The sequence below is a fragment of the Orcinus orca genome, chromosome 2, assembly GCF_937001465.1.
Source record: "Orcinus orca chromosome 2, mOrcOrc1.1, whole genome shotgun sequence".
NCBI classification, from domain to species: domain Eukaryota; kingdom Metazoa; phylum Chordata; class Mammalia; order Artiodactyla; family Delphinidae; genus Orcinus; species Orcinus orca.
In genome coordinates, this window is record NC_064560.1 from 151,296,574 (window position 1) to 151,368,338 (window position 71,765).

Here is a 71,765-nt window from a genome sequence, read left to right on the forward strand (position 1 = left end):
ATCTCCTTTGGCAGAGTGATCAGCTATGAGGAAAGGGAGCGGGGAGGACATACAGGCTTCTGTGTCTCAGTGGAGCCCTTAGAATTTTCAGACTTGCTCTATTTTCCTTCAGGACTCTACCTTTGCCCTGGATTTCCCACTTGGGAGCCTAACGTGGAGTAAGCCCAGAGCAGGCTCCCTGCCCCCATGCATCCACAGAACTCAGCAAAAGCTTGCCTCGTCTTGTCCGGACTTCCCACCCCACCTCAGGGCTAGGTACAAAGCAGCTGTCCAAACCTGAGGGAGGGCTGGCTAGAACCTGTTCACTGTTGGCCAGTGGGCAACTTTGGGGCCACTGGTGCTGTGGCTCTCAAGGCCCTGCTAATAGGCACACTCAGTTACACACAGGTTGGGGAAGGTGGAGGGAAGCACAGTCTGGGGTGACTTAGCCCTCCCTTCAGCCCAACTGACAACACAAGACCCTCACATACAGAGTGAACCGAGTGAAAAAGTTAAGGAAAATTAGAACAGGAAGCATTGGAAAGATTTTGCCTTCACTTAAAATTTCCCAGCTTTTCTTTTTAAAAGAAAATCAATGAATTAGCATCCGTTAAGCATTGGTATTCACGGCTTATAAATACTTTCTAAGACTTTGTAGTGCTCACTGTAGGTGTGCAGCGGAGCTGTAGTTTTGAACAGTGCCCTTAGACCTCACTTAATTTTTCCCTTTCCAGAGGGTGTGTTCCCCTCTCACATCATAATGAACCTCTTGAAAACAGGTTGAAGAAAGGAGATTCTTTGGTCAGACACAGATCCTGAGGCTTTTGCCCTCCAGCGCTGACAGATGTGAGAGAGGTCTTGACCTCTAACAGAGGCTTTGTCTGCTCACTATGTCCGCCTGGCCAAAGCTGGCGAAGCAGCCAGGAGCAATCATAGATGTGGGGACGCCATGTCCCCAGCCATTGTCCTGACCCCTTGGACAGACTCTTCCTCCTGTGTGTGTGCATCTTCCTTCCTGTTTTTTTGTTTTGTTTTTTAAATTGAAGTAGAGTTGCTTTACAATATCGTGTTAGTTTCAGGTGTACAGCACAGCAATTCAGTTATAAATATATATTCTTCTTCAGACTCTCTTCCCTTATAGATTTGTTACAAAATATTGAGTATAGTTCCTTGTACTATACAGTGGGTCCTTGTTGGTTGTCTATTTTATATATAGTAGTGTGTATATGTTAATCCCAACCTCCTAATTTATCCCTCCCCTCCCTTCCTTCCCGTTTTTATCAAGTGTTTTCTGTTTTCTCCTGAATCTTCAAACACAGTTTGTGTCTTATTTACCGTTGGATGTATCGAGGATACTGTTTTCCTGCCTCTGAAGAGCTTAAAAAACAGGCCGTATTCCTATTTTTCTGAGAATTTAGTTCTGCTTCTAAGTAGGGAGATGAAAATACTTTCTAATTCTATAGTCCTTAAGCTTATCCTCCCTCTTAACTTTACCAGGTAGCCAACAGGACTCATGGGCATCAGGGTAGAGGTCAGAGGGGAGAGATAAAGTGAAAATGTTGTTCTGAATGTGGGTGCTTGGCAGGTCTCTCTGTCCCTGAGCCGGGGAATTGCTATAGTAATCTAAAATCAACAGGAGAAGCGATCCAGGGCCAAGTACCGGGTAGCAATCAGGGTCATGGGTTGCAAGTTGATCTGGGAGTGAAATTACGAGCCTGCGTAAAGCTTTTACAGGGCTAGATTCCAGGAAATAAGGCAAATATATTTCCAAGGTAGCTCATTTAAAGCTGGAGCTTACAAAACTTTAACACCCTTTTGTTCTCCCTAAGTGGCTGGGAATGTAGTAGAACATGGGCTAGTTTGTTTTCTGCTCAGCATCTCCCTTTCCATCTGGAGGCAATGCCACATCGTGTGTCAAGGTGCAGTGCTCCACCCTGTATCAAGGGCGATCCCCACTCCCTACCCCAGACATTCAGGGTAGGAACCAGTCTCAGCCAGTCAGACCCTCCTCTCTGGGACTTTGAATATCAAGGGAGTGAAGCAAAGATTCAGAGATGGTTCAGAAACCACTTGCGGCGATGATGTCGTGCTGTGGGAAGCAGTGGAGTACTAGCAGGGGCAGACAGTCCTGTGGCATGACCTTGGCTGTGGTCCTTACTGCCCATCCTCTCTTGGTGTCCAGCCCGTTTCCTGAGCCTTGGCCTCCAGCCCTCCCATTCATCCTATGAACTCTTCAATATCCTCCCAATACACTCCAGCTGAGAAAAGGTGAGCATGGCTGTCTTCTGCTGCTTGCAGTCAAGCATTAGATTGGGCCATCTGATGCTCCGGTCCTCAAATGCAAAGAGGTGTTTCTGGTGCTGCTAGTTGGTCTCTATCTAGAATTGTCTGGCACCACATGTGCTGTGCCCCTCCACGTGAGAGCCTCTGTACTTAGAGATTTTAAGACAAGTCTAGAGTCAAGGGTTTCTGGCATGTTACCAAAGTGGACACAACTAACTTAATGTAGAGAGGAATTTCACTGAGTAAGGGCCCTAAATAGTCAATGTTTGCAGGTGTGACTCCCAGGCCGCAGACCTAGGTGGCAAGGGATACTGAGTTTTTTCATGTATTTAAATCAACTTAACTTCAACCTCACCTTTTCTTACACAGCAAAAAGGAAATGTACCCACAGGCATACCTGACTGCCCCCCAGAGCCTCCTCACCCCAAGGGTTGTTTGGAAGCCCTGGGTCTCATAGTGCCAAGATACAGGGGAAGGCCCTCTGGTCTTCAGTCCCTGGACTGTATTGGTGTCCTCTGAGACACCCACTGCCCTGGCAAGTACAGTCCCTTCAAACCTACTGGCTCTGTTTTTTTCCCCCGTGGCACTTGAAGCCTGGGGACCTTTGGCAAGGCTACTGCCTAGAGTTCTATCTCTTTAGGTGTATTATAAAGCTGAGCCTTTGAACATTTGGTCACCTCCTTAGGGCACTATTATGGAGATGGCTCTGGGCCCTGATGCATGAGGGACCCATAGACCTCTGTCCTTGCCTCCTGTCTCCTGGAATCTTTTAGTTTGACGAACATTCCACTTTCTTCATGTTTCCCTTACATGTCCCCCCAACCCGCCTACCATACACGCACCCCACAAATTAATCAATGGCTTAAGCTTTTGAAAACAAAAGAAGGAAAATATATTGCAGGCAACTTGTGCCTTATGCTCTGCCGCAAGCATCCTTTGCTCAAATGGTAGAAGGGAAAGAGCAGTCATTGCATGGGGTGGGAGGGGAATAAAAACAAATTAATAGGTTAAAGAAAAGTCTTGTCAATAGCATTTAAAATTAATGAGGGGAAAAAGAAAACGGAAGTGCTGAAATGCTATCAGCTGCCAGACAGAAGGGTTAATTGGCTTTGTATTTGGTGTCACTATCTTCTTTGATTTCTTAAAGTTTCATAAGTGATGCAACCTCATCTCTAAGCTATTCTGGTATGAATAATGTCACTCCCTCCTTTACCCCTCTAACTTTTTAGAGTAAGGAATGAGGAGTGTTTCTTGTCTACATTCTGTAAATCAAGTCAGCAATTCTAGCTCTAATTAATATGGGACTTCTACTCCAGCTGGAAACAAATATTTGTGTAACAAATGAAGGAGCATGTAATCCACAATCAAGCTTCTTACTGAGCCCCTTGTCCCAGCTGCTTCTCTGAATAGAGTCCACTTATTATTATAGTCTCCAATCTTGTGTGGCAAGGCAGCTTAGGTGAGGTATCTCTGTTGGTGTGTGAGCCTAGTAATTTACTGATACATTTAAAACAAGCATATGCTAAAATCTTTTATTCATTATAGATGCTGATTCCAAGAAGAAAAGGATCCCCATTTTGGGAATTTACAGGTCTAATTCATCCCACACATATGAAAGCTGGATTCTGGTAAAATTGATGAATCACTAGATGAGGGAAGGTCAGGTCTTCTTAAACGCATAACCATGATTGACTTTGAGTCACAGAAACTCTGATGCAAATGGGTTTAAACAATAGGGGGATTTATTGTTCCATTTAAAAGGCCAGAGATGGGTTGGTTCTAGAATTGGTTAATCCAGTGGCTCGGTGACATCATGGTAGACCTAGGTTCTATCCAACTTTCCTCTCTGCTACCCTCTAGGCATCGGCTCCTCCTTTATGGTCCCAAGACAGCTGAAGCACTTCTAAGCACCGAATCCCAGCAGGATTTCCAGAGTCAGAGGGAAGGAATGGTTACTTCTTGCCTGTCACTCCTTATTAGCAAGAGAATTTCTCCCAGAACTATGCCCCCACTCAGCAGATTTTTTCTCATGTCTCACTGGCTAGAATTGAATCGAGAACACCGCCTCAGGGCTTGACCACGGTGCCCTTTCCATGGCACCTGGCCATGGGGACCAAATTTGGGTTTTCTCAAGAGAGGAAGGGTTAGGTTAAGTCGGGTGACCAGCAGTGTATATCATGCCAGCTTATCCCCCATGAGCTAATAAATGGCTTGTAAATATGTTTTCTGGAATGTAGTTAGAAGTAAATATATGATGTTAATAATACTCTATTAACTGCTTTTTTTTTTAGCCTCAATTTTAGTTCCCCAACCAGGGATTGAACCTGGGCCCCCAGCAGTGAGAGCACGGAGTCCTAACCAGTGGACTGCCAGGGAATTCCCTACGCTATTAACTGCTAAATGTTTCATTTGAACTTTCATCAGCTTTTGGAAGACACAAAATAATTTTTAGCGAGCACCTTTAAGGATCTAATCCAGATCATTTTCACTTATTTCAGAGATGTGTTAGGAGTCAGGGAGATGTCATACGATGTGGCGGCTCCTACTTCTTGAGAGTCATCCTGAATTCTAAGATGTCTTCCCCAGCTCCTCGTCAGACTCATCCAGTCATTGTCTCCACATCTTGGTCCTTTGCTCTTTGCTATGCCCTGTACACACCTGCTTCTCTAGAGAGGGCATCTACTTATGTGATGCTCCTATCACAACCATGTGAATCATGCCCAACTTTACACTTTGGTTCTTTCTTCCAGGTGCTAACCTCACATTTCCATAGGACTGGTGGATGTTTCCAGTTGCATATATTGCTAGTAACTCAAACTCAACACACTTAATATCATCATACCTTCCCTCATCATCTGCAATTTTATTCCTATCATTTAATGAAGGCCAACCAACTCAAATTCCATCTTCTTTGTGAAGAACTTTCTGATTGTCATCTGTCCAATGAAACAGTATGTATCAAGTGCCTATCGTAGGCTTGACCTATTGTAGACCCAAGTATAAGGTGGTGAGCAAGGCCCCATGGAGCATATGTTCCTGTGCAGTGATATAGCAGATAATGAGTGACCAATCGTCTCAGCTAGAGCTGATCTCTTATCTCTGATCTTCTAAAACTTTCATTGTCTATATAATAAAGATACAGTGATAACAAAGGTGTACCTTGGAGAGAATTTGGACAGGGTGCTGTTCTAAGTGCTTAAAACGTAATAACTCTTTTAACCTTCACAACAACCCTGTGAGGTGGCACTGTTTGCCCTACCATTTTTACAGAGGACGAAACTAAGACAGAGAGGTTAAGAAACTCACTCAGGTTTACAAAGCTAGTAAGTGATGAGTTTGCTTCCTTGAAAGCCAGGAAAGTAAAATTAGAATAAATTCTATTTTGAGTAAAAATAAAATATTGAAACTGAATGTGATTTTTAATACACCTACTTTTTCATTTTCAATATTTCCTCAACCACATCAATGTCCCAGAAAAAAAATAACAGTAAAAAAATACAATGAGGGCTTCCCTGGTGGCACAGTTGTTGAGAGTCCGCCTGCCAATGCAGGGGACACGGGTTCATGCCCTGGTCCGGGAGGATCCCACGTGCCGTGGAGTGGCTGGACCCGTGAGCCATGGCCGCTGGGCCTGCGCTTTCGCAGCCTGTGCTCCGCAATGGGAGAGGCCACAGCAGTGAGAGGCCCGCGTACCGCAAAAAAAAAAAAAAAAAAAAAAAAAAATACAATCAAACATCTATGTAGGGACACACATTTTTTTCTTTTGCTTTGGGCTCCACTATGACTTGACACAGGACTGTTGGAGCCTGTCTGTATTTAAACTTTTGCTATTTTGTGCATCATGAGTTTTTTGTATTAATTTTGATTTTTAAAAATATTGCATTAAAATATTATTTATCTTGATCACCAAGTTTTTGGCACCCTTGTAAATTTTGTGCCCAAGGTGAGTGTCTCACTCTAATCCTGGCCTTGATTGGTAGAGCTGGGATTCAAACTGAGGCGACCTGGTTCCAGGTCTGTACTTTTAACCACTGCACAGCTCATGTCCTAGAATTGTTGATTTTTGTATCTATATCTGCATACCACTGTTCATTCCAATTAAACTAAAAATGCCTTGAGGGCATAGACCATTTGTCATACTGCCTTCCTGTACTCCTAAAGCATCTGGCGTGGTGTTTGTTTGGCACATAGGGTGCCTGATAAAGGTTGGCTGAAAGGGGGTCAAAAGACCCCCCTTTCTAGTGGGTTAAAATTTACCATCACCACCAGCTACTTTTACCACAATTTGCAGTTTTGCTTTCTTTACTGCACTTTCCCTCTTACATATGGTATTTTAATTTTATAAAAATAATTAACTGAATAACCCATTTCATATAAAGATAATGAACACATGTTAACAAAAACATTATGAAAATAAAATGCTTTCTTCAAACTAGTGTTCTCTTTTTAGTGAAACTTTCTGCATTTTTCAGAAATATATGGCCTTTGGGAAGAACATCTATAGGTTTTAGTTTTGTAAGCAAACAGATGAGTATAGTAAAGAGAAGGCAGAATGTTCATTGACATAATTATCAGCTCTTTGGTTACAATGTAGCAGTTTCTGAAGTACAACGGTTCTGTGATTTATGCTTCCCTACAAACTAGAGCTCTGCTCATTACCTCTTACACCCGGCTGGGGATCCGCTTCACCTGTGGGTGTACCCTTCTCAGTGTAGTAATACCCTTCTCAGTGTAGTAATGACACGCCTGAGTGGTTATATTTTCTCCAGCACTACTTCTGGGAATGACAGGAAGAGATGAGTATTTTCTCTCCTGCCACTGAACTTAGAAGTGTGGCTTTTTTTTTTTTGGAAGAGGGAATCAATAATGAACGCAGCGATTTCTTCATTATATAAAAGCCGTTGACTTGTTTTTCTGTACTTTAACATCCTCTGAGCAGGTTTGAGCAGCTTTTGAATTTTATCTTTGCGTATTCTATAGTCACCAAAATTCTATAGTATACTATACTAAGGTGTAGTCTATTCTATACTTTACTATAGTAAATATAGAATTCTATACTTTCTAGTTTATTTATTGATTTTACAAAAGAGCCTTTCCAGAGCAGAGCCAGGCAAATTGTCACTTGCTTGACACTTGGGAGTCATACGGATGCTCCCTTATGCTCTGGGGTTCTGCAGGGAATATAATAGTGTACTCAGGCTAACTTGGAAATCATACTGTTATACGATGCAGTATGAAACACTGTGTAATTACCAAAATTCTGCAGCTATTAATATTTGCCTAATTTTATGAGGAAACAAGGTGTGAGGAGAACTGGATAGAATTGTGAGTTTGTGCTAAAGGCAGTTTTACTGAATGTCATCCTCCCCATTAGATCTGTGCCCTGAAAACCTTGCTCTATCTTTGGTGCAGACACAACCTCATGCATTTTAGGGGAAGAAGACATGCTCCTGGAGAGCATATTATTTTCTCGGCATAGCCTTTAGCTACTCCAGGGGCACATCTGTGTTCATCACTTAGACCAGCGTAGACTGTTAACGGATGGCAGCAAACTTAAAGCTTAACCAAGACTCAAGTCCATTGTAACTTCTATTTTAATAACCTGAGCAGAGAAAACAGTTTAGTAGGTCATCTGAGTGAAACTGGCGAGAGACAGTTTCCAAATACATGAAGGAGAGTAGCAAGAAGAGTTGGTACAAAATGAGAAAAACAGTTACAAAGGGTGGTGGGGCCCAGTGCCTAAGTCCTGGTGTGGATGTTACCTCTCTGAGTTCTCAGGAAAGGCAGGAACCTTTTGAAAATAAGGCAGCCAGAACTCTATCTGAGGTAAGCCAAGCTTAGACCAGGCACAGCAGAAGTCGACGAGCATCCTTTCTACTCCTGCCTCGAGGCTGGTTCCATGTACCACGGCAGGGCGCTTGAAATTTAGATACATGAGGGTTTAGAGTTCACTTCTAGTCTTAGATTTAGATGTCAAATGTCTAAGAAAGTAACAAATGGGGAGCTCTGGAAGGATATGATTCAAGAAACAAGAACTGGGGGTCCGATCGCACCGGCGCGGGGTCCATGGCGTCGTTCAGGCCGCCGCCGCTGCTCTGCCTGCTCTTGCTGCTGGTGGAGCGGCGCAGGCCGGCTTCCACTTCCGCCCGGGCTGTCAGCCCCCGCGCGGGAAACAGCTCACCCAGTTGGGGCGCAAGACATACCCCCGGCCTCGTGAGTACCTGTCCCCATCGGATCTGCCCAAGAGCTGGGACTGGCGCAACGCGGATGGGGTCAACTACGCCAAGGTCACCAGGAGCCAGCACATCCCCCAGGACGGCGGCACCAGCGCCACGGCCGACTGGAGCCCCAACAGGCGCAAGGGGGCGTGGTCTTCAGTGCAGCACGTCATCGACGGCGGCAACGCCGGCTCCTGGGAGGCGGGCGACCGCCTGCAGGGGTGGGAGCACGCCCGCCCGCGCCGCATCCCCGACGAGACCCGCAACAACGACCAGGCCAAGGACCAAGAGTGTGACAAGTTTAACCAGTGCGGAACCTGCACCGAATTCAAAGAGCGCCGTGTCATCCAGAACTACACCCTTTGGAAAGTTGGCGACTATGGCTTGGTCTCCAGGAGGGAAAAGGTGATGGTGAAAATCTACACAAACGGTCCCATCAGAGGCGGTACGATGGCAACAGAAAAGAGGTCTAACTACACTGGAGGCATCTATGCTGAATACCATGACAAGGCCTACATAAACCACATCGTTTCCGTGGCCGGGTGGGGCGTCAGCGATGGGATGGAGTACTGACTTGTCCGGAATTCATGGGGCGAGCAAGGCTGGATGAGGATAGTGACCAGCACCTACAAAGATGGGAAGGGTGGGCTTCCCTGGTGGCGGAGTGGTTGAGAGTCCGCCTGCCGATGCAGGGGACGCGGGTTCGTGCCCCGGTCCGGGAAGATCCCACATGCCGCGGAGCGGCTGGGCCCGTGAGCCATGGCCGCTGGGCCTGCGCGTCCGGAGCCTGTGCTCCGCAACGGGAGAGGCCAAAAGATGGGAAGGGTGCCGATTACAACCTTGCTATTGAGGAGAACTGCACATTTGGGAACCCCACCGTTTAAGGCAGACGTCTCCAACGACCAGTTCTTAAAGAAATGATCTCATGAGCCGTAACCAGAGAGGATCCCATCATCATGGGCACTGGGTTGGTACTGCCATGGTTCGAGAGAACTGGGGGTTGATGTTCAAGTATCTGACGCCTGGTAACGGCACTGAGCACGGAGGAGAGACACCCGTCAAAACGCCTCATGGGCTGAAAGAGTGATCCCAGGGGAGAGTCTGAGGGGGGCGACTTAGCACCTGCACAGGACTGCTTCCTGTCATGATGATGGCAGCGAACCATCTACCTGGAGAAGAGTGATCACCAGACAGTGAATGATGTGACCTGTGTTTTCTTCAATAGATGATTTGGCAGCTATGGTTTGTGATGTATTTAAGAGGTAAAAACAGTTCAGACTTATCACCAGTTCCTTTGTCACCTTGAAATCAATGGTGGGGTAGTGGGGGGAGATGGCAATTTCAAGATGCCAAGGGATGAATAAAATACACACTTCAAGAAGGAAAGGAAGGAAGGAAGGAAGGAACAGGGAGGGAGGAGGGGAAGGAGACGGAGAGAGAGGGAGGAAAGAAGGAAGGAAGGGAGGAAGGAAAGAAGCTAAGGAAAGAAAAGAAAAAGAAAAAAAAAAAAAAAGAAACAGGAACTGAGAGCCCATCATGGGGCAAGGTGTTGGCCCCAGGACTGGAGACATGGGCTTGATTAGACACAATGCTGCCCACATGGAGCTGTGGTCTGTCCAGGATTATGTGTCTTACATTCCAGCCCACTGTAGGTTTCCAAGATTGGATGGGGTTGGATAAAGCACAAGTACACTTTCAGAACCACGTGCTAATATGTGTGGAAATAATAACTAGAAAAGTCTGCAGTGATAGGACTCTGTTTTCTTCCCCTACTTTAGTGGTATTGCCCACACTTCAAATAACCTTTGTATTACGCATCTTCCGTGCCGTGTTTCTTCAATACCTGCCTTGATTTCTCTCCTGCTAAGCTCTGCTCTACCACACACTTTTGCCTCCCTAGAGAGCTAATTATAAGCCTGTATTTTAGTGTCTACTTACAAGGAAAGCTTGTGTCAAAAGCAGCACATATCTATATAGAAATTGCAAAGAGTGTAAGTCCAGAACAGTGATGAAGCAATGCCCATGGATATGTTCACCAAGTAATGATTCAGGGAAGTTGAAACTGGTCTGGTCAGGATAGTGCTGGCAACTGGATGCCTAATAAGTGTTTATTGACAATAATCATCATGATAATGATAAAGTGACCTGGTGTAAGTTTATTTGGGACGTTTTCTACCAATAATAAGGGGGCAGAGGAACTTCTATGCTCATCAAGATCAGAGCTTAGAAAAAAAAAAAAAGATCAGAGCTTAGGCTACTTCAGCCTTGTGGGTAAGTTTACACCTTTGCAGGCCCATCAGGTTTTTCACTAGTCCTTCCATCTTGAGAAATAATGCTTCTGATGTAATAGTAGCTTAGAATATTTGAGCATTAGGTCTTAAGTGACTTTTAATCACAGGCTTTCTTGCTAACGTTACAATCTCTTTTAGGCCTTTGGTCTCCTGAGCCAGTTCTGCATAGCTGGGGTGCTATTATCACTTTCTCTTCTCTATTTCAAGGGTATAAGGTGTAAGGGGGAAAAAAAGTAGAAGTAGGAATAGTTTAAGTGTGCATTTACATCTTGGATTTTGAAGAGGAAACTCAGATCTTCCAAACTGTCTTTTATCGTCTATTCAAGGTCTAGAGCACTATAGAAGTTCCCCTCCCCTTAAAACAAAACAAAAACTTTTTTCAGAGCTTCCATGCACTTTTGTATTTATAGATGGAAATATCTGTGAGATTACACATTTTCAAGCCTTACTGCAGATCCCTAGTTCTAGTGGGATTATATAAAACCTGGTATTGTTGAAAACCCTCCTTCTGTCTTCCATTCTTGAAGCAGGATTGAACATTTTATCAAATTGACAACAAGGGAGTGTTTTACCTGCTTGACTTAGTCTTACTATTTTATTTCAGTGCAGTGTGTCTACACCCTGCTGGGTGTGGAGGCCATGACTCACCTGGAGAGAGGATGTTGTTCACTGGGGGCATCCAGGGTGTTGCAGGATGACTGAGGCACTTCTCATTTGGACTTGGTGCCATTTTGTTCCTTCCCTTGTTCTCGCTTGGATATTTACTTGGCTACTTGCTGCCAAGGAGAACCAGTCCGTTGAGTATTCAAATATTAACTCCTCTTTCTACACAAGTGGCCAAGCAAGATTTTACTGGAAATGTAGCCTGGTGCCTGAGGAAAGATGGGGTGGGGAGAAGAGAGATTGAGGTTAAAAGGCAAAGGGACCTGCAGAAAATAGCTTTTCTGTCTGATTACAAGTTTTATGACACTTTTCCATTGTCCATAATCTTTGTGCACAAGCTTAAGAAAACATTTAGTGAGAATAACGTCACGTTAATCAATTTGTACCAAGAAGCTTCCTCTTCCTGCTGCAGCACCATCCGCTTGGCCCATTAGAGCTCAGAGAAGGACCTGACCCCTGGCAGTCTGACTCCTGTGAGTCACATTTTGTACATAACACCTCCTCCCTTCACCACCTCTCAGACTAAGCAGGTGCCCAGAGGTCTAGTGGTTACAGGCCAGGTAAAGCTGTGGGGAGAAGCTATCTGGATGGAAACAGCTGCACTCAGGTGAAGGGTGGAAGCTGTACACCAGGCACCCGGTTCCTCCTGAGGTTGTCAATACTCTCCTTGTTCTCAGAGGCTCACTCACCCCTGTATCCTTCTCTTTCCCTCCTGTGGGCACTTCCGGAGCTGGGTAGCTTGAGTACAACTCTTACCCAAAGCTTTTCCTCTCTTTAAAAAAATATGTGACTAATTTATCAAGAGTTATATCCAAGAGTGTTCAAATTGGGTATTTGGGGTAGTTAGTCCCAAACCCAACTGTATATCAGAAACATGGGAGCAGGGAAGAGGGAGAAGTTGGTTTAGAAATAAAAATTTCAAAACAACAAAGTCCTACTGTATAGCACACGGAACTATATTCAATGTCCTGTGATAAACCATAATGGAAAAGAATATGAAAAAGAATGTATATGTGTATAACTGAATCACTTTTCTGTACAGCAGAAATTAACACAACATTGTAAATCAACTATACTTCAACAAAATAAATTTTTAAAAAAAGAAACACACATTCCAGGACTAGATAGCTTTATTGGAGAATTCTACCAAAAATTTAAAGAAGCATTAATATTACTCTTTCTCAAAATCTGCCCAAAAATTGAACAGAAGGGAACACTTCTTAACTCATTCTATGAGGCCAGCATTACCCTGATACCAAAGCCAGTAAAAGACACAACAAGGAAAGAAAACTATAGACCAGGACCCATTAAGAATATAGATTAAAAAAAAAATACTAGCAAATCAAATTCAGTGACATATTAAAAGGATTATATACCATGACCAAATAGAATTTATTCATGGAATGCAAGGATAGTTCAGCATTTAAAAATCAATCACTATAAGAACAAACGTATAGACACCAAGAGGGGAAGTGGCCGGTTGGCAGGGGTGGGGGGGTTGATGGTGGTGGGATGAACTGGGAGATTGGGATTGACATATATACACTAATATGTATAAAACATAACTAATAAGAACCTGCTGTATAAAAAATAAATAAATTTCAAAAATTCAAAATAAATAATTAATTTTAAAAAATCAATCACTATAATATACCACATTAATACAATAAAGAAAAAACCCCACAGAATCATTTCAATTGATGCAGAAAACCATTTGACAAATTCAACACTCAATGACAAAACTAGAAACAGAAGGAAACTTCCTCAACTTATAAAGTCCATATATGAAAAATCCTCAGCTAATATCCTACTCAATGGTGAAAGACTGAGAGGTTTTCACTTAAGATTAGGAAAAAAAGAAGGGTGTCTGCTTCCTTCAACATAATATTGGAAGTTCTAGCCAGAGAAATTGGGCAATAGGAAAAAAGGCATCCAAATTGGAAAGAAAAGAGTAAAATTATCTCTGTTCACAGACAACAGAATCTTTTATGTAAAAAATCCTAAGGATTACACACACACACACACACACACACACACACACACACACACACACAACAGTTAGAGTTAATTTTAAAAATGTAGCAGTTGCAGGATACAAAATAACACACAAAAAATCAGTTACATTTCTATACACTAGCAATGAAAAATCTGAAATGGATATTAAAAAAATCATTCCATTTATCAGGGTGTCAAAAACAATATAGTATTCAGGAATAAATTTTTAATCAAGGAGGCTAAATACTTGAACATTGAAAATTACAAATCATTGCTGAAAGAAATTAAAGAACACTTAAATAAATGGAAAGACATCCTGAGTTCATGTACTGGAAGACTTCATATTGTTAAAAGGAAAATATTGCCCAAATTGCTCTACACATTCAATGCAATCTCTTTCAAAATCCCAACAGCAGTTTTTTTTTCAGAATAGAAAAATCTATTTTAAAATTCATATGGAATCTCAAAGGACCTGGAATAGTCAAAACAACGTTTCAAAAGAACAGAGTTGGAGATCTCACACTTTCTGATTTCAAAACTTACTACAAAGCTACAATAATCAAAGCAGTGTGGTACTGGCATAAGGGTGGACATATAGACCAGTGGGATAGAATAGAGATCCTAGAAACAAAACCTTGTATATGTGATCAAATGATCTTTGACAAGGGTGCCAAGACCATGTGATAGGGAAAGGACAATCTTTTCAACAAATGGTATGGGGAAAACTAGATATCCACATGCAAAAGAAAGAAATTGGACACTTTCCTTATACTATATACAAAAATCTGTTTTGTTTAGGAACAAAGACCTAAACTTAAGAGCTAAACTATAAAACTCTTAGAAGAAAATACAGGAGAAAATTTTCATTACATTGGACTTGGTTATGATTTCTTGGACATGACACCAAAAGCACAGGCAAGAAAAGAAAAAATAGACAGACTAGACTTCAACAAAATTTAAAACTTTATTGCATCGAAGGACACTCTTAAGAGAGTAAAAGGACAACCCACAGCATGGGAAAAATATTGGCAAGCCTGATAAGGAGTTAATATTCAGAGTATATTAAAAACTCCTATAACTCAACAGCAAAAAATCAAAACAAAACCTAATTTTAAAACGGGCGCATTAAATGATGTATTTTAAAAAATAAAAAATAAAAAAATAAAATGGGCAAAGGACTTGAACAGACATTTCTCCAAAGAAGATATACATATGGCCAATAAGCACATGAAAAGATGCATGAAGATAGTTAGTCGTGAGGAAAATGCAAATCAAAACCACAAAGAGATATCACTCCACACCCCTTAGGATGGCTATTACCCAAAACAAAACAAAATAAAACACAACAAAAAACAAACAAAAACTCAAAATGAAAAAACAAACAAAATAACAAGTGTTGACATAATTGTAGAGAAATTGGAACTCTCGTGCATAGCTGATGGGAATGTAAAAAGGTGCACTGTTGTGGAAACCAGTTTAATGGTTCTTCAAAAAGTTACACAGCATTACATGTGACCCGGCAATTCCACTCCTTGGTATATACCCAAAATAACTGAAAGCAAGCACTGAACCAGAAACTTGTATACCATTCACAGTAGCTGAAAAATAGAAACAACCCAACTGTTTTACCAAGAGATGAATGGATAAAGAAAATGTGCTTTATACATACAATGGATATTGTTTAGCCATAAAGAGGAATGAAATTCTAATACATGTTATAACGTAAATGAATCTTGAAAATATTATGCTAAGTAAAATAACAAAATGACAAATATCATATGATTCAATTTGTATGTGGTACCTGGAAAGTAGAATAGAGATTACCAGGAGCTGGGCGGGGCAGGGGGAGGGAGAAATGGAGAGTTATTTTTAAACCCTTGCAGAGTTCCTGTTTGCGATGATTAAAATGTTTCAGAATGGATAGTAGTGATGATGGCACAATGCTGTGAGTGTATTCGTGCCACTAACTTGTACACATAAAAGTGGTTTAAGTGGTAAATTTTATATTATGAATATTTTATCATAGTTAAAAAAAAAACCTTTTTTAAAAACAATACACATACCAGGGCCCCATTCTTGAAGAACTGAGAGGCTGATGTGGTAAATATGGGGTGGGAACCTGGAGTCTGTATTTTCTTTGAAATGCCTTCTTGTCTTTCTCAGGCATAGACAGGTTTGGGAATTTAGGATTTACTCTCTGTCAACTCTTTCCAAGGGGACTGATGCCATTCTGTGAGGAAATGCTCACCAGTCTATGAGGAATACGTGTTTTTCATGGATCTAAGTGTATTAAACTTAAAATGCTGCTTTTAAAATCTGAGATTGTCATGATCACATTGTTTTGGTATTGAGGTGCCCACTCATTTATGGTAGCAAGAGCCAGGTTGTTTTTTAAAATGCCTGTACTTGGGTAAAATAAAAATGAGCAATTCTTTGTTGGGTTCCCCCCCAAATTGTGAAATTTTAATGGTTTGTTGAATTCCAGAGGCTGGAAACCTTCGCTGCAGATGCCAGCCATTTGAAAATATGGTAACAGAGACCGCTCCTGCTATTTATTTGTACAATAAGAAATCGAAAGGATCTATACATTTTTCTGTTGTTCGCAGGATCCTTGAGCAAAAAATGGGAGAGTTGAAACTGACAGTACTAAGATGTTATTCCTCCTGCTGCGTGTTGCAATGTTCTTCCTCCATAGGTGGAGATGGGGCCGGGAGGGTATAGTATAACTCTTCCCGGAGAAGATACCTTCTGGTGCCCCCCAGTTGCCCTTGAAGGCCCCCCCTCGCCTCCCTGAGTTTGGGGGCTGAGGAAGGGCAGGGGCCGAGGAACAGCCGTTGCTAAGGGATGCCCTTGCGTTCCAGAGGACTGCGTCTGACGGGAATGCGGAGTCTGTGAGAGCCACACCCACCCCGCCCTTTAGGCAGATTAGTTAATTATTGAAAAGTGCTTGGGAAGCACAAAGGGCTGGAGAGACTCCATGTGCTGTTGCTCAGGCCTGTGTGGGAGCTGGCATTTCTGAGACACTGAGGCTCCTCCAGGAGTCTGTGGAACAAGAAACAGTTCTTTGCTGTCGTGGTGCAGGCTTCTCAGGATCTGTCCCAGGAAACAGACAGACGGTTCCAGGGAATTCTTATACGGTGCATTCTATCTCCAGAGAGAAGTTAAGTTTCTTTTGTGATAGGATTTGTAAGATATTTAGATAAATGAGCCACATCAGACTTCAGTTTTTTTTCTTGTTTTAAATTTTGTTTGTTTTAAAAGTTTACATTCAGGTCATTTATACATAAACAAGATCATATAATATGTTCTGTCCTGTGACTTACTTTTTTTTTTTTTAACTTAACAATGTACCCTGGAGTTCTTTCTGTGTTAGTACATAGAGGTTTCCCTCATTTTCTTTAACAGCTGCATTCTTTCCTGACTGTGGGTACATAGGTGTTTGCCATTTTCCAGCATCACAAACAATATTACAGCAAACATACTTGGACCCAAATTTATGTGCTTATGCATAAATTCTGAAGGATATATTCCTAGAGGTAGAATTTCTGGACCAAAAGGCATGCACATTTGAATTTGGGGTAAATAATACTAAAGCTTCTCCCCAAAAATTCTGTTCTAATTTACAAAGACACCAAAATACTCCTCAACACTGAACATTATCAATAAAAAAAAAAATTGCTAACATTACATGCAGAAAAATCCGTGTCATTTAAAATTGCATTTATCTGATTTACCAGTTTTATTGTGCATCTTTTCATATGCCTGTTGACCATTTGGATGTGGGGGAGCATTTTCTTGTAGTATAAAAATACAGAAAAGTACACAAGTCGTAAGTGTACTACTGAAAGAATTAACACAGCCTGAGCTCTTCTTGTAACCACCACCCAGGTCGAGAAATTGAATATTATCAGACCTTTTCCCACCTCCCCCAAAGAAATCACTATCCTGTAATATACCTCCTATAGATTAGTTGTGCTTGTTTTTGAACTTCATAAAATGGAATCATACAACATGCACTCTTAGGTCTAGCTTCCTTCATTCAACATGATGAGTATTCATGTACTTGCTCGTAGCTGTAATATATTAATATACATTGCTTATTATATTCCATTATGTGAATATACCACAATTTATTGATTGATGGACATTTGGGTTCTTTCCACCTTTCGGCTATTAGCAAATATTGATGCTATGAACATTCTTGTACATGTTTTTTAGAATACATGTGCATACATTTCTGTTGTGTATATATATCTAGGAATGAAATTTTGGGGTCATGAGTAGTATTATCAAACTGGCTAATTGTGAATTTCCTATGACTATTCCTTGTATGTTAATTATTAGGTGGTTTGTATGTGTTCTATTTATTCTGGATGTTAATTCTTTGTATAGCTATTGTAAATATTTTTTCCTGGTCTTTATTTATATTGACTTTTAGTTCACAAAGTTTAAAATTTTTATTTAGTCAATGCTATAAATCTTTTTCTTTATGGTTTCTGAGTTTTATGTCTTGCTTAGAAAGTCCTTCCCTATCTCAAGATTGTAAAATATTCTCTCATGTTTCCTTTTAATACTCATTTTGATTTTCACATTAGGCTTTTTAATCAATCTGGAATTTATGAGGGTGAGAGACAGAGGCTAATTTATTATCCAACACTTAGGGCATGAATAAAATTGTACCATTTGCTGCCTAGATTTTTAAATATTTATTTATTTTGAATTTCAAGACAGGTGATAACATCAAAGAGCTAAGAAACTGTCAAAAATTAAAAAAAAAATTTTTTTTTTTTACTTTGGTATAGTTTCCCCTAATTTACGCCTCAGTTAGATCTTAAATGGGGCAAATGTTCTATATCAGTGGTTGCCACCCCAACTGTGATGCATATAAATGGTCAATAACTAGTTATTCATTTACTGTGCATTTATTTAACTTAAAGGTGTGGTTCTCGTGGACTTTTGTGTCTAATAAGGAGGAAGATTCCATTCTGGAATCTTCAAGCTAGCCTGATGCACACTGCATATGGGTTCTCGGGCTAGGAAAACCACAGCTGCTTCTTCCCTCCTAGAGCCCCAGCTCCTCTCAATCTGAGTAGATGCCCCAAAATAGGTCATGTGCTCTGAGTCCATCCTCAGTATAAAAAGGGGTCCAATTTGAACTTTATCACAAATCCCCAGGGTCAGCTTTTGTTTTTAGACAGGACTTCCTCAAGCAAGGCTGCCCGCTCAAGGGAAACTATTTTCCTGACCAGCTGGATGTTGGGTGTAGGGTCACATAGGGGAGAAGTGTGTTTGAACTCAGTCTGTTCTCCCCCTTGGCCTGACATGGCGCATCGGCTCCTTGTCGTGTCTGTTAACTAGTGGTGCTCAGCATGGGCTTGTCTGGTTGTTCGCAGACTTTCCAGCTGCTTGTGATGTGAGCTGGTTTTGTTCTGTCTGCCCCTCCTCTCTGAAACCTTTTTCCTTACACATTTTTGGGAAGGCTGATTACTTGGGATTTAGTTAACATGTTAGAGAACTGGAGCTTGAGCTGGGATGAGGAGAAGAAACATCCCCCTAGCTTGACAAAGAGCTTGGTTTCAGACTGGTGAACTGCACATTCCACGGTGAACCACCTGAGCTGGTTTGCTTGGAATCTGCTCTGCTGGCCAAGCTCCAAACATATAATCAAAAGTGGCCTGAAATCACTCATTTTGCCACTTGCATTCTTAGGTTCACAATGTAAGGATCTGGCTGGTGCCTGTCCTGAAAGCATGGAATTTTCTACTGTTTGTGACACATGGCATTATGTGTGCGTGCGTGCGTGTGCGCCTGTGCAGTGTACACAGGCTTGTCTGAACAGGCATGTTTTCAGCTGAACTATTTATACCTACAGACAGGCAGTGATTAAAGATCACGGTGTATGGCAGGTTTTCTTTGATTTCCAGAATCGCCTGTCTGCATTTGTAGGTTAGTGTCTTTGGAGAAATGCAATGGAGCATCTTGCATGTGCGTGAAACTGATCCCCTAGGTAGAGGACCTTGCCTTGGAAATATCTGAGGATAATTTACTTAGAAGAGGTCAGTGTGCTATTTTTTGGAGGAACAGGTGTATTTGACCACACATTGGGGGAAGTGAAGACCTGAGCTCTGAGAAAGTCAAGTGTGAGGCCCTCAGAGGTGGTTATTTATATCGGAGTGATGCGTATTGAAAGCCGAAGTCTTTCATTCCACCAGCATCACAGAACTAATTTAGAGAAGAGGAAGGGCATGCGCTTTGCCTTGTGAAATGTCTACTGTACTGAAACTTCTGGTGTGGGTCAGACTTTTCGTGATCCAAGCACAGGCTCTGTTGTAGATAAAAGGGTGCTTACACGCGCTTACTTCAGCTACTTCGTGGATAAAATGGCTCACTTTCCATTGGTTGATAGATGTGTGACTTCATTCTTGCTTCCTTTCCTGAGACGTCTCCCCCTCAACCCTGCATGTGAGCAGCCTGGTGTGCATGTATGGGGGGGAAGGGGAGAAAGGACCTTAACATAATCTCTCAGCTCTAAATAAGAACATTGGACTCTAACAACCACCCAAAACAATACATTAGAAACCTTTGTGTTCACTATTGTAATAAATGAAGTCTCATACAACTAGCTTCCATTTTTATCTCTCTTGAATTGTAAAGTCCCCTCCCTCACCCCTGCCACTCGGGCTCTTTTGGTTATGGGAAATGAATGTGTTTCAGAACCAACATGTCAGAATTATGAGGAAGAAATTGGCAGTGGAACAAACTATGCGACATGCTTGACAAGAACTGAGAAACAATACATCTCAGATTTTCTGAGGCAGTCTTCCTTTCGTTCAGAAATATGACCCAGAAGCCACAGAAAGGGAAGCACCTTTGTAGCACCATTAGGGTCACAAAGAGTTAGTCTTTGTTAAGGAACCAACAGAGGATATTTCTGCACAGAAGGATGAGGTGTCTGTAGGAGGAGAACGTAGTCCTGCTTCCACGAGGAGTAGGTGGAAATTGCAAAAAGAGAACTTGTGATCATTTGTTTCAAATGAGAAGACCAACGTGCAGAACGCCCAGAAGGATGGAGCAGGAAGGAAAGGCGAGGTGGTAGGAAACCTGAGCACGTTTACATAAATGTTCAGCTCCTTCTGGGCTTGCCTAATCCTCGTCCTTTGTAGTTTGCCTTTTACGAGGGTAAACATGGTTTAATAGTGAGCAAATATTCGTTCACATTATTAAAACCTGTTGTGTTGAACAGGAAACATCCAAGGGAAATCTGCAGGTGCCTGCAAGCAAGGGTGACTCTGGAAGGATCTTGGTATGTCGGTGCCTTCTCTCCCAAGGTGAGTGTCCCTGGAATTAAGCCACCAACGACAGGAGAGGAAACAGACAGCTTGTAAAAAATTGGAGCAGCGTGGAAAGGTTCTGAACTGATTAATAAGCGGCTAGCCCTGGGGAGGGTGTAAAAGGCATCTGGGATATTTGCATTTTTGTTTACTGAAGGGAGGAAAGCATCTCACAACTCCCTGCCGCCCTAATTCATTCAGGACATGATATATTTCCAAGACTACTGCCATCTCAGGGGTTGAATCTGTTTTCAGTTTCACTCCAGGTTTCGCCACACATGTATATTAAAAAAAAAAAAATACGGTTCCAATATAACTTAAGAAAGAAAAGCCAGCCTGACTTCTAAAATCCAATTTTGCCCCCTGGATGCGTTTTCTTCCTGGAGGGGGCCATGTGATCTCTCCCCTCCTTACCATGCTGCATTCTCTTCATTCCAAGTCCTGGTCACAGCCAGACAGAAGCCCTTATCCTCAGGCTGTCCGTGATGAATGAGAGGTATGCCTTGCTCAGCTCTAGAGTGGAGACAAATGGGTGTGTAACTCACCATAATCCATGGCAAGAAATGATACATGCCGTGAGAGGAAAATAAAGTGCTGATGGAAAATTAATCTCATTAAGGAGATTTGTTTGTGGTGACATTTGAAATGAGCCTGAAAAATGAGGATGTTGACAGATGGCAAAGGGTGTCACTGGTATTATTATGGTATTAACGTTCAATAATATCTAAATGAGGCTGAATTTGTTCAGAGCTCCAGAAGATTTTGTGAGGCTGGTCTGGGCACACTACTCTGCTGGCAGTAGCACCCCAACTATCCTCTGGAGGACCATCTCTCTCCCATTCTTGACCTAAGTGGTTTGAATGGGGCTGACCCCACCTCCTGGCTCTCGGTATGTGACCCAGACTAGCCAATAAGAGAACCACATTCCCTTAGCACAGTCATTGGCTCCAGGCTCAGGCATGTGACCCAGACTAGCCAATAAGAGAACCGCATTTCCTTAGCACAGTCATTGGTTCAGGGGTGAGCATGTGACCCAAGTTGGTCCAATCTTGGAGGTTTTTCAGGAACCACTGGGGAAAAGGCATCCTCTTTCTGCTGGGGATGCTGAGCTGGTGGTTGGTATTTAGGAGCTGCAAGGGGCCTGTTTTGTTACCACAGAGGGAGAACCTGAGAAATGGAGAGATTCCTGAGCACCTGGAGCCAGCTGTGCCTGAAACTCTACTTTGGACTTTTTAGTCACTCAAGGCAATAAATTCACTTTTTAATAAGCCATTTTATGCTTTTCCCTTGCAAACAAAAATGTCCTAACCAATACAGAAAATTTTAGATATACTGCTTAAACAAACAACCAAACAAAAAACCCCAGTGGAGCAAGGGGAGTTGCAGATTCACAGAGCAGTTTCCTAGCAAAAAGAAGTCTTCCTGTTGCTAACATTTCCAGGTCCCAGTGACTAAGAATTTGGAGACTTTATTCTTAACTCCCCTGGTCTGAGACTGCTCACCAATCTAACTGATTCCTGTGTGCTAGATATTTTTCCATGAATCAGAAATGAAATATGCAGCACTGTAGCCACAAAGCAATGAAAACAGCTCATTTGCCTTTCGTGTCTCTCCAAACAAAAAGCTTTGTTTTTTTCTGGGTCACATGTTGTAAGTGAAGAGTCATAGTGATAATCCTGTTTGGATTTATTAATAGTTGAACAGACTATTGAGAAAAGATTTGTTAATCATCAGAAGCAAATTCACCACAGAAGCATTGCAGACAGAGTGGGACAATTGCCTTGAGCCAACTAAATCTCTGCCCCTTCAGGGAAAACTCTTGGATGTTTGAATTAAGTGCCAGGTCTGGAAATGCAGAAAGATAATTGCTTCTATTGAGTGCTTACTGTGTCCTTGGTACGAAGAACAGTATTTTGCCTACATTCTCTCTCAATTTCATCAACTCTGTGAGGTAGGTCCTAATCCTGTTCTATAGGTGGGGAATGAGACAGAAACTACCAGTTGCTACCCAACATCCATCCTCTCCTTGTTCCTTACAGAAAGGTAACCCCAAGCAGTTACTGCTTCTACTTCAAAGTTTATGATCCATGGGCAATTACTGCAGACATTTATCATTTTGCAAACATTTTATCATGTCACTCCTGCAGCTGTGGATGGCCATGTGATTGGTTCTGGCTAGTGAGACTTGAGTAGAAGTCTTCTGGGGATCTCTGGGAAAGTGTTGCTGTCCTTATATGGATATTGCCCCTTTCTCCTTGTTCCTTCCTTCTCCCTGCTTGGAACGTGGTTACGAGGCTGGTGGTGGAGCAGCCATGTTGTGACCTTGAGGCAACCATAAGGAGGACAGCCATATCCTAAGGGTGGTGAAGGAGGACTATAGAAGGAAACTGGGATATTCTGACATTGTAAAGCCACTCTTTCTGCCCCAGAAGACCTACTTTCAGACTTGTTGTGTGAAAAAATAAACCATTATTTGGTTAACCCAATGAGGTTGGGTTTCTGCTACAGACAACTGAATTCTATCCCCAATTGACACGGGGAAACTGAGCTAAAGAAGTGTAAGGGACTTGCTCACATTTCCATATAAAGTGGTGTCTCAAAGCCAAATGAGACATAGTACCCAGCCTTAAAGAATTCAAGCCTAGTTTGGGAGGCAGATACATAAATAATTATAGTATAATGCCATTAGTGTAATGATGTGATTTGCCTAGGGTATCATGGACACCTACAAAAAAAAAAAAGAGAGAGTCAGATGTGGAACAGGAGTTAGCCAGGCAAAGGAGAGAGGTGGGAAAAGAGATTATAGCTTGAATAAAAGGTATGGAAGTGAGACGCAGCATAGCACACGCAGGGAGCCACAAGCTGCTTTGAGTTGTTGGAGCACAAAGTATGAGGCAGGCAGCGGTGAGAAATGCAGCTGGAGGGGCGTTTCATTTTGCTATTGCTGCATAATAAGCCACCCCCAAAACTTAGTGGCTTAAAACTACATTTCATCATTTCTCATAATTCTGCAGTCTGACCTGAGTTCAGCTGGGTGGTTCTTCTGTTCATGGAGTATCTGTTGGGGTTGGAATATCTTTTTTTTTTTTTTTTTTTTTTTTTGCGGTACACGGACCTCTCACTATTGTGGCCTCTCCCGCTGCGGAGCACAGGCTCCGGACGCGCAGGCTCAGCGGCCATGGCTCACGGGCCCAGCCGCTCCGCGGCATGTGGGATCTTCCCGGACCGGGGCACGAACCATTGTCCCCCGCATCGGCAGGCGGACTCCCAACCACCGCGCCACCAGGGAAGTCCCCAAGAAAACTTCTTAACTCCCAAGTTTGGTGCCTGGCTGGAATAAATGGAAGAGCTAGCTAGGGCTGGCTGGGCCTCTCTCTCTCTCTCTCTCTCTCCCTCCCTCCCTGGCCTCTTCATGTGGCTAGGCAGGTCTTCCTCACAGCATGATGATCTCAGGGTACATGGCAGATGGCTTCCAACTGAGAGGAAGAGGAAGCTTCCAGCACGTTTAGGGTCTGGGTTCAGAAGTACCAGAACATTACTTCCACTGCACTCTGTTGATCAAAGCAAGTCACAAGACCAGCCCTGAGTCAGGGAGAGGAAATAGCTTATACTTCTTGATGGGAGGAGCAGTTTGCACATACAGGGAGAGATGAATTAATAGTGGTCCTCTTCGGAGACCACCTACCACAGAGGTAAGAAGGGTACAGATGAGGAACAACCTTGTCTGCTTGTCAGGGAGGTTGATGTGAACACCAGACCTGGGGGGTTTGCCCTGCTTCATATTTGAGATCAGAAAGGAAAACACCTCTCAAACTGCCCCAACTTATCAGAGTGAAACAGACAGAGTAGTGTGATTAGGCAGAGGAAGGGATGGAGCTTGGCTTCTTTGAACCCTCTTCAGTTCCCATATCTTATGCGAGATGGTCGAGTTGAGAATCAGAGAGCCTACTCTGGGGTCTGCAGTGGTGAAGGGAGCAGGGGGAGCCCACAGCAAAGCCTGGACCTCTCAGGCCATGGGCTGGAGAGAGGATGGCATAGCACCCCTGGAGTCAGAGTGGCAGGGGAAGCTGAACAGGCTGAGTCCAGCCACCCCACAGCGGGAATCAGTGAGGATCTGGAGAACGTGGTATGGACTTGAGCACATTGCCTCCTACCCTCTCAATTCCCACACCCCTCCCACCCAGTGAATTACTCAGGCTTCACATTGCAGAGCAGCAAGGAGGAGAGATGACCTGAGAGCCTGAGAATGTGCCTGAAAGGACAACTTTTTAAACGGTCTCTTCATAGCATTTTCTGGACTTCACTGAAATCTAACCAGCAAGAGAGGCTCATAAGGAAGAATGACAAGTTATAATGAAATAAAGAAGCCATGTTAAGGAAAATTACAAAGACATCATAGGAATAATGGCAGTTACCTCTGTGGGAAAGGAGGGAGAGGAGGGGTCCATGGGGAGCTTCGGCTGTTTTAGAGATAAGGCTTTATCTCTAAAGTTAGGGGATGGATAGGGGTGTTGTTATATCCTTTATGCCTCTTTGTGGGTTTTAAATAGTTCATAATGTAACTTTTTAAAAAGCTGCCATTCTGAATAGAATTGTGAGCTGCCAATGCCAAGTTTAGGTTGTGAACATATTGCATGGGAGTGGGGAACATAGAAAGAGGCTTGAAATGGAATCAGATTTGCTGGTTCAAAAAACCATCCGGGCCGGATTTGAGGAGGACAAGAGTTGAGACAGGGTGGCCAAGGAGGAGGCTGCCGCTCCAATTCCCTGAAAGGCGACGGTGGCCTGTAGTCTCAGGTGGTAGTCAGGGTGGCTTAGGAGTCAAGCTGGCAATGAGGACTTGGTAATTGACAAGATGGGGGAGGGTGGCTGGGTGGGTAAGGTTTCTGGTGTAAGTGAACAGAGACCCCACGCCCACTGGCTGAGATAAGCGGATCCAGGTGGAGGGCATATTTAGATGGAAAGGTGAAGAGTTCGCTCAGGACAGGTCGGGTTTGAGATGCCTGTGGGATGTCCCGGTGGAGGGTGGATGCAGGAGTCTGGATCTGGGAAACGCCAGCGCTAAGGCAGGTTGGAGCTGGAGAGGTAGGTGAGATACCCTGATGGGGAGCTAGTAGGAGAGTAGCAAAGAGGATCCAGGACAGATGAGCGCAGCAGCCACGCAGCCAGAGAAAGGGAAGCTCCAGCGGTTCCCACCACCCTTCCTTCCCCTGTGCATCCCATTCTCTATTTGCTGTTCAGGTTTGCCTGCCTGGGGGATCACTTTCCTTTCCCTCCGGAATTATTAAAAGGGCCAGAGAGGGGCTTCCCTGGTGGCGCAGTGGTTGAGAATCTGCCTTCCAACGCAGGGGACAAGGGTTTGAGCCCTGGTCTGGGAACATCCCACATGCCTCAGAGCAACTAGGCCCGTGAGCCACAACTACTGAGCCTGTGCGTCTGGAGCCTGTGCTCCGCAACAGGAGAGGCCACTGCAGTGAGAGGCCCGCGCACCGCGATGAAGAGTGGCCCCTGCTCACCGCGCACAGAAACGAAGACCCAACACAGCCCTAAATAAATAAATTAATTAATTAAAAAAAAAAAAAAGGGCCAGAGAGAAAGGCTCCTTCCACAACCAGATCTGCATTGAGATCCTCACCCAGGGAGCAGAAGGTCCAGCCACCCCGTGAACCTGTCTCCTTCAAGGACAGAGCCCAGAAAGAGCTGATCCCGGAGCCTCCTCGGAGGTAGGGGCTTGGTGGAGGAAGAGTATGTAAGACGGGTTACAGACTAGTCGGCCCCTTCCCTTCAGTCTCCCATCTCCCTTTAGTTTCTGTTATGATAAATGCAAGACAGTGTCAGCCTTTGTTTGTCCCCATTGACAAACTAAGCATCCTCTTTTCTACCCAGCCCCTGTCTTTTGGAACCGGAAATCTCTGTTTCTTACAATTTGAATTTCGATTTGAAGTTTAGACTCTGATTTGGGCAGCGGTGGCTCTGAGCTGTAGGAAAAAAAGTGTTTCTGTCTTAAATTGGAATTAAGAGTATTTTGGAAAAGTCAAAAGAACAAAGTTGCATTTCAGAAATATCAGTCTCGCACAGCATTTCTCCAAAAACATAGATTTCAATTGTGGTATGAAAGTATACTGGAGGGAATGTAGAGGGTTTGCTCTTCTAAAAGCAGCCCTATGGTCAAAAGTAATACAGCTATGAAATAAGATAATCAAAAAAGGAAAGTTTTCATACAGAAAACATTTTAATGAGTCAGTTTAATGCCAACTCTCGTAGCATCTATCTACTTGGAGATCTCAGAATTGCTTTCAAAGTGATTTACTTACCAGCCCTTTGGAGCTCACTTGTATAAACGATAACCTTCTGCTCTAAAATATATGCCAAGAAGCACAGGTGTGTGCAAGTAAGCAATCTCTAGTCTCATGATCTTTCTTTTCATCCAGTAATTGGCTTTTCATAGAACTGCACAGGAGGTATCAAAAGGTCCATTGGTTCATTCCTCTGCCCCCAGACTGAACATCCACCATCTCAGAGAGCAGGCGGCCCTTCCCTCTCAAGCACTCCCCTAGAAACCTGCTCATAGCTTTGGTTTTTGGTTTCCTTTCCTTGAGCATCTGATCTTTTTTGCTGTGCCTCCTAGCTCTTGGGACCCCCACTGCTATCACTCTTATTGTGGACTTGTCCTTGGGGGGATGGTAGCCCTGCCCCAGTCCTTCCATCTGTCCTCATTCAGGGCCAGGATCAATCACCTGGGGGAAGGGTGTGCTGCTGATCTCAAGTTGAAAGTGGTGCTTTTCCCAGGTAATATATTTGCATTTTAATAGGAGGCTCCTGGGAGAAAAAGTGTTAACTTCCAGGCATTAAAACAAGCTTCTTCGGGTTTCCCTGGTGGCGCAGTGGTTGAGAGTCCCCCTGCCGATGCAGGGGACACAGGTTCGTGCACCGGTCCGGGAAGATCCCACATGCCGCGGAGCGGCTGGGCCCGTAAGCCATGGCCGAATGCAGCAAGAACACAGAGAATACCCAGAGATGACCACTGCTAATATCTTGGTATATATCCTCCGAAGCACCTAGTGCTACAGATATGAATAAACATCCTTATCTCTAGCAGTCAAATTTAGACACTTTTATAAAACTGGAAAGTTGTACACATCGTTTCTATATGTCCCATTTAGTAACACGTACACTCCTGTTCCAGTAATCCCACTTCTAGGAATTTATCCTAAAGACAAAACTAGAATGATAAGAATAACATTAGCTCTTATGTATTGAATTTTAATTGTGTACCAAGGTTTGGTGGATTCGGCATAGAGATGTATTTTTTCGGAAGGAAATGAAAGTAGGGGAGGTGGAAAAAGTGGGACTGTGGGTGTGGAATAACTGAAGAGGGTGTAATTTGAGAGCTTTTGCAGGAGAGTAAATGGGACAGGAAATGGGCTGAGTTGGGAAGCCCACTTTGGGGTGCTTTGAATGCTACTGGTAGATATTCAGTCAATATCTTTCCCCTTCCTTTTTATTCCAACAGATACATACTTTAGTCCCAGGAATTTTTTTTCTTTTTAAATCTGGACTTTCAATGCCAGAATGAGTAATGGTGTATAAAGTGGGTCACAAGGAAGTGATAACTAATGCACAGACTGTTTTAACTGCTGAATCAGAAATCTCTATGCTACATTATGAAATATGCAGGAAGGAAAATAAGCAGATGATAGGAATGGAAGGAATCCTAAAATAATATTTTCACAAACAAATTCTGGCCCAACATAAACCTGAGGGGTCAGTGGAGGGGAGCTGCAATGATATGCTCTCCTGAGCGTTGAAGCACTGAAATAAAATTGCCGAACTAGATAGCGTTCCAAACGACATAAGACCTTCTGAGGCACATGACCACTCAAACCCACAGCCTGAGAGGCCATGGCAATGTCTTGGGGGCATCTTCGTCACTCCACTTCCTAGCACGGGCAGGCAGGGCATAAAGAAAGCAAAGACAGAGAAAACGAAACTCACACGGAATTTAAAAATCTGTTCTATTTGCTCTTCCTAAAACAAACAAACAAAACCCATCTTTTTGGTTTAATTTGTTTCATAGATTTTTTTTTTTGCTTGTGGTAAAATATACACAACATAAAAATTACCATTTTAACTATGTTTAAGTGTATGATTCAGTGGCGTTAAGCACCTTCACAATGTTGTGCCGCCGTCACCACTATTTCCAGAACTTTTTCATCAATCCAAACAGAAACTCTGTACCCAAACAACTTCCCATCCCCACTTCCTCAGTCCTTGGTAACCATCATTTTACTTTCTGTCTCTATAAATTTGCCTATTCCAGGGACCTCATATAGAGGGAATAATACAATATTTGTGGTTTGGGACAAAAATAATACAGTACTTGTCCTTTTTCACTTAGCATAATATATTCAAGATTCTCCCATGTTGTAGCATGTATCAGGATTTTCTTCATCTTTATGGCTGAATAATATTTCATTGTATACATTTACTACATTTTGTTTATCCCTTCATAGGCTGGTGGACAGTTGGGTTGTTCCACCTTTGGCCATTGTAAATAATGCTGCTATGAGCACTCGTGTGCAATATCTGGTTCAGTCCCTATTTTCAATTCTTTAGGAATGGAATTGCTGAATCATATGGTAATTCTATGTTTAATTTCTGAGGAACCACAAACTGTTTTCCATAGCAGTCTCACCATTTTACAGTCTTACCAGCACACACAAGGGTTCCATTTTTTCCACATCCTGCCAACACTTGCCGTTTTCCATTTTTTTCAAAAATAATAGCCATCCTAATGGGTGTGAAATGGTATTTCACTTGGTTTGGAGAGAGATTGAAACAGAAATCATACCGAGGACCCATATATAATTTCATATAATTTAGGTTTGGAACTGAAACTAGGAATCATAACATGTACTGAAAATAATACTTAGGATATTTGTAACTCATCTTATCGTGCACAGTATCTTTTGGTTTATTCTATTTTCGGTGTAAAGTTCTAAATTGCCCTCCTATAGTCTCATCTTATGTACTGGTTGACTTTTCTACCTGACACAAGTTTCTTTCTTTTTTTCTGGTAAGTTTTCTTTTTTTAAAAATTTTATTTATTTTTGGCTGCATTGGGTCTTCGTTGCTGCGCATGGGCTTTCTCTAGTTGCAGCGAGCGGGGGCTGCTCTTCGTTGCGGCTCTAGGTGCGTGGGCTTCAGTAGTTGTGGCACGCAGGCTCTAGAGCGCAGGCTCAGTAGTTGTGGCGCAGGGGCTTAGTTGCTCCGCGGCATGTGGGATCTCCCTGGACCAGGGCTCGAACCCGTGTCCCCTGAATTGGCAGGCGGATTCTTAACCACTGCACCACCAGGGAAGTCCCCTGACACAAGTTTCAAATTCTATCTAATGTTCTAAAAATAATTTGTGTACATGACATTCAAAGATGTGTTAATCTCTGAGGATGATTGTTATTACTTCTGGTATCCTATTGCACCAGTTTTCAAGGTTGAACAGATTCTCTGGATTCCATTGTTAAGTTATGCAGCATTTTATAGTCATAAGGAACAAAGATAAGAAGCTGTTTCTTTGAAGTTGACCTGTGGTCTTTTCTTAAAACGCTTATTATAGTCAAACGACAGACCTAATATATTGAAATACTCTGTGTTAAATCTTAATTTTGGGGGGGCATAACCAACACATCTGATAAAGAGAGACCTTTCATGAATACTTGGTTAATACGAATTTGAGGGCCTGCTATGAGCCAGCCATTTTGCTGGGTGCTGGATACATACTGGTAACTAAACAGACCTCATGGCATGTGGTAGATGTTTCCAGAAAGAGATAGTCCTATTGTTTTTACTGCCTTCTTGACAAATAACTTAAGGGATAACTCATAGTTCAGGGATAAATGTGGCCCAGGACTAAGTTGTACTTACTGAATTGACTTTTACCTGATTTTCCCAAAATGATTTGAATTAACTTATAAAAGATATATGTAATAATTTTAATATACAGAAAGGTAGAATCGGATCAAGAAGTAAGGAAGGTAGCAACATACGTGCCCTAAGTTGCGTATGTTTGACACAATTACTATTATGTAATTACTATATTTGATACAAACTCCAGGGATGCTTTGCTTGGAGAAAAACAACACTGACTTCAGTAAGTAGAGGCCCATTCATCTCATATAACAAGCCTGAAGTTATGCAATCCAGGGCTGGCACAGTAATTCTCTATCAGGACCCAGGTTCATCATCTTTTTGCTCTGCCATCCTTAGCATGCAGACCTGTGTCCTCATGCTTTCACCACGTGGTCCCCAAATGGTTGCTGTACCTTAGGGCAGGAAGAAAGGAGAAGGGCCACTGGGCAAGAGCTTTCTCCAGCTTTTCTTTTTTTATCCAACCAAGAAAAATGAAGGGCCTGAGGTTTCGTCCTGTTTGCAAGCTAAGAAGTTAGCCTGCCATGGTTTCATGGTTGCTGGCAGAAGTCATGAGACTCCTAGGTCAGAGGCAGCCAGCACTATTACTCAGTACACAGCATGCAGCACGATTTGCTGTAGTTCTCCTCACCCTCAAGTCCCATAGGGGTGGCAGAGATAGGCCCACAGGAATGCTGGTGCACTCAGTGGGTTGCCTCACGGGAGAGGAACCTTGAACTCAGGTTCCCCAAATCTTACACAATTGGCAGTAGGCAGGCCTGCCCTTTGCTCTGGAGTGAAACACCATCCCTATCTTCCAAGGTTCTAAGCAAGCCTCCCCTTTGCTCTGGAGAGACAGCATCTCTATCTTCCAAGGCTGTATGCTATGCAAGCATCCTTGGGAAGATACTCTGCTGCTATCAGTAAGTGCCTCTGCTTGCAAGGTACATAGAAATGAGAGAGACCACAGAGAACTGTCTCCCAACAATATCCACCCCCGGGACTTCTGCCTATCGTTACTGCCCAGAACCGCATCACCTGGCCACCTCTGACTGCTAGGGAGGCTGTGAAACTGGGCATTCTGGCTGGACACACTGCTGCTCTAAATAAAAGGGTGGTTCTGTTCATAAGGAAAGGCAAGCGCAGATGGAGCTACGCAAGAGCAGGGCAAAAACTGTGCCCGTGTGTTTTTAGCTGTGTGACGGATATCTTTTTCCCATTGTATAGCACATTTTACCATACGCTTCATGTATTGGTCCTGCCAGAAATAATTTGTACAACTTAGAAGAAAACTCCCAGTCAAGTACCATTCTGCAAATTTCAAACCAACTATTGGTAGTTTAGTGAAGAATTTTAATGTCATAGCTGCATAATATCTAAGTGTATAGGCCAATCACTCCTTAGAACTCTCCTTGTTTTAAAAAAAAAAATCTGTATTCGTTATTTTTACCGACCATTTTTAGGAGGTGAGAATAACAATTCTTTTAAGAAAATGTTTATGTCATGAAATTTCTCCCAATCTTCTAGTATCTGTAGCTTAAGGAAGAGGTTCTACTTTGCATACAGATAGGTGTTTGGTAAGAGGTTGATAAATATACCTTTTCTGGTTTCATTTATTTTAAGATAATTTTTTCACCTCATGACAGTCATTTGGGGCTGACAGTGTTACCATGGTAACCATGCTCCACAATGCTGGTTAATATTGGTCCTCAGCACCTCAGCACCTTTCACTACAGTGCTCACTCCCTTATGGGAAGGGAAGCCTTGCTCACAGCACATTTAGGTCAAGGAACCCACTCCCAGTGGCAGTTGGTACTATAACAGAAACCTACTGGCTTTTCCTCCCAGGAACCAGTCTAAAGATTCCATTGAGAACCCTGGCTCAACCCATATCATCATGGCTTACACTTCCATTGTAACAGATAGAGGCAAAACGTCTTTGTTTCCTTTTCGGCTGCACCGTGAGAGGTCAGAAGCTCAGTCAATGCAACACCTAATGCACTGAGGGAACATTTCGGTCGTGAATGGACGTGCCTTCCCTAGAGGCAGAGAAGGTTGCAAACTACTTTTCAAATCTCTCATTGTATGATTTTGAAATAAAAATGCTTCTTTCCTGAGCGGGAAGGAGAGATTTTAACTCTGGGTGGTACCCTGGGAATCTAATGATGGAGCACAGTCCAGGGCCGTCCTGGAGATGATGACTGTCAAGGCTCTGGCTGGGTAATCTCTCTCGGGGTGATCTGGATGGGGTTGACCCCTCTTCTCCACAAATGGGGGAGAGCCTCTCCCCTTCAACAAGGTTTTGTGTATGAGAAGCGGGGGTGGGGAGTGGAGCTTGTTAGAGAAAGCAGCTTTGAAAACTTGATCCTCCTTGCCAAGAACTAATGGACTGTCTTCAACATGCATGAAATCTGTTCGGCATGGTGACCAGGGGAGCCAAAATGAGGCCTCCACAGACCTAATTGGGCGTCAGCCTACATCTGTGTGAGAAGGCCTGGATGTGTTTATTTTATTCTCTGCTGTAACTAAGAAAAAAACCAACAAAAAACCCTGCGAAGGTTCGTTGAGACAACAGTTGGTCACAAAAAAGGAATTTGAACCAAGATAACGCTGGTTACATTTTATCCACATGTTCCTGAAGCCTGCCCTAACGGCTGAATACATAGCCTTTCACCATTAGATAAAAAAGTAACCAAATCAGCATAGTCTTTAGGAAATTAAAGGAATCTACATACACACACATAGATATCTTTTGATAACTCAGGAACCACTGACGAAATGAAAGGATTCCTAGACCAAGTGAGACATTTCACTTTCTTATCATCTTTGTCCCGTGTTGGGAGAGGCAAACCTGTGTTGCAGTGGAAACCCAGGGAGAAACTGCTCCCCTGTCAGTTGCAGTGACAGCCAGCCTTTGTGGAGCTCTATGAGCCAGGCACTGTTCCTCAGCACTTTCCAGTAGGCTTTCGCTGAATGCTGGTTAACAGCCGTTTCAGGTGAACGCAATCATAATCCCCACTTTACTGTTGTGGCAACTGAAGCACAGAGAAGTTAAGTGACTTGCCCAACATCGCACAGCTAGTTGTACAGGACCTATGCCTCTTGTGTAAAATGATATGCACACACACCCCCCTTAGCTTTGTGGCTCAAGGTCCTCGGAGCAAAATACTACAGCAGGAAGGGGAGAGGAAAGCTGGCTGTGGTATACTGGAGGGGAAAAAACAAGGGAGGCTCTTAAAGTCTAGGCAAGGCAATGTCTCCAAGGACAGTGCAATTTCTCATCAGTGAGCTATTGGTCAGACGCCCCAGTCTCAGAGGCCTGTCCAGGGTTTCTGTGCTGCCAGGGTGACATTGCTCAACCGCCTGTAGGGGAGCTGCAGCCCTGGAAAGAAGCCCAGGTTGTAGGGCTGACGGTATCTGGCTGGTCTTCTACTCCAAGATAGAGGAGAATGTCATTCCTGGGTCAATTTTCCTTCAAATGACCTTTCTGAGATAAGCCCTCTCCACCTTTCTGAGATAAGCCATGTCCATTTCAGCATCTGCCTTCCTCAGTATGCCCTCTCCTGCACCAAAAAGACACGTCCTCTGAGATCCAACCAGTTCCCCTGACATCCTTGGGTACTGGTGACCGTGCTTCTAAGGGAGTGAAGTCACTCCCAGCATTGCTTTTCCGTGGGGATCCTGTCACGCTGATGGTGGTGTGACACCTGAGTACAGACTCGCTTTTCAGCAAGATGCATTTCTTTTTAGTTTATGCTGCCAGTTTTCCCTGGAGAATCAAGTTCTGTTTAATCCAAATGGGAAGTGTTTGGAATGGAAATTAAGTGTCTGTCATTGGAAATTAAAAAGCAGAGGGGACATATGCCGACACCTTCCCTTTCAATGACCTTTACCTGACCTTTCAATGTAGTAACAGAGTGTCTTAGATCTCAAATCTTTTCACCATTTATCACTTGGTCGTCAAGATGATGAATGCTTCTGGCCCTAAAATATGCATTACTACAATTCTTTGGTTTAAAAATATATGGATAGCTTTAATAAAAGGGATGACTGGATCAATTAAACTTTCTAAATCCAAAGTCAAGCCCTCTTGGTTAAACCTATAATATTGTGTCTCATAGGTTTAGTTTTAAACCAAGGATTTAAAGAATAACCTATCTATTCCTCTGAAGAATTTAACTTAAAAAAAAATCCAATTGGGGATCATTGTTCACATCTGCCTAATGATGTTGCTATTTGAAAAGACATAAGAGAATGTACATTTTTGAGTTACAATAGCTTTCAGTTTATAATTAAAATCAAAATGGAAAAATTTAATTTTATATGAGGACTCAAGGTAACACATTTTTTTAGCATTATCAGACATTGATTTTTTTTTCTTGTTTTTTTCTGCTTTTGTGCAGGTGATATATGGAGGAGCAGATGTGTTGCCTCTAGCAAGGCAATAATTCACTTCATTATTATTGTTTGATTTGCCTTGTGTATGCTGTTCATTGCTAACTGAGGCCTGCAATGCTGTCCGTGGGATCTGAAATGTACAAGAACGGGTCAGAAGGCCTTGGGAGAACTGAAAAAGAAGTCATTGCCCTGGCCTCAGTCACCTGTCCCCAGACAAAATCACACCCTGTCATCCATGAAGATTTGCAGACCAGCCCCCACTCAACTGCTGTTTTGACCATAGCCCTTGCTGCCCTAGGCTCTTACCCATGGGACTGAGAACGTTAATGTCAGAAAGAAGTTAGAAACTGATACTGAAGAGCAGACCTGTGTTGGAAAGAACATAGTTCAAGGGAGACTGGTGAATGAAGAAGGGTAAGTACGAATGGGTCTGACTAGAGCAAGACAGAGAAGAAGGTCAAGTGTGCTATGAGTTAAACTGAAGCCAAGATGCTAATGAAAGACTAAAGTGTTCTAATTTACTTATTTATTGGCTCAATAAGTGCTTCTCAACTGGATAAATCAGAAGATGCTGGTCAGAAGATCCTTGGCAGGTGGAGGGCAGGGTGGAGGGGGGACCAACTTGGGATGTTAAGGGTCTGCAGAGAGAGTAATTGCAGCTTGAACCAGGGGGTCTCTTTGGAGGAGCAGGTACTGAGCGACAGAAATGAACACCGGAGGTGGTGATGGTGGGATGAATTGGGAGATTGGGATTGACATATATACACTAATGTGTATAAAATAGATAACTAATAAGAACTCGCTGTATTAAAAATAAAATAAAATAAAATAAAATTCAAAAAAAAAAGAACTGAACACCAAAGCCAGGCTTGGTTGTTAAGTGGGGTGGGGCAGAAACTGCTAGTTGCCTACCCAGTATCTACTCTCCCCTTTTTCCTTCATAACACAACCAAGATTTTAAACTGGATGACGATGTGCCCAGCTGGAAGATAACATTTGTCAGCCACATTTGCAGCTGGGTTGGCCATTGAGATACAAGCAGAAGTTGTTGGGTTGATCTTCTGTGAAGATGCCTTAAGAGGGGCTAGACTACTGATGTCATCTTTTTTTTTTTTTTTCCCTTCTCCCTCCTGTGCCTTCCTGGAACAGGAAGATCAATGTGATGGCTGGAGCTCTAGCTGCCACATTGGACCATGAAGTGAATTCAAGATGGAAGCCATATGCTAAGTATGGCAGAACAAAAAGACAGAGGAAACCTGGAACTTTGATGACACTGTAGCTCCCATACCAGCCAGAATCCAGCCTTATTTTGTATGAGAGAGAAATAAGCTTCTATCTTATTGAAACCACTGTTATTTCCTCCTTCACCTGGGACATCACAAGTCTAGGGAATCTTTGGAAGGCTTTGACCAGAGAGTGAAAAATTAGGGATTTCATTTGTTTGTCTTTTGGTATGTTTATTTTTTTAAGCTAAATAAGCTGTAAGATAAGGGTGATGTAACTTGACAAAATAGTCTCTGAGCTCAATCATAAAAGGAATCAAGGGGTTATGTATTATTGTATTATGTATTCATTATGCTTAAACAAAAAAGGCTTTGTTTGCTTATGTAATTGAGAAGACCAGAGGTTGAGTGGGCTTAGGTAAGGCCAGATGTAGTAGCTGGACAAGCCAGTGAAGACCCAGTGTCTTTCCATTTCTTCTTAGTCTGCCATGGTTTTATTCTTAGACTGTCCCACCTAATGATCACGAAAGCAAAATCTCCTTATATCTGGACCAGGTGGCCATCCCCAAGCCAATCACTGTGGCTAGGGTAGCTAGGACAATGGAACCGACTGGATGGCTTGAACTGACCGAGGTCTGCCCAGAGAACTGCAATTAGGTTAATCCTTCCCAAGTGCATGGCTGGGAAGTATGGGGCCCTGCTAGGAAGGGGAAGAAAGAAATGCATATGGGAAGGCCACCATGTGCTCTATATCTCTCCTGGTCATCCTTCTCAAGTAGTGTTATTTCAAGGGCTTCAGTTTTTTAAAAGGCAAAGGTCTTTTGCTCCCAAATTCATTTTTATTAGCCTGAAAACCAGTATTGAACTTACTGGTTGGGAGTAAGGCATGGGATTGCCAGAGAAACTGTTACTCTTACTTTCATTCATTAATTCAACACTAAACATTTCTTGGGTGCTGGTTACGTGTCATAGTCAGTAGGTCTAAGCCATGAGTATCAGTGGCACTAGCACACAGGGATGCACATACTCTTTAGGAAGGTCAGGAAGCAAGTATGAGGGCATGGGAAATAGGACAGGGAAGACTTGCTATGACTAGGAGTTGGGCATCGGGTGATGCCCAGAGAGCGTGGACCTGCGTGGTCCCTCAGCATGGCCCTGGGTAGACTGCTGGTTCTGTGCACCTGAGAAAGGGAAAAGCAGGATGGGGGGTGCATATGGGGGCTTCACGCTGTGCCTGTTTTGCAGTCTTACCAGTGCTGGATTTTGACTGGGGTTCTGAATCCTCCTGGTTAGGGAGTCTCTAGGAGGAGGATGGATAGAGTTAGCAGTTCTTAACTAGGGTTTTGGGAATGTTTGGGGGATAAAGTGCTAGGAAATGAGGGTGAAATCCCTGAAGCTCTCAGGAAGAATCTCTGCCAATCCAGCTAGCCTGCTGCTCTCCTGACCCTGGAACAGCTTCTTGGGGGTTTTCAGTTTATCATGGCACAATTCTTTTTTCCTGCAAGAGTTAGAGAATAAGGGCTCCGTGACCCAAAATAGTTCACAGCATGGTATTGTCTCTATTTAAAATCATCTCCCAAGGGGTTCAGCTAACAATGTACATGTCAAATTATGTCATGCCCGTTAGATGCTCTAATTTGGTCAGGCTGGGTCAGGCAGTCCCTGAACGGAAGGAGCTGTGAACATCCCAGCAGACAGTCACAGCTGCAGCGCCCAAGCTGCCCTTGGCTTGAGCTGCATTAGGGCGTGACATTCCACTGGCAAGTACAAGGCAGTGTCACGTGGAAGGTTAACCTCATGACGACAGTGACCTGTTCATCCACCCCCTTTATCAGAGCTTTGCCCCTGGAGACTGGAGTATGTGGGTTTGAATCACGGCTCCGTCACTTAGCAGCTATGTGATCTTGGGCAAGTTAACTTTTCTGAGCCTCATTTTCCACGTCTGTAAAATGGGAATACTCATAACACTTCACTTATAGGGCTGTAGTGAGGATTAAATGCATGTGAAGTGTTTGGCAGAGTGCCTGGCACTTAATAACAACTCAATGCCAGCTATTCACTACTAGTAGTAGTATCTAATTTTTTAAATCTTGTTTAGTCCTTCAAAACTGGGGCTCCTCCCAAGATCACCCACAGGAAATATTTCACCAGCCCTCCAGAGACCAGGAGGAGACGAGCAGCCCTTCCTGGAGGGCGTGCAGGGTAGCTAGTGGAGTCACAGTGGTATTCTGACATAGAACTATTTAAAATGTGGCAAGAGTGGCCTTGAGTTTATGACTAGCTCTGTGTGGATACGGAAGGCTTCTTTCTCTGCCTAGGGGATCACAGGGTGCCTTTGTGTGGTCATGCAATAGGTCTGCAGAGCTCCAAAGAGGCAGGCGTAAGGGTGCCGCCATTCTCTCCATTTTCTATAGAGGTAAACTGAGGCACGGAGAAGTCTATACACACATGCATAGTTCTTTCCCTGACCTCTCAAAGGACAAGTGAAACTGGGGTAATTATAGAGCCAGAAGTAGAATCTCCTGCCCAGATGACATGAGACTATGGCATCTGAGTCATAAACCACAGTGGGAGCCAGTATTTGGGAAACTATCTGGGGTTACTTCACATGCACAAAGACTATGCCTCTTAGCCTTTTCCTCACCCAGACCCTCTGGGGTCGTCTGGCGTTCCCTTCATGGGTACGTCCAGGAGGTGGTGTGTTGTAGAAAAAGCCCTGGGTTATATTCAAGAGACCCGTACTTTAAGCCCAGTCCTGCCAAACCAGCTGTGTGACCTTGGAAAACTTACTTAACCCAGGATTATACTTCAGAAACAGAAGTGAAGGGTTCGGACGATATCAGCGGTTCCCCAAACCTGACTGGTCAGCAGAATCACTGTGTGTGTTTTGGAGGGTAGGCTGCGGAGGTGGGATCTGGAGCCTCAGAATCTGGGTTTTGTGTTCTAGGTGATTCTGAAGAGCAGTCTCCGTTGGGAACCCTGGAGCAGATGCTATCTAAGATGCCTCGCGGGGCTCCAGTGTTCTCTGACTCCAAAGCCCCCTGGAGCATATTCTGCGCAGTTCCACGCAGTGCAGCCCAGAGGAGACAGCAGCCCTCACCGTGAAGCCCCGTGAGAGAGTCGGCGTGTACCCCGGGGAGCAGCCAGCACGGCAGAGCGTGTGACTTGCGTGGCGTGGGGGAGAGGGGGCCGGGGCGGTGCCTGTTTCTTAGCTGGTTCTGCTCTGGAGCCAGTGAATTGGCCTCGCCTGGGGCCAGCGGGACCTTGGCCCAGACGGTGACTGTCCACCGCCTTGTTCCCGACGGCCCGGTCCTTCTCGCCATCGTGCTGTGGTGTGGCACACCCAGCACGCCTGCCCCAAGTCCGAGGAGCACGTCAGGAATCCCACAAGTTGCGTCCTTGAGGCCGGCACCCTTCGCGTGAGATTCTGAATGCAGTCATGTGTCTCCAGCTGTCCCAGAGTCACAAAAAGTCCCCGTTCTAATGAGGAGCTGTGGAATGCTAAGGCTAAAGCTGCCTTGAGCTCCCCTTTCACGAGTTTCAATCATGGGTTAATGCTGACATTCTTTGGCTTTCGTAAATGGGGAGGAGCCTTTTGTGTTTGTGTGAGGGCAGAGGCAGGAATAAATCGTGGCTCTCGGGGCTGACTTTGATCCAGAAGTGTGTGTCTAGACTGCTTCTGAGTGGCAGGGAGAACAGGGGTGCGGTGGTCCATGGCAGGACCCTCCCTGCCTGGAGGGCACCCAAGCAGGAGGGGGGATGCACGTGTACGTGTGTAGGGGGGAGCGGGTGTGCCTCAGCTAATGGGTCGGCCAGCACCTGCTCTCGCCTGCTGTTGCCGTGCACCAATGAGAGCCTAATGTTGCCAACACTTCTGCTTCTTTAGAGAAGTCAGAAGTCTCTGTGTTACCTGAATTCTCCCAATTTTAACATGATGACACCTTGAATTTACAAAATTCCTCAGACCAAGCAAATCACAACTTCTAGCCACAGTCTGAGACTCTGAGTAGAAAACCTGGCTTAGAGGACTGGTCTGGCTGTGCTCCAATATTCTATTCCCAAAAAAAGCAGAACCCCCAAAGTAGGCTATTAAGTCTTAAGAGTTAAATCCATCTCCTTGGTGATTTCCTTGGTTGGAGGTGAAGGAAGTTCTCTGGCTTTCTAAGACCCTCGAAATCCACTTTCTTTACTGCTGTGTAACCCCCCCCACCCCCACCCCCACCCCCGCTGCAGGGCCAGGGATCGGCAGTGCTCACCTGCCCTCTGCCTCTGTCTGCCCTGCTCCCAACCACCCCTAATAACACAGCCCACTCCCTGGACTTCCTTGGGTGTGACACCCAGTATACAGACTGTAACACCATCTCCTCTCCCACCTAGAAAAACCACCAAAGCCAAGTAACATGGGAGTAACTCATGACATGGACAACCTTGATGTTTCATTTAGTTTTTAAAGTTTAATCACTTCTGCACTTTGGAACTCTAGCAGAAACAATTTATTCAGGACACACGTCCCATAAATGAGCAGTGGCTCCAGGATTTCTATGTGGGAAAATCTTGGGGGTGGCATTTTGTTGGGAGCAAGGAATAGCTAAAGGATTTCTTCTAAAGCTACATTATATATCAAACCCTCTTTATCCTTAAATTGCACATTTATCTAAAAAAACAAAGGAAACCTCCAGAAGCCAGGCTTTGGCCCTGCCATTGTGGTGGGTCAGGACACATGCAAGAGCAACAATATAGGTAGAGACCCCCCTCCTTGATAGGTAGAGGGATGGGCAGGACGAAGTCACAGAACAACCCAGATGCAGCATACGCCCCTAGCGCTCAACAAAATATTCAACTTGTGGCCATCACCAAGAAGTCTACGAATAATAAATGCCGGAGAGGATGTGGCGAAAAGGGAACCCTTGTACACTGTTGGTGGGAATGTAAATTGGTGCAGCCGCTGTGGAAAACAGTTATGGTTCCTTAAAAAACTACCACATGATCCAACAATTTCACTCCTGGGTATATACCTGGAAAAAACCAAAACTCTAATTCAAAAAGATACATGCACTCCGACATGCAAAGCAGCACTATTTACAATAGCCAATACATGGAAGCAACTCAAGTGCCCATCAACAGAAGATTGCTTAAGATGTGGTATATATACACAGTGGAATATTACTCAAGTAGCCGTAAAAAAGAATGAAATATTGCCATTTGCAGCAACATGGATGGACCTAGAGAATATCATTCTTAGTGAAGTAAGTTAGACAAAGAAAAATACTATATGATATCATTTATATGTGGAATATAAAAAATAAAACAAATGAATTTATGTACAAAACAGAAACAGACTAAAGCACAGACAACAAACTTATGGTTTACCAAAGGGGAGAGTGAAGGAGGGAGGGAGGGACAAATTAGCTGTATGGGATTAACAGATACAAACTACTATACATAAAATAGATAAGCAACAAGGGTTTGCCATATAGCACAGGGAATTATACCCAATATCCTGTAATAACCTATAATGGAATATAATCTGCAAAAAAACAAACTCAAATCACTTTGTTGTATACCCGAAGCTAACGTGATACCATAAATCAACTATACTTCAATTAAAAAAATAATTACAAGAAAATATTCAATTTGGAGGCTGAGGATTTTGAGCCTAATCCCTGAAAGTGTCCTGGACCAAGATGATGTATTCTTACCACCAGGCTGGGCCATTCTGGATAAAACCAAAGCCACTCCTTGGCAAAGGTCAGTGGTAATGTCAGTAACATCTCAGACACATACTCCCATGGGCTCCTTCTGCGAGGCAGCCAGATGGCTCATTATGACCAAAACGCAGCCCTCCAGGTCCAGTGCCCTGGCTTGTTGGCAGCAGATGGCCTGGGGGACAGGGACTCCCCATTGCTCAGAGTGGATCCCAGGGGATCCTGCCCTTGAGTCCCTCCTTGGGATCAGCAAACTCAAGGATGATCAGCAAAAATTTACTTTGATGTGACTTCTAAACTAACTCTAGAAAAGTAGAATAAAATGAAGTACTCATTACTTGCCAGGAAGTGGTTGAATTCTTTCTGTCACCATAATGCTACTATTTGCTATGATTTCAAGTAAGGGATCCAAGTATAACTGAGAGGGTTTCAATATTTAAAAACAAACAAACAAACAAACTACTGACCCTTCACTAAATTGGTGGTTGTCATCACACTTAACAACTGCCTCACCAGCAACTGGCAGGAACTCAAGCCGTTCTTGCTTAAATTTATCTGTTCATAGACGGTTGGGCTGAGCTTTTTTTCTCTGACTTTTTAAGCAGTAGTAACTCAGCAAGGAAGAGGCATGTGAGGCTTGTAGCTTATGTTTCTCCCCAGGAACAAAGAGATATGGTAGGACATACACACAGGTATAGACATACACACATGTGTGGGCCTTCAGAATTAGGCACAATTAATATTTTTTAGTTGGAGGGCGTGTTTGGGAGACGAGGGGGCCAGAAAGTCGCTTCTGCAGAGGGGGTCGTCCGTCCTGTGCTTTCCTCTGTCCTAAGTCTCCTCCCTGCAGTCACCCCTGGGTGTGCACTGTGCTCCCCCCACCTCACCCACAGCACTTCCTCCTCTGCCGCCCTCGGGCCTGGCTGGCCAGGAAGTCCAGCCACAGCAGAGATGCCGAGCTGAGCATCTTCAATGGCCCCGAAGGCCAGAGGCACTTGGTGACATCCGAGGCAGGTCTGAGGCTTGGGGCCACTTTACAACAGGACCATCTTTCTGCTTCTTGTTTCCGTTTAGAACTCTATTGGATTTTTTTTGTCTCAAATGCCCTCAAATGTCTGCAGGTTTCCCGAAAGTTCGTCTGGTTTGCTATGTCTTAGTTTGCTAAGCACAGATGATAAGACAGTGGATGAGACAAGAGGTTTGGTAACATCAGGTCTTGGCGATACGAGATGAAGACGAAATATGTGCAATTTCTCAACATGTATGTGGCCTAAACACTTACACATGCAGCATCTTGAGAACACAGAGTGACTTCTTTAATCTTTTTTTTTTTTTTAAGGAATGACAGGAACTTAACAAACACACATCTTCTGAGAACAGTTACTGTTTTCCAGGCATTATCACAAGACCATGAGGTTCAATGTCAGAGAGCCCCTGCCTTCTAGAGTTTTACAGTTTCAGTGGAAAGAGATCCTTGCTAAAAAGTAAAAATCCAAATTACCCTTGCTTCTCATGTCCTGGTTGTTATATCCCAGTGTAAGCAGCAGCCTGCCGAGGCGGGTAACCATCAGAGAGCCATGGGCTTAGCATGGTCCACAGCTTCCTGCAATCAAAGATCCTCAAAGATTCGGAGGGAACATTAATTATTTTTTTTTAATTAAAATAACCACAAACCTATTCTGGAATAGCATACAAAAATCATATAGGGGCTTCCCTGGTGGCGCAGTGGTTGAGAGTCTGCCTGCCGATGCAGGGGACACAGGTTCGTGCCCCGGTCCGGGAAGATCCCACGTGCCGTGGTGCGGCTGGGCCCATGAGCCATGGCTGCTGAGCCTGCGCGTCTGGAGACCGTGCTCCGCAATGGGAGAGGCCGCAACAGTGAGAGGCCCGCGTGCCGCAAAAAAAAAAAAAAAAAAAATCATATCGCCCTCCAACCCCCAACTGTAACTCCTCTTCCACCCATGTCTCCTCAGTGGAAAAGGGGCTGCTGCTTAAAACAGGGATGCAGGAGGGATAGAGGGCAGGTGGAGAAGACGGAGGATGCAGGGGCAGCCAGAGGGCCAGCCGGAAAGAGGGCAGAGGCATCAAAGAGGCATAAAACACAGAGAGCATCCCTGCCAAGGGGAGCTTAGGGACCTTGCTGTGCAGACGCAGGGGTCCTCTGTTAGAGCGACGCACACAGAAATGTCTCTGGGGACCTCGTAAACTTCAGCAGCTCTTCATTTTGTTTCAGAAGCAGGGAGAGACATTCACCAAGAGCTCCAGACCCGGAGGAGACACGGTCTTTGAAGCAAGCCAGCTCTTCTCAGCTGCGGCCTTGTCAGCTTTGAAGTTCTCATCCACTCTCCCCAGGAAGTGGGGAGGCTCTCGAGTGCCTGAAGCAGAGGAAGCACACCATGCCTTCTAGTATGTCAGCCTGGCGGAAGCGCTGTGGAGTAACTTTGGTTTTAGTTGGAAACCTTCTGTCATGTTCCCGTTGGGGCAGCGGGTGGGGCGTGTGGTTAGATTTCCTCCTTCCTTGCAGTGGACAGGGATGGTGGGGTGGGGAGGGGGGAGGGAGCAATGGACAAGTGGAGAAGTGACCTTGAGAGGAGGTGGAGGTCACCGCAGAGGGCTTTACATTCACAAAAAACGTTCCTGCTGTGGGGAAGAGCGAGGGGCATCGCCTGTGGAACAGGCCACTGGAGGAGGTTCCAGAGGAGGGGCCTCAGGTCTCCTGACTTGTGGCTTTAATTACCCAGTTAGTCATTGGTTTACTGTCATCCAAGTTTAAGAAGCTTGACTGTGACCTGTGAGCAAAAAAGTCGCCCAGGCCAAAAAAAACCCTAGCCGCTCTGTGCGGTCCAGCACACTGAGAGGCAGGAGGCTCGGAGCCCACCAGCCCTGGAGAAGTGGAGGCCACCTACCTTTTCATTTCTTTTCTTTCTTTAGAGCTGGGATCTTGAACACAAGGCCTCAGGCACGGGCCAGGCCAGTTAAACTGGAAACATTTAGGAGCCAAGAGCTTGTAGCTGTTCAGAGAGGTTTGCTAGCACAGAGCACCCTCGGAAAACAGAGCCCAGATTTCCAAGCCTGGGAGGCTGTAGCTGAAGTGCTGGGCCCCTGACAGGTGCTGGGCTGCTCACCCAATTTTTCACGGGCAGAGGCAGATCCCCGCTGGCCCTGGCCTGGGAGGAATGGGTGTGTTTGGGTGGCATCCTCCTGGAACGGAAGAGGCAGGGTTTTGTCCCCCGACCTTGGAGCACAGCCTGAAGCTCAGCGCACAGCTCTGGCTTCCATTATGAGAAACCTGATCCTGGGATCTGAACACTCTGCTCTTTGTCTTTTGCACAACAGGATGGCCCTGCTTCTTGCTCAGCTCAGTGAGTCTCCTGGCTTCAGCTTCCCCCCTGAGTACTTGACAGCTGGTGCTTTACTGTGACTCACAGCCATTGTATCTGCTGGGCTTGCATTTCCAGCATCTCACCGGAGTGGCCGGGACCCATCTCCCAGGCGAGGCTTTCCACGCAGAGGCTGCCAGGCCAGCAGGAGAGGAGACCTCCAGCCCACCTGTCAGCTTTTGAATAATTTCATGCACACGTACTTCTCTTCCAATCACCCGGGCTGTTTCAGCTTCCCTGAACTACGCCAGCCAAAGGCGCTGGCGACCTTCTCTCTCTCAGGCAGGACGCGTCCCCTTGAGCACTCTGGGAGCCCCACCACACTGGTTTCTTTGTGAGGTCATCTTTGCAGTGGTTTCCAGACACTCTGGCCTCCTTCCTGGTAGCTTCACACGTTCTGGTTTGCCAGAGTTCTGAGGGTGTTCAATTCAGTCAAAACGTAAGGGCCTTCTGACCACTCAGCTCTGGGCTTCACACTGCGGAGCATACAAAAGTCCCTGGGGGTGGCTAAGAGTTGTCCAAGGTGTGTCCACCCAAAGGGAGACCCAAAGAGAAAGAATTCCACTGTCAATTAGATTGGGGAAACTTGATCATTCAAAACACCAATTTTTATATTAAGGTTTCTGAGAAGTCCTTTTCTCAGGAACTCTGTTGCCTATTTTTTAACCCGTCATTTCCCAAACTCAGCCTGATATTGACTATGGACTCTTTTCATATCGTTCCTACTGACATCTCAAGGAACTAATTAATGTCTTTTGGAATATAGTTTAGGAAATGATTTAACTGGTTTTCAACCTAACGATGCATAATCTCTAAGGAGTATTTGGACACAGGTGGTGGCATTTTGAGTTGTTACAAAGAGAGGGAGGTGCCACACCATTAATGCGTGCGTGTGTGTGTGTGTGTGTGTGTGTGTGTGTGTGTGTGATGCTACACTTCCTGCGGTGCAACGCCAGCCTCACCAAGCCAAGAACAGCCCTGTTGGACAAGTGCTCAGCCCTGAGTTTCCAAACCCCCTCTGCAGGTTCAAAGCCCCCCGGGCTATCTGCTTGGGCCCGTTTCCTTGCTTCATCGTGTTGGGATGCCTGCATGGCGTTACTGGAGAGAGTTCACTCTTGGCCTTTCTTGGGTCTCATAGAAGCAAGCAGAGGGCAGGGCTCCACAGTTCCATATACTGTGAAAAAAGGGTGTTCAAGGGGGTTTATCCCTGGGGGATAAAGAGGAAGGGTCTCGCCTTCCTGAAAATCCTTTTGCCTCACCTCACCTGCCAGGGAAAAGGGTGCCCCCGTGGCTCAAGCCTGAGCGGAAACACCTGGCGCTTAGCCAAGGTCAGGTGACTTGAAAAGGAATGTGAGAAGGGCGGGTGCAGCCCTCCATCCTTCCGGGGTAAAGGAGACTCCAACGTCCACAATCTGCAACTCAGAGTCGGGGGATTCGGTTTGTCCCTGCTCCTGTCAAAACAGAAAACGCCCGTGGCAACCGGCTAGCGTTGCCTGAAACCGGGGAGTGTGTGTTTCACAAAACAAGGGTGGCTCATTGATAGTCCCCCAGGGAGATTCTGGCTCCGTGCCCACGAGGCGGCAGGTCGTCCCTGGGGTCGGCCGGTGGAGCTCTGCCGAGCTGGGGGGTTTCCGGCACCGCTGCCCCTGCGGGGTGGAGTCGCGGGGCGGCGGCGGCGCCCGGGAGCCGTGCAGGCTTTGCCGCCGCTGGAGCGAGCAGGAGAGGAGACCCGCAAGCAATATGACTTGTGATAGAGGAGTGCGATCGCCGTCCTCCTCCTGTCCTACACACAACGAAAGAAGCAACGCCTGTAGATTTGCTCCTTGAGGACCAGCCCCATTTCTGCTCCCCTCATCCGTCTGTAAATATGCATGATTGGGTGGTGTTTTCTGCAGCGGTCACAACGATCCTCTCCCAGTAAATTGCTTCTGGGCCTGTTCTCCCCTTCCTCTTTCTCTCTCAGAATTAGTGTGGGTGATAAGGGAGGGGGCCGGGATCGGGGTTTTTTGTGTCTTTCCTTTTTTTAATTTAAAAAACGACCTTTAGCACAAAGTCCTGCCAAGTGTACAGTCCCAAAGCCCCATTTTATAGACGAGGACACCGAGAACAAGTGCAATCAAATTTAAGGTCACCCTACTGGCGAGATGCCCAGCCAGGTAGTAAACCCTGGTGCCCCGCACCTTGAGCATTTGGCCTGCCAATTAATTCTCTATCATTTCCCCCTCTTTAATACCCACTGAAGCAAAATGTGGTTGATGTTTCTCCCTGTTAAAAAATAATGATTGGGCTTCCCTGGTGGCGCAGTGGTTGAGAGTCTGCCCGCCGATGCAGGGAACATGGGTTCGTGCCCCGGTCCGGGAGGATCCCGCGTGCCGCGGAGCGGCTGGGCCCGTGAGCCATGGCCGCTGGGCCTGTGCGTCCGGAGCCTGTGCTCCGCAGCGGGAGAGGCCACAACAGTGAGAGGCCCGTGTACCGCAAAAATAATGATTAAAACTTGCAGAGGGGAAGGGGAGGGGCAAAAGAACCTTTCATATTAAATGAAAGCAATGTTTTAATGAGCCCATCTGAGGGTCATCTGGCTCTCCAGGGGAAGGTAACTTGGGCTGTTTACTATTAATTAGAGTCCAGACATGCATACTACTGTAAAATTAGATGAGGCCATGTAGCAACTGTTAAAATGTAAATGACTTTTTAGTAGAGATGCAAATGATTTCTATCTGGTAGGAAAAATAACCCCAAAGGTTATAGTTTCGTTGCCCTTGTAGGACATTAAACAGTTTTGTATCTAACTTTGCATTCTTACCTCAGCATTCCTTTTTGTTCTCCTAGTGCACAAAATCTTTGTTCCTATATCCTCTAAAAACCAGCTTTGTCACCCCTCTACATTCTCTACTAAAATAAATGAAATCACGGGCACATGTTCACCCTCTCTGTCAAGGCTCATGTCCCTCTTCCGCTATAGCCCCCACCAATCCACGATCCGCTTGAAAGGCACACAGAACACCCAGTGTTGATACTTTGACCCAAGTGGGGCACACACATGGCATCAGGGGGACCTAGGGATATGTGTTCACCAACTTTGCAGAGTAAAAGAAATTTCTATGATTGTCGGAAACACACCAGAATTGTCAAAAGTACACAAACTCGACACGTTACTCCAAGTAGCCTCTGCCCTTCTCCTCTCACACTTTAATCATACCGTGTCTATGATCAGGGGCTGGAGGCTCTGGCCCTCAGGACACCTGCTACACCTACAATCCCTGCAAAGAACTTCTGTCCCCACACAGAGTCATACCCATGAACCCGCCACCCTGGGCCCTGTACCTGGTCCAAGCAGCTGCCCTCTTCTGGTTGGCCGGCCGGTGAAGGCTCAGCCCAGTGACCAATGAGATCCTCTGTCTTGGCAAACTTTACAAGGAGACTTAGAGGGAACACTTGCTAGTAAAAGAGACAGAGACAAAGCAGGCATTTGGAGGTCCTGAAGCAGTAATCATGTAAATAAGCAACAGGTAGAACAGGGGCAGAGAAGGAGTCCCGGAGTTGCCCCACTGACAAAGCACGAAGGCAAGGATGGATGGAGCCTGCTGCTCAGCTGGCAAGATGACAGAGTGTCAGTTTTTTAGGGCTGTGTTTGATCTTGAAAGACCTCTTGGTTCCTGAACTACATCTGGGGCTCTGTTGGACACCATGCAGGTTCTGTGTGGTTTGTCCTGGGTCGCCATTAGACCTGTCATTTGGTCTATGGCCCTTACTTCCTTATCTATGTGTGGCCTTAGATTTATTTTATTTACTTTTGGCTGCATTGGGTCTTCGTTGATGCACACAGGCTTTCTCGAGTTGTGGTGAATGGGGCCTACTCTTCATTGCGGTGCACGGGCTCTAGGCGCACGGGCTTCAGTAGTTGTGGCACTTGGGCTCAGTAGTTGTGGCTCGCTGGCTTAGTTGCTCCACGGCACGTGGGATCTTCCCAGGCCAGGGTTCGAACCTGTGTCCACTGCATTGGCAGGAGGATTCTTAACCACTGCGCTGCCAGGGAAGCCCTGTGTGTGGCCTTAAAATAAACCCTATAATGCTTAAGGGAACTTAGTGGATCTCTGCTCCTTGCAATCTAAGACCTGACTCACTTTCTCACCTTTTCAAATAACTTAATAAGTTAAATAATAATGCAGACTCTTTATTATCTTTTGTTCAGCCAACTCTCTCCATATTCATCAAGGATTTTCTAGGAAAGAGCAAGTTTCCCTGCTTAGAGCTGCCCTTCCCCTCTGCCTCTCTCCATTTATTTCTGCTGGGTTATTCATTCACTCATTCATTCTCTCCACAAGCACACATGGATTCTAAAACGAACAGGGCAACATCCATGCTTTGAAGGAGCTCACAATCTTGCAAGTACAGCGTTATAAGTGGGGTCAGTGCAGTGGTCAAGAGAAGGATGGGTGCTGCATGCACCCCAAGGTGGGGGCACTGGAAGCTGGGGTGTCAAGGTTGGGGTGAGGAAGGCTACTCCTTTGCTCCATGGTCTGTACTGGCCGCTTTTCCTCCTGGCTCTCCCACAAATGCTGGCTTTCATGCCTCTGGCCTGGAACCACATGTAAGCAAAGCCATACGTTCAACTTGGATTAATTAAACGGTGACCTCAGCAAATTTCTAGTGCTGCTTCTGATGCTTTTGTGTTATATCATTAATATTTGTTACCGTGCGCTGTTTGTTACGTTTAACCCTGCAGCTTAGATTCTATTAGTCTGTAAAGTTTAAATGTTGAGAGACTTCTGGTCTTGATTTTTTCAAAATCAGGATTATTTCTAATTCATTCCATGAGAACATATCTTCTCTCCTCTAGGTTGGACCTGGGAGGGTCCACAGTCTTAATTTTTCTAAGCGATGACCATAATTCTAACTGACTTTAGGAAATGTTGTAAGAAAAGGTTGTGCTCTGAGCTCATAGACCTGATCCTCAATTCTTAGCCCCAAACTGCAGAAAAACTTAAATTCCCAATCTAGTTTCTAGGTGCAGGTGTCCAAGCACCTAAGATGGCAGGGAGAAGGGAAAAGGAGGTGACTTTTTCTAGGGGTGAGCCTCTCAGGCTTGGCTCAGCCCCTGCTCTCCCTGGGGGTCACGCTCAGCCAGGTGCAAGCTGGCAGGTGAGAGGGGCAGCCTTGGGGCAGGAGCATGTGGGTAACTGAACCTGCCCATATTCTGGACCACAGAGGTCTGCAGAGGCAGTGGTGCTGCCGCCCTGGCCATTTGCTACTCTCCCACAAGGACCAGCTTCTCTGCCGTTGACCTAAGGGCAGATTTGGTCATTTTTATTGGGGGGGTGGGTGGGTGGGTGGTCACAATGATGAAAAGTCTCTGCAACCCTGTGCACATCCCCTAAAGGGCAGGTCTAAGTCTCAGCTTGCTCCTCGGATAGGCCAGCCAAGTGAATGCCTGTTTCAGAAGGCGACAGTGACAGAGAATGTCGTTAGGGATGATTTCCTTGAGGGAGCGGGGCAGTGGTTGCCTTTCTGATCCTTACATCCATAAATGTGGGCTGAGGCGACTTTCCGAAGCAGACAGTGCACTTCCGGCGGTGGAGGCTACAGCGCTTTCCTTGAGGTGGGGCATCTAGGTATTTTCCTGAAGCCTCCAGTCCCCGAGCAGGGTTGGGGGAGGTGGTGGTTGTGATGCTGACAGCTGCGCTCCCTGCGTAGCTAGTGCGTAGCTAGTGCGGTGAGATCTACTTGCCCATCTTGTGGGCCGGCTCTGCAGGGAGCTGGGGTTCCCCCTGGACACATCAGCACAGGATCCTCACCCCACCGAACTGCTCTTTACATCCCGCTCTTGGGTCCACGGAGATCGGCCGTCATTTAAAATAAGCAATTAGGATTCAGAAGACAGGCTTATACCTCGTTCCAAGGCCACTGCCCCACCCTCTTAGCTTTTGGCTTGGAAAAAACCAAATTCCTACCCATACAAGCTCCACGCCCCACCCCACTCCTCCTCAGTTTCCCGTCCTGGGTCTCTCCCTAATGAAGAGCACCGAAATGAGTAAGCCAGCTCGGCCTCCTGGGTAGGAGGTGACCCTGCATGTAACAGATTTAAAAGCTGTGCTTTGGCTCCTCAGCCGCGTCGGGATTCTTTTCTTGTAGCATTGCCCCGCCGCCGCTCACTGGAAGGTTGACCCCAGCCAGGCTCAGGACTGACACGTGACACGGGCGGGGCTGCACAGCATAGGCGGTCTGGCCCGTCAATCAGCAGTGCGTTCGGAGATAGGCCCAGGCCCAAGTCAGTCATAGAGTTAGTCCCAGGATTTTTACTGAAACCATTGGAAAGGAGGATGTGGCCTTCTGCAGGGCTGACTAGGCTGGAACTAGGTGAACCTGAGGCTCCTGGTGGCCTTCTTGCCACTGCCTGGGGAGGGGGAATCCTTGTTGAGGAGAGCAAAGCTGAGAGAGTCCTGAGGACGCAGTTTAAACCCCCAATCCAGCTGCGTGTGGAGCCCCTGGACTTTCTAGTTAGATGAGCTGATAAATTATTAATTCCTTTGTGTTTAGGTCCGTTTGAATTGGAATTTATTTCACTCTCAGTTTAAAGAGACCTGACTGCTGGCTGGCTGATGTGTAAACTGATTCCTAGCAATTGGAGATGATGTGTTTCTTTAGGTAAAGGAGAGAAAAAAGAAACAGGGGGAAGGAATAACAGAAACCCGGGTGGAGAGGCGGGAATCTGTAAAATGCTGCCTTTTTCTCACTGCTTATTAAAACCCTTCCCCTCCCTCCCTCGTAACCATGTAATCTGCCTCTACTGTGCTTTTCGCAACACACTCTTGCAAAGGAGTCTCTGAGAGGCTTGCTCTGGTCATGCAGAATTTTTGGACCCTAGTGAGGTTTTCTCCCCAAGGATCCCTGGTATGAATCCTTCCTGAGATTGTTTTGAGCTGATGGCAGCGGCCAGGGCGGGAATGGAGATCTGGATCCCCCCCTATGACTTGGAAAATAGTTCTTGGAGTAAGTGTTTGACTTCCAGAAGTCTTCAAACCTTCAGTGGGACAAGCAGCCTCATGCCCTAACCGGGTGCCAGTGAGACTTAGATTCAGTTTGTAATGACCCCACCCTCCACCCCCCGAATGGTTAAAACAAGACAAATCTATTTCTCTCTTGTGTAAAGAAAGTCTGGACTTAGGCTTCAGGAAGTTGTCAAGAACCCAGTATCTATTTACGGCACCTTCTCACCATCCTCAGCATTTGGCCTATTCCTTCCATTATCTCGCCCCTGCTCCCCCTTTCCCTCCCACCCCAACACATCACGTTCACTTACATCATTGCCCAGAGACGCGACCGACAGGGGAGGCTGAAAGACACCCTTTACTCTGTGTGCCTGCTAAATATTGGGGGGTCCACTCCTGAGGAAGAAAGGTAAAATGGATACTGGGGGATACTAGGAGTCTCTGCCGTATAGGTTACCCTATGATGGGACAGAGCAAAACCCCTTACAGGAACTGCTCCACTTCTGGGGATGCCAATGAGGGTGAAACCGAGTGTCCCTGAAACCAAGCTCCCCTGCTGAGTTTTTAATTAACCTCTCTATCCAAAACTTTATTTTCTTTCCTGTCCCTCCGTCAGGGAACTGTTGACTGAAACCACCTGCCTTCACCAGGCCTGCTTGCCTGAGTTGTCTCACAACAGCAGGTCCCAGTAAGGAGCACGGCGCAGCTGCCAGAAACTAACCGGGATGATTCGGGAGGGGCCAAAAGAGGGAGGAGACCATCAACCTCCCAGAGTCCTTCTCGCTGGAATCCATCTTGGCTGAGAGATGTGCACACCACCGAGAAGGACCCTGAGTCACACTATGGGCCAAACAAGATGATTGGCCGGCGACAACCTGGAAACTAACCCCGTTCCCATAAACCTGAGACTGGGAGCCACGTGGCAGAGCAGTTCTCCTGGGTTCCCTTGCCCTGCTGCTCTCCGCCTGGGCAACAAGTTCCAGTAACATCTCTTGCTTTGTCAGCACGTGTGTCTCCTCGGACAATTTATTTCCAAGTGTTAGACAAGAGCCCACTCTTAGGCTCTGGAAGGAGTCCCCCTTCCTGCAACACCTCCGCCATTCCCCTCAGGGTTGAAGAGTATCAAAGAAAAGGGGGGAATGGAGCCGAGCAGGACCCTGCGGGGCCCTCCCAGGTACAAAAGCCCCTCCCTGTTCCCCATGTCTTATTTTTAGAAAAAGGATTTATAGTCTCTAGGAGCTCCAAAAAGCAGGCATAAGGAGTGAGGGAATGCAGAAACAAAGGAAAAGTAGTCAAGCAAGAAAAGTAAAACAGAGTCCTAGTTCCTCCTCAGGGTACATACATAACAATCTGACACAGACCTTTGAGTTGTTTTACAGAAACTAAGACCCCCCCATCCCCACCCAGGTGGAAGATGGTAACTACGGCCGAAACCCCAGACTGGCTGGAACCAGAAGGTTGATGATTGAGATTCCTGGCACACCACCCTGTTACTTCACCACCAACCAATCAGAAGAAAGTCATGTACACTGCAGCCCTCCCCACAGATGTTGCCTAAAAAACCCTTCCCTGAAAGCCACTGGGGAGTTAGGATCTTTTGAGCATGCACTGCCCTTTCTCCTTGCCTGGTGCCTGCAATAAATGATGTATTTTCCTTCACCACAACCTGGTGTCAGTAAATTGGCTTTTCTGCTCGGCAAGCAGACTCAAGTTCCGTTTGGTAACAAGGGCCGCTGGGAAAAAGAATAATGCGTTCCATTTGCATCAGTTGTGTGTGTAACAGCCTCCTGTTACAAATGCTAAGGAATGGCCTGGGACCACCTGGGGAAACCTTCCCCATCATTATGTGTCTTGACCATTCGGGAGTCACTGTCCTTAGGGAATAAGGACTCAAATCGCATCTCAGTTTCTCAAGCACAGCTGGACTTATGATGCTATTAGATCCACAGAAACATCTCAGGAAACTTCCAGGGAGCCAGAGAACAGGCAAAGGAGCTGTGTCCCTACTTGACCTCGTCTCAGCTGAGAACACACAATAGTAGCTTTCTTAGTGAAAAAAATTAAGTGGGAAGAATTCCTTGATGTATTTCACTACCCTTTGATATGAATAAGTGAACTGTGGAATTCCATCACGGCTGTTGGATCCCAGAGCTCTTTCTGCACCTTAGGAGAGCTATAGCCACACTGGCAGGTCATTCACAACCAAGCAACTATCTCAGGGAAGAAACCCAACCTCCTCGTGCACTGCTTAACATTTGCAAAGTGCTTAAAATGCTGGTTGGCACTTGGTAGAGGCTCAGTAAATATTAATAGAATATGGGCCTGAGTACTTCTGGGTGAGAAAAGCACTTATTATCGTCATCATTACTATTTTTTTAAATGTTTATTACACATCTATTATGTATAAGGGACTGCTCTAAGAGCCATGGAGAATCACAGAGATGAAAAAGATGGCATCCTTGCCCTCAAGGAGTTTACTGTCTAATAGGGAAGATAAGAATTGTGTTTTCAGGGAGATCAGCTCGGTGCTTTGTGACCACCTAGAGGGGTGGGATAGGGAGGGTGGGAGGGAGATGCAAGAGGGAGGGGATATGGGGATATATGTATACGTATAGCTGATTCACTTTGTTATAAAGCAGGAACTAACACACCATTGTAAAGCAAATATACTCCAATAAAGATGTTAAAAAAAAAAGAATTGTGTTTTATTTCATGACTGTTTATTTCATGTCAATTACCAAAACAAAATAAAAAATAATCAAAAGAAGCTGGAGTCCTGCTTCCTGCATTTGTAATTGTAAGTGTCTTTGAAGAAGCTGGTTTCTAAATCCCCACGTCTGTCTCCTGGAAGAGATGGTGAGGATTCAATGTACTTCACGTGGGTCAGGGCTTGGGGAGTTGCAGGTAGACACCTGGCAACAGCAGCAACGGTGTCTTCTGTTTGCCCCGTCACCTCCCACTCCCTAGCTGAGCCTCTGCCTCAGTTTACCCCTTTCCAAGTTGAGAACAACTACATTTGTTTCTTCCCAGCTCCCTCCATCCCTTGCACTCTGTGCTGATGAAAGCAGTGATAGCTGTGAAGCATGTGGAGCTGCCCAAGAGCTGGTTTGACATCAAACCTTTCTTGGGAATGTAGGAGTGAAACAGCTGGCTTTTCAAAATGGCTGTTTCATTTTGCATTACTCTTTACACGAGCTCTTCCCAGGTGACATGATAAGGGAGGGGACAGAGGGCAGCATAAAATGCCCATGGGAGAGGAAAACAAGATGCCAGAAGACCTGGGGAAAGACCAGCGATTCCCAGAGCCCATTCCTCTGCCACCAGACAGCTCTTTGATCTCTGGGCACCACGTCCTCCCGGTCTTTACGTTGGGCAGTACGATCCCTACCCTGGGGCCACGTTCGTCCCCACTGCACAGCAAGTGTGTGTGCCCAGCAAAGCGTAGCCTACATCAACAGGGGCTTCGAAATCACCCACATTTATATTTGATTCATTCATTGGCTCATTTATTCATTCTCTGTTTATTCGGCATTTACTGAGCACCAGTAGGTGCTGTCTGGAAACCTTGCCTCCATTTGCTACCAGGAAGAGTATGTATTCGTATTGACCTTTCTGTACAATTAGTTTCATTTCCCAAGAGTGGTTTTGAACTTGAAAGTAGATGTTACTCACAACCTTTTCTGAAAGCTATGTCTCAAGTTCTCAGGGAGGGGCCCACTTCTCCAAAGAAGTCTTACGCATCCTGGCTCAGGTGAACCCCTGTCTCCCTGCACAGCCTCCTGGGCATTCAGGAGACCCAGAGTTATCTTTGCACAGTCCCGGGTTGTCCCCGGGGAAATCAGAGCTGCTTGGCTGCAACTAACAAGGACTCTTTGTGTAGATGTGGCTGAGTCACCTGACAGGTCTGAAATATAACTTCCTCCTCTGGGGCCAGGGGAACTGAATCTGAAAGACTAGAAGGATGGGTCACAATGAAGATAAGATTTTAAGGGAATCAAAGTAAAGTGTTGTACTTAGTGGTTAAAAGGAAAAAAATGACGAAAGAAGAAGGAATTCCGTCTCGGTGGTGTTGTATGTGAAGCTGCCTGGAGATTTTGTTGGACTGCAAGCTCCGTGTGAGCCAAGGTCTGATCTAGCAGCTGGAAGCCCAAACAACCGTTGACAGGGTTGGCAGAGTCACAGTGTCTAGAGAGGGAGGCGGGAGCCCTGTCACAGGGCAGGGCCATATCTGAAATGCTTAGGCTCAGTTCTGGGTCCACACTTTAAGAGACACTTAAACATATTGGAAGGATCTCTCAGGAGGATGGTATTTGTGTGAAACCACACCATGTGAGAAACCACTGATGTTCAGTCTATTTATGGACTTGATTTACGGACTCGAAAACCATCAAACACTTGATTGGTCAGGTGGAAAGGGAGCCCGGAGAACTGAAGAAAGGCTACAACTTCTTCAGATCACAACTTCCAGTCCCTTCACATCAATTTTTGATCTCCATCTTTTCATTCTCTCCTGTCTCAGAAGAACTGTTCCTCCTCCATTTTGGAGGTTGACCTCATCCTCTCCCATCTCCGTTAGGACACACCCTGCCAATTACCACCCCTGCCAGCATCTTTAATTTTTCCTTTTCCACTGGCTGCTTCCCATGAGCCTGCACATGTGACAAAGACGGTGATCCGGGTACCTGCTATGTGCCAGGTGCCTGGTGATTTACCTGCCTTACCTTGGTTAATCCTCACACCAACCCAGTGAAGTAGGAGATATCCTTTCCATTTATAGATGAGGAAACCGAGGCTTCAGGGAATTCAGTGACATTCATTCCCAAGCTCAAGCAATTGCCAAGTGATGAAACTAGGGCTCACTCCAGGTTCATCTGCCTCTAATACTCTGAACCTCACTTGTACTCAGGCTGTTGAAAACTCTCCTCCCCTTCCCAGCCAAATTCCTTTCAAGAAGTTCCTTTTCCTGTGTCTACTTCCTCCTCTCCCATTCACTCCTCAGCCTGCTGCAGTCCGCCTTCTGCATTCACCCTCTGCAGAAACAGCCCCTACGAAGATCATCTGAGATGTAACTGTCAATCCCAATAGCCTTTCCTCAGTTCCTCAGTTCTCATTCTAGCCAGTCCTTCTGCAGCCTTTGACATTACCGAGCATGCACCCCTTTCTCCCTTCTTCTGTGTCTGGCTGAGCTCATCCACTCCCACCACTTCACCCCTCATCCTAGGTCCCTCCTTCCAAGTGTCGCTAGTTATTTTTAAGGATCTGAGGACTCAGCTGAAGTTGGAAACCAGGAAACTGTGTGTGAGATTTCCCTGGTAGGGGTAGGGGTAAGACCTGGGGTGCAAAGAATTGAACATGCTGGAAAGCATAGTTCCAATGGTCCAACTCTCCCCACACCACTATCGGGTGAAGTTAGAGCGGGTGGGGAAGTTATAGAGCAGAAGCAAAAGGACCAGGAAGAGGGACTGGTATAGTCTCAAAAGGCAGGGAAAGCTGGCAGGGCAGAAGGCAACGCTTAGGGAGTGAGATGGTGAAGTTCAAGGAGAAAGCAGGCTGAGACCCTGGGAAAAGGTGACCATGATACAGAGCAGGTGAATATTGCTAGAATTACAGGAACTTTCCTGGAATGTCAAGGAATTAAGAATCTAGATAGTTGGCTGGCTCCGCCTAGACTCTGACATGCTCCCAAATCCTGGCAGGAGGTGGGCTGAACTTCCCTGACTCGTGGACACATCCCCTGTGAAGCTGTGTCCTCAGCAGCAACAATGTCTGTATCCCTGGGGCCCACCTGAAGTTTTCTAGTTTGCCATGAGCTCAGTGTTTCTGCTCCGGTAAAGGAGGGGCATAAATCCAGTGCTGTGCTGAGGGGCACAGCTCCAGGCGTGCCCTTCACACGGAGTTCCCACTGGGGGCCTGAAACCACTCCAACGGCACAGTGCTCAGCGTGCAGAAGCACTTAATGAACAAACAGATGAATGAATGAATTCACTTCCTGTGCCTCTTACTCCAATTCAGTTCAGCAGCCTTCTTGGAGCATGCATTGAAGCCAGGCCCTGTGTGAGGGATTTAGACAGATCAAGATGAGAGAAGGGAGCAGAGCAACAGCCTGCTGCCCAGGTGCTAATATCCTTGCCGATTCTAAATTAGGGTAAAACCTTAGAGGGTTCCAAGTGCTGCCTTAATCTCTCTCTTCTGGACTCAGCATTTGCAAATCTCAGCAGTCCTTTAGCGATAAATGAGAGGAAGTCTGCCTTGGTGAGACCAGTCAAGAATACCTGGCCTCTCAGGTACCGGGCCACACCCCCCAGAGTCACCAGGTGAATGAAGTTAAATGTGTGCCCTGGACAGAGCAGCTGCTGGGTCGTCAAGGGAAGCCTCTGGAGGCTGCTTCCAAGAAAGCCCCTCTAGGTTCTCCAAATGGCGTGGCGGAGCATTAATTGCTCATGTCCTTTGCTTCCTCTCTCATCTAATTTTATTCCGGGGCTTCCCTGGTGGCACAGCAGTTGAGAGTCAGCCTGCCGGTGCAGGGGACATGGGTTCGTGCCCCGGTCCGGGAAGATCCCACATGCCGCGGAGCGGCTGGGCCCGTGAGCCATGGCCGCTGGGCCTGCACGTCCGGAGCCTGTGCTCCGCAACGGGAGAGGCCACAACAGTGAGAGGCCCGTGTACCGCAAAAAAAAAAAAATAATAATAATAATAATTTTATTCTGAAAGGCGTCTAAGGATCTCTTCTCATTTTCACACAGAAACAATCCCTGTCTCTAAAAACCCTTGGAGTATTTCTTGAGAATTACTTCTTGGTTCTTTTTGTCTGCACCAACAAAAGCTAGAGCGTACAGAGGCTTCTCCTCCTATGGCTCACTTTCCAGAAGAAGAGTGCAGAAAAGAGTCTTCCAAGGAGAGCCCCAAATCCCTACTTGCTTTTCCCACATTAAAGTAGCCATTTCCCCTTACTCTGTCCTGTTCTAAGTGTTTCAGTGGAGCAGGGCTGATGATTCAGCTAGACAGAAGCAGAGGTCTTGGATGGCTGCCACCATGGACCTGCCCTCAGAGACTTCCAGAAAAGCTTCCCTCTGTCACTTGCCAGGTTGGCCCTGAATGTTCTTGCTGTAGGCCCTGGGCACCCAGGTTCCAGCTACAGGAGCTATGAAAACCCAAGTAACACTGGAGCATCCAACTGCTGTGGGTTTACCTTTGGCTGGCAGACCTCCTCCATCAGTACCACACCCCCTGCCCCCATACAGAAAAAAATACAGCCTGGGGGCAAGAAGCCAAAGGGAGGAGGTTAGGACAGTGGGGAGGAATGGATTGATCCTTAGGACTATGGGGAATCCCTTTACACAGAGCCAGCTTTGACGTGTGGGTGGAGCAGGGAATGCTTTGCCAGAGGTTGAACCCCAGACCTGGAGTCCCAGGACATTGGTTCTATCTAGATTTCATGCAGAGACCCTGGAACTGGACTGCTATGGTGATAGCTCGCAAGCTGGGGACACGTTCGCTTGCAAAACAAAAAACTGATCCAACGTTTATGGACTCGGAGAGTCACAGATTTACGTCTTCTTTTAGAGAAAAGAAAAAAATCAAGGATATTCTATACTGGGCTCTCGTGGCAAAATGGTCTATGCTGGTTACACAGAGCGCAGGCCTGACAGTTCTTCACTCTCTGCTCCATGCCCGAGACGTCCCTCACATGCAGCCAGGTGCTACTGACCCTGAACTTGCACGACTGTTTTTCTCACAGTCGAGGAAGATTTCTCAACGTTCCCTTTGCCATTAAAAGGGATTTTTCCACCCTGGACCGCCAGGCTCCTGCTGGCATTTGAATTTGGAGCCCCTGACCTAAGGCGCCTAAGGACTGTAGGAGCCACAGCAACGGCTGTTCCAGCCTGCAGGGCTCTCCCCTGCTCGCCTTTCTGCTTGTCTCCCTGTATCCTTGCCTGTTGCCCTCATTCTCTTTCAGCAGACATCCTTTGCCACGTGGTGAGGATCATGGCCACCAGAAGCCCCAATTTAGAAATCCCAGTAGAAAAAAGAGCTGCTTTTCTCTACTTCTGAAAATCAATCCCAGGAAAGAATGCTGGCCTCACGTGGGTTGTGTGTTTTACAGATGCAAGATGTTTTCTTTTGAATCCAGCACTTAAGTAACTGGTCATTGTTCTAAGCAGGTCACAAACAGTAACTTATCCCTGTTTAAAAAAAAAAAAGCCTATGATTTAGGTTCCATTAATACCTCCGATGCAAATGAAGAAACTGAGGTACAGATAAGTTAAGCTGCTTTCCCAAGGCCACACAGCTATGAACTGGTAGAACCAGAATTTGAAACAAGGCAGTCTGGCTCCAGAGTCCATGCTTGTACCCCCATGCTGTGGTTATACCCTCAAGCTATGGTTATACCCCATGCTATGGCAGTACCCACAGGCTCTGGATGTACACCCACGCTATGGCTATACCCCATGCTATGGCTGTGCACGTTTTCACTGCACAGCTCAAGGGCAGCAAATCCTGGAGTTTACACAGAGCATGATCCACACAGGCAGCAAGAAAGGCCAGCATGTCCCCTGAGCCAATTGCATTGTCAGGTGGCTAGGAGACTGCTGGTGGTTCATATTTGGTGGGTATGGGAGGTGGGTACTGTGACGGACAGCCGCCCTGTACCACATCTACTGGGCGGAGGAGTGGTTCAGGTAGACAGTGGTAACGTATGACCACTTCGGGGGCATCTAGAGCAGTCCTGGTGACAGCACCTGCCTGGCTTCCTGCTCTCTACTATTGTCTGACCCTGAGAGGGCTATTCTGACTCAGGGTCTCTTTTGAAAAACAAAAAAAAGAATTATAGATTCAATTAACTAAACAATAAAGGATCAACAAAATAGCTCAAAGTCAATAACACAAAAAAGGCTTAAAACTTTCATAATCACTCTTTACATGCTCTGAGTTCTTATAAGTCCGCCTTTCAGTTGAGAGACCCCATACAAGTTACCTAACCTTTCTTAATCTCAGTTTCTTCATCTGTAAATTGGGGCGGTATGGCCTGTCTTCCAAGGTTGTCAGGCTTTGATGAGATAAGCAACCATCTAACATGGCTCATGGCGCGTGGAAGGCTCTAGAAAATGTTGGCTATTAAAGGGCTAATTCTCACCCTGGCTCTCATGGGCAAGTGTCATTCAGAGCCCTCTGCTCTCACTTTCGACCATATCTAGTGTGTCTCTCTGAGACTTACACAGACCCTGCCACCTCCCCTAGTTTAGCCTTGGTTTCTCAGGATAAGACATGAGACCCTGTCCCTGTTAAGGATGATTGCAAAGGGCAGAGAGAGGGTTGTGTGCTGGGGCTGGGGGAACTTGGTGCAAGTGACCGAAGGAATATCAAGTGTCCTCATGATGAAATGTGATGGGTGGTAAATGAGATACTATGAAAGAAGAAGGAACAGAAAGGGGGTGGGAGCACAACTTCAAAATAAGTAAAACTCTATGCCTGTTAAAAACTCTTTAACATTTTTGAGTTAAAGGAAACTTAGAGATGATCCAATTGAGGGCTTATTTAAACTTCCTTAAACAAATAAAATCTTGGGACTTCCTTGGCAGTCCAGTGGTTAAGACTGCGCTTCCACTGCAGGGGACAGAGGTTCGATCCCTGGTTGGGGACCTAAGATCCCACGTGCCACGCTGCGCGGCCACCCCGCCCCACCCCCCCCCCCCGCAAAAAAAAAATTACACAGAATCCAAATCTGCAAAACAGACAAAAGCAAGGCGCCCTGGATGAAGTGAGGGTGGGGATGGGAAGTGGTTAGATCGGCTGCCCTGTTGCCCTCGATGCAGGGCTCCTAAGAACAAAGTTTGAAAACCGGATCCAAATCCATCCAGGAATCCAACACCACCACCGATATCCGTTCTACCTGCATGCCACAAACGCATGATCTATTTCATTACCCACCAAAACTTAGTGTCTTAAGTAACAACCAGCTTATTTGCTCATGATTCTGTGGGTCAGCCATTGGGGCTGAGCTCAACAAGGGGCTTCTCCTGGGGTTTCTTTTGCAGCTGCCGTCGAGATACTTGGCAGGGGGTGGGGTGGGGGGTGCCGGACAGTCCTGTCTAAGATGGCCTCATGCCCACGGCTGGTGGTTGGTGCTGGCTGGGCCTCTCTCTGTACCTGGCTTCTCCTCCTAGGAGCTCTGAGACTTCATCTGTAGCACTGAGTTCTAAGGGGGCAAGAATAAAAGCTAAAAAAAAAAAGCTCACACTCCCTGGTGTGAGCCAGGGAGTCGCGTAGCATCACTTTGCCACGTCCTACTGGTCAAAGCAAGTCACAGGACAAGCTAGATTCACTGAAAAGAGTTATCTACACAGGAAGGGAGGATTTTAGGGCTTTTTGCAATCTACCACATCTCCTCATTTCCCATAACCTTTTTTCAATAAACTTGGCATGTGCCTGGCGCTCAAAGTTGACAACTCCTAGTATGTGTGGGAGAATGTGCAAAGCCTGCTATTTCCCCACTCATTATTCATTCTCCGTTTCTCTCTTATTGACAGAACCCCAGGTCTTTTTCTCAGGGTGACCATGTGCCCAGGTACAAATATTTGCCTTCCCAGTTTCCGTCATAGCTGGGGTGGCCACGTGACCCAGTTCTGGCCCATGAATGTAACTAGAAGTCCCCCGGGTAGGGCCTCCAGGAGAGCTGTTGTTTTCTTGGTAAAAGGGAACAGGCTCTGTGTCCCTTGCCTTTTGCCTTTTGCCTTTCCCCCTTCCTGTTTCATTCCTGCCTGGATCCCGTAGGCAACACTCAGGCATGGAACAGCCATCTGGAGACCACGAGAACGTCGTGAAGATGGCAAAATGGCGCAGAAGAAGCCTGATCTCTGATGACACCAAGGGGCCTCTGTTCTAGTCCTGGAGGCCCTACCTCTGACCTTCTTGTCACCTGAGAAAAATAATCCCTACTTGGTTACATCACAGTTAGAGCTGTGGATTCTCCTACTGAAACAGGGAGTGACGAGGAGATGAGACTGGGAAGAGGACAGAAGGCTGTCCGTGAAGGGTCATGACTGTTAGGAAGACTGGCAGCTGCTGTGAACACTGAAATGAGTTTCTGTCTTTTGTTACGTGCATGTGTGTTCGTGTGTATTCGCTCTGCGTGTCTCTGGATATATGTGTGTTTGGGTGTGGCGGGTGCATGTGTGCATGGAAGGAAAGGCTACAGTCACGGCAAAATTTAAAATCAAACTGGAGTCCAGATTTCGAAAGGCTGAAATAACAATGTCGAAAGTGAAACAGTTTAATGGTGACGGCTATAAACCTTGTACTTAAAAGATGTCAAGATAGGAGAGCGTAGTTTCACAGCCTGGGGGTTTAAGTTGACCGCAAAGGCTGAGAATGAGCTCACAGAGTGAACTGCAAGTGCCAGGAGCTCTGGCTCACCCTCCGCTGCGATGATTATCTAAGATCCAGAGCAGAGAGCAGGCGGCCCAGCCTCTGCTCGGTCAGAGCACTGGGAGCCAGCAGCGTGTCCATCCCAGGAGCGGTGAATGGAGCCCAGCCAGAGATCTGGGAAAGCTTAACTCGGACAAGAGAAGACATGGAGGGGCCTGATAGGATAGTAACTATAATGAGTCATCTATCACTGTTTATAAACCACACGTAAAACTGAGTGTCTTAAACCAACAATAGCCATTCACTTGCTCACAATTCTGCAGTCTGGGTTGGAGAGATTTTCTCTGCCCCGTGTGGTGCAGTGGCGTGGCCTGGGCTCACTGATGCATTCGCAGCCCGCTGGCAGGTTGACGGGGGTTGGAAGGGCCGTGACTGCTTCACTCACGCGTCTGTCGCCTTAACTGAAATGGTCAGAATGGCTGTGGACTGGCCGCACCCCTCAAGCTCTTTCATCCTCCTTCTCCACAAGGCCTCTCATCCTCAAGGAGGCTAGCCTGGGCGTCATGGCTTCTCAGGACAGCAAGACAGTGAAAGTGTCTTGTCTTGTCTTTAATGCCCAGGACTGGAATTTTTGTCACATTGTACTGAACCAAGCGCATCACGAGACCAGCCCAGATGTAATGTGGAAAGGCACCATGCAACAGTGTGAATTCAGGAGTGTGATTCACTGGGGACTATTTTGTAACAGTCTATCCAAATAAATAATATCTATTATTTCTATAGACTTTATAGTTCACACAGGATATTTACTTGCACTATGTTTTTTTTTTTTTTTTTTTTTTTTGCGGTACGCGGGCTTCTCACTGTTGTGGCCTCTCCCGTTGCGGAGCACAGGGTCCAGACACACAGGCTCAGCGGCCATGGCTCACGGGCCCAGCCGCTCCACGGCATGTGGGATCTTCCCGGACTGGGGCACGAACCCGTGTCCCCTGCATCGGCAGGCGGACTCTCAACCACTGCGCCACCAGGGAAGCCCCTACTTGCACTATCTTAATTGATCCTTATCACTAAGTTGAGAGATGGTCAGTGGTGTGCTGGTAAAACAAAAAATAAACCAACAAAAAACCCTGAGCTGCATACACCATTTGCCAATTTCCGTGGTGTAAATACTCCCCCTGTGGCTCATTTTAAGCGACCAACATGAGATCACTGGGCACAGCTGTAAGAGGAGACACACTCAATATCTGGTTCCAGCATACCGCTGTATACAGTGGGTACCACCCCTACTTGCAGATGAGGTTAGGGGACCTTCTCAAAATCACACATAACCAATAGTGGCAGACCTGGGACTCAAACCAGATCCAGACTGTACACTTTGGCTACAACATCACCCTGCCTCATAGCAATTTTCTTCAGACATCTGAAGGCTGCTATGGAGAAGAAGTAGCTGTAGCCTAGATTGCCCCAGAAGGCAAAATAAGAGTCAACACAAGTAAGTTTCAGAGAGGCCGACTTCAGTATAAGAAAGTCAATATGAAAATGGATTCCGCCATAATAGAGCCGTCCAAAGAGAATGAATTGCTTTGCGCTCTAGGGTTGTCCCTATCATAAAGTGTCTTCCAGAGGCCAGATCTCTGAAGATTTCTGAACTAGGGGAGAGGCTGAACTAGATGTCCTGTAAAACCCCATTTATGTCTTAGATTCTGGTTTTAAGCATGTTCCAAACTCCCAAACCTGGAATCACTTAATGTCCTTTTGAGACCAAAGAAGGCAAGGGAAGGGAAAAGAAGAGAAGGGAAGAAAGAAAGAAGGTGAGTGTTAAATCTGGGAGGAGCTTGGCCAGATGAGGAGTCCCAGTCCTGGAGAGCTATATCCAGAGTTGGGAAATGGGTCTTCATGAGGGTGGCTCTGGTCCAAGGGACAGAGCCATATGACTCATGATACAGAAACACAATATTTACTTAACCCCAAGTCAATTCAGATGGCAGCACACAGCTCCAGACCTTTTGTCTGAAATGTCAGGACAGATGTTCTCAGTGTAGTAGAATGCACTGAGAACAGCCTGATGTTGCCAGGCTGTTTCAATAATGCTCTTTCTTTCCAAACAGGCTTAACTGATTTTTCTCAGAAGGAGAGCTTGCTGAGGACCTAGCATTTCGTCTCTTTGGCTTAACCAGAACCCAACTGCTCCTCCACCTGGCTGCGTTGCCCCAACTCTGCGGGAGGATAGATGATCTGCTTGCGGGTCTGACAGTCTTTGACAATTCCCCCTTAGCCCTGGGGGCTTCCTGAAGCAATGAAAGTTTCTGGTTTTATAATGAGAACCACAAAACTGGAAGCTTTCCCGAAGAAACAGCTCAAAACTTGAGGAATAAATCTCAGCATTTGGGAATAAACACCTGGGATGTCTCCTGGAATGATTCAAGTGTCACCAACCACGCCAAGAAATTACATGGGTAATCATACAGCCTGGGAGCTTCCAGAGAATGCCCAAGACAGTTACTGAAGTAGAATAACTCATCTCTGAGAACAGGTCTTTCAGCTCAAAAACTGCAAAAGTCCATGCATCTGGTTCTGAGGAACTGTTATTTCCCTGTGCTGAACCCAAAGAAAGGAAGGCAAGTTGATCGAGTGAAGCCTGGCCCTGCTCTTTCAGCAGGTAGCTCCCCAAACTGGGACCAGCCCCATCAAAGACTTTCAAGGACACTTTCACATCAAGGTTCCCAGTCTCAACAAAATATTAGCAAACTGAATCCAACAACTCATAAAAGGATCATACACCATGATCAAGTTGGATTCATCCCAGGGTCACAAGGATGGTTCATTATATACAAATCAATCAATGTGATACACCACATCAACAAAAGAAAAGACAAAAACCCCATGACCATCTCAATAGATGCAGAAAAAGCATTTGATAAAAGTCAACAACCACTTATGATAAAAACCCTTACCAAAATGGGTATAGAGGGAACATTTCTCAACATAATAAAAGCTATTTATGACAAACCCACAGCCAACATGATACTCAGTGATGAAAAGCTAAAAAAGCCTTCCCACGTCAAGGTTCCCGGGGTGCCTACTGGGTGACATGCTCCCCAAAGTCCAGTGGAACCATCACGCATGGGTAGCAGGGTCTGTAATGGCTGGGCAAGATGTGAAATATGAAGCAATGATGGTCCCGATAGCCGCTCCCCTGGAGACAGGTACCAGGGCGGCTGCACTCCACTCTGAAATACATTTACACAGTAAGGAACCATCATCTATTTACACACAAACCAGCACCAGCTGGAAACTAGGGGAGCCCTCTCCCCAGGCTCAGAGTACCCTCAGTTATCTCTGTTTGGCTCTTGCAGAGAAGTAGGTCTAAAAACCTCAGGGAAACAGGGCAGTAGCCATTAAATTAGAGCTTCCCATTCCCATTTCCATGCTCAGCAAATGGTAGGACTTGCATCCACCCTGGGCTTAGAGCCAGCTCAGGGCTTAGGCCCTGGGGCTGCTTCATGAGACCCAGGTTCCTTTCTCTTCCTACTCTTTCCCTTCTTCACTCTTCTCCTCACCAACCTCAAATGACTAGAATTGCAGACATTACAGAACCTAAAGATCATGCTAGTTCAAACACCTGACTTTACAGGAAGGGCCCAGAGAGGAGGATCAGAGATGCTGACTTGTGAAAGACACTTGACTAGTTGACATAAGAGTTCCTCATTAGCCAGTTCACACCATGAACTCTATCAGTGCATGACCCTCTTCCCCTCTTCTCTCTTTTCCAAGAGGTCACCTGGGATCCCTGCAGCCTGGTATTCACATGCTGGCAGAGCCCCTTCTTGCGCTGGGTCGAGGTTGGTCTATATGACCAAGAGCATAGAGCAGACATGTTAGGAAAGTAAATCCTAAGGGTTCTCATCACAAGAAAAAAATTTTTTTTTCTATTTCTCTAATTTTGTACTATATGAGATGATAGATGTTCAGTAAATTTCCTATGATATTCACTTCATGATGGATGTAAATCAAATCATTACGCTGTACACCTCAAACTTACACAGTGCTGGATGTCAATTATATTTTAATAGAACTGGAAGAAAAAAAAAGAATATAGCAGATAAGATGGGACTCACTCCTGGGATTAGGTTATAAACGGCGGTGGCTTCTGCCTTGGGCTCTCACTGTCTTCGATCACTCACTCTGGGGGAAACATCGTGAGGACACTCAGACAGGCTATGAGACGCTCACATTGTGAGGAACTGAAGTCTCTGGCCAACAACCAGTGAGGAACGAAGGCCGGCTGACAAGCACATGGCTGAGCTTACAAGCAGGCCCTTCCCCAGTTGAGCCTTCAGATGACTGCAGCCTCATGAGAGACGCCATGAGTCAGATCCACCATCTGAGCCACTCCCGAAATCCTAACTCACAGAAGCTGTGAGATGATAAATGTTCATTCTTTCAGCTGCTAAGTTTAAGAGTAATTTGTTATGCAGGATTAGGAGAAAACGCTGGGCTTTTTTTTTCTTGGCTGTTTTCTTTTCCCCTTCCAGAGAAAGAGATGAAGGCGAACCCCAGCTTACCAGTCAACAGGGCCTTGTCCTACACCACTTTAAGACAGGAAACTGTGGAGACTTCCCAGGTGGTCCAGTGGTTAAGACTCTGCACTTCCACGGCAGGGGGCACGGGTGCCATGCCTGGTCGGGGAAGTTCCACGTGCTGCGTGGTACAGCTCCCACAAAATAATAGTAACAAAATAAAATAAAACTGCTCTAAAAATAAAGTATATTGAGAGATGAGACTGGCAAATCAGGGAAAAAAAAAAAGAGGAAGCTTCCCTGGAGGCCCGGGGCAAGAGCCTCACGGGCACAGGGCTAAGTGTGTTTCCAGGCCTAAGTGAAAGAATTTCTGTTGGTGGGCTGCTAGAAAGCACTAGCTCCCTTTATAGAAGTTTTGAACCTGTGGCCATTGCAAATGCTAACCACGTACAATGCATTATGTATAAACCTGACAAAGCTGTAGAAATGGTGTTCCTTGTTGGCGACTGCTCTGTAGCCCAAGGGTGCTCCCTCAAGTGAAAGGTGATTTCCCAGGATTCTAGCTTCCCAGTTGGGATGGAGTTTCCATGTGATGTTTTCAGAGGCTGCGGCAAAGACAGAGCCTGCGCTCATATGTCCTTCCCACCCCCATCCACTTCCGTGGTAAACCAGCACAACCCTGTCTGCCACATACACAGCACCAAGAGAAGAGGCTCTTTTTTAAAAAAAAAAAAAAATTTATTTTATATCTGGTCACCTTCATAAGTTTTTCTTTTCTTTCTTTCTATTTATTTGGCTGCATCAGGTCTTAGCTGCGGCACGCGAGATCTTCATTGCAGCACGTGGGCTTTTGTGCTCTAGTTGTGGTGCTCGGGCTCTAGAGTGCACGGGCTCAGTAGCTGTGGCACTCAGGCTTAGTTGCCTCGCGGCACGTGGGATCTTAATTCCCCGACCAGGGATCAAACCTGCGTCCCCTGCATTGGAAGGCGGATTCTTAACCACTGGACCACCAGGGAAGTCCGGAGAGGAGGCTCTTTGGGAGGGGCCTGAGCCAAAAGCATCCTACAAATGCATATATTCAACAGAATATGGTCACAAGTGCTCTTTCTGACAGACTCACTCATTGGAGGGTCCAAAACTGCAGGGTTCTTAAGCAACAGGCTGTATCCTATGCACTCTATCCTATGTGCTCAGAGGTGAACTTTGTCTTGTTTTCTCTCCAGAAAACCTATAGCTGGAAGCAAAACGGGCTTTCCAGTGCCCAGCATTCGTTTCCTAAAATATAGCTAAACTAGGTTAATGCTTTTTTTTTTTTGCCCTTGAAGTGCAGATTCAGAGCCTCTGGGAAGCTTCCTAGCTTCCTGTTTTAAAGATCCAACAAGAATACAGTTGTCACCTTCCTCTAGGGAGGGGTTTCAATTCAGCACCCTGGAAGCAGACAAGCCAGAGGGGTGGGCTTGATTGGCTCTCCTGGATCAGTTAGAGACAGTGGTGCAGGCAGTGCTCACTCTGCAATGGCATGGTGTCTTGACTGTACAACACAGTGCCAAGTTCATTTGGTATAGCTGGGGCAGGGCTGGAGGCGCTCTCAGGACCTATTATACGTGAGCCAAAAACCTCATCTCTCCAGTTGTTCCTTGGTCTTCTAAAGGAGACCATGAAGTAGAAGAAAATGAAGAAGTTGGAGCCAGATATCTGTTTCCGACAACAGAACAATGGGTGCTATTGTGCTTCTCACATGGCAGCAACTGCTCTCAAAGAGCATATAATAGAATTACACACACACTGCTACCATCATGAGAACCTCCCCATGGGAACTTCCGGATGCAGTCTTTTGGAGTCTGAGGGATCTGAGAAGACCATTCCAGTAAAAGAGATTCTATAGAAAAGTTGGGGGAGAGGCCAGTTCTTGGGTGACCTCTCCAAGCAAGAGAAAATGCAAGTATGTGCTTTAGTGGTTTCCCCCAAAACCAATGCAAATCTTTCTTAATGCAAAAGCCATGCTGTCTCCCCTTAGTATTAAAGACAGTTCTGGTCTTGCTTCTGGAAAGCTTACGAGGACAGAGGCTAAACTGTTACTAAACTCACAGAAAAGGAAGAGCTCCTCAGAGCTGGGAAATTATCACTTTACGTGGTTTCTTGCCCCTTGCCTTGAACTGTGCTCAAACCAAACTCTGCAACGTCTCCAAATGGGCGCTCCTGGGTATGTGCTGTGATTCTGGGACTTCTCAGAGGAAAGCTGAGGTGGAATCACAGAGACGACGTGGCATGCTAACATGTCATTTGAGTCCTGCCTCAGAGAGTTCTGTAGCTTCTCCCCAGCCTCTGTTTCATCTGCTTTATGGAGATAATACATACTTTATGAGTTTTTTTTAGTGAGACATTAATGAGACAGTATATGTGAATGAGCCTTGAAAAGTGAAAAATCATCTCTGGATTCCATTTAACTGTGTGCGATCTACCACGTTAATAGCCCAGTCGTCCCAGGGTCACTAGGGGAGGCCTTGTCAGCGCCCCACCCCATGTGAGACTTCATGCCAGGCCTGCCTGAGAGCCCTGCTCGATCAGATGATGAGAAATCTCTTGTGGGCCGACTTAGTCATCCTGGGACCTCCATAAGGCAGTGGAGTGATGCTTCTGGAAGATCTTGGTTTTAGTCCCTCCTCTTCCTCCCGTGCGTCTAGTATTGCTTTCTCTCTACAAATGTGGTATCTGTGTTCTATTTCTCACAACCTGTGATGTTTACAGATCAAAAGACCAGTTTCCAAAAACTCACTGGCCCAACTAGCCCTGACCCCAATCCGAAGTACCTACTGGAAATTACTAGCTAGATGTCCACCCTACTTTAAATTAAATGAAAAAATATTTTTTTAATATTTATTAATTTTATTATTTATTTATTTGGCTGCACCGGGTCTTATTTGTGGCATGCGAACTCTTAGTTGCAGCATGCATGCGGGATCTAGTTCCCCAACCAGGGATAGAACCCAGCCTCCCTGCACTGGGAGCATGAAGTCTTACCCACTGGACCACCGGGAAAGGCCCTTAAATTAAATTTTTTAAAAAGGATATCTTTCTCTCAAAATGGTTCCAATTCTCAACTGTGATAAGTTATTAAATAAAGGGTTTATGTATTTATTTATTTACTCTTTACTCTTCTTTATTCCCTATTCCAATCTGTTACCAAAACCTTGTACATCTTCCTTCAAAATGGCTCTTAAAGTCCCCTCATTCTTTTCAGGTCTTCTCCTGCTATCCTGCTTAAGTCCTCCTTCTCTGATATCTGGATTCCTGTCTCTATTTTTTATCACGTCTTCACCTCCAGCTCTCTCTCTCCCATTTATCTGCACACAACTTGATCTTTGTACAAGTCAGGCTAGGCTATGCTATGCTGCAGTAACAAATGGCTCCAAAATCTCAGTGGCTTCACACAAGAGAGGGTTATATCTTATTTACATTATGCATATATCCATCATGGACTTGCTCTGGCTCTGCTCCAAGTTGTTTTCATGCTGCAACC

At 45.7% G+C, this 71,765-nt stretch overlaps 2 long non-coding RNA genes and 2 pseudogenes across 8 annotated transcripts; 2 read left to right on the plus strand and 2 right to left on the minus strand.

The window, feature by feature from the left end:
• The first annotated feature begins 8,328 nt into the window (after positions 1-8,328).
• LOC101271104 (cathepsin Z-like) lies at positions 8,329-9,560 on the plus strand (annotated as a pseudogene).
• Positions 9,561-16,410: 6,850 nt separating this feature from the next.
• LOC117201401 (uncharacterized) lies at positions 16,411-39,944 on the plus strand. 7 transcript variants are annotated; one of them, XR_007475698.1, is made up of 7 exons: positions 16,603-20,757; positions 22,571-22,711; positions 23,913-26,483; positions 27,573-27,798; positions 35,067-35,475; positions 36,211-36,512; positions 39,232-39,944. It is a non-coding gene; the product is annotated as an uncharacterized LOC117201401 (long non-coding RNA). The 7 variants fall into 7 exon arrangements; XR_007475701.1 differs by lacking the exons at positions 23,913-26,483; positions 27,573-27,798 and adding an exon at positions 16,411-16,589 and having other exon boundaries at positions 20,673-20,757; XR_007475696.1 differs by lacking the exon at positions 27,573-27,798.
• A 3,339-nt stretch (positions 39,945-43,283) lies between these two features.
• Positions 43,284-45,469, minus strand: LOC125963564 (uncharacterized). The gene is made up of 2 exons (XR_007475703.1): positions 44,896-45,469; positions 43,284-44,364 (listed from the first exon to the last, which is right to left on the minus strand). It is a non-coding gene; the product is annotated as an uncharacterized LOC125963564 (long non-coding RNA).
• A 712-nt stretch (positions 45,470-46,181) lies between these two features.
• On the minus strand, positions 46,182-49,091 carry LOC105748010 (uncharacterized; annotated as a pseudogene).
• Positions 49,092-71,765: the final 22,674 nt, after the last annotated feature.